Source organism: Lactuca serriola, chromosome 5, assembly GCF_051521515.1.
Source record: "Lactuca serriola cultivar US96UC23 chromosome 5, Lser_US96UC23_V15, whole genome shotgun sequence".
NCBI lineage: Eukaryota > Viridiplantae > Streptophyta > Magnoliopsida > Asterales > Asteraceae > Lactuca > Lactuca serriola.
The window spans coordinates 79,576,463-79,648,551 of record NC_136412.1 but is presented as its reverse complement, the minus strand read 5'-3'; the positions used below and the strand labels follow the sequence as shown (position 1 = coordinate 79,648,551).

Genomic DNA, 72,089 nt, shown 5'->3' with positions numbered 1-72,089 from the left:
ATCAATCTTAGCCATAAAGAATTATAATCCAATGGTCAAAATCTAGCCATACAATCACATAATAATTGTAATTCATATTTAATCCTAACCCTATATATATATATATATATATATATATATATATATATATATATATATATATATATATATATAATTGTTTTTTATCTTTACTTTAATACAATCAATATAGATTATTTATAACATTATTTCTATTTTAAAATCAGTTATCTAAATTATATAAAATCATATTTATTATTATTATTTATTTATTTATTGCTTTATTTATTTATTTTTGCATTTGTGGTTTAAAAGTCTTTTAATATTTTTGACATTTTATTTAAATTTATTTTTTAATATTGTTTTTTTTTGTTCGTCCAATATAATTATTTAATGTTGTTTTTTTATGTATTTTTTGCTTACATCATTCACTTATATGTATGACTATGAACTAACTGAACATTCAGTGAACCGTTCGTAAATTGTTCGATGAGAAGTTTGTTTGTATTTGTTCATTTAATAAATGAATGAACATGAATAAAAATTATCGTTTGTTTAATTAAACAAACGAACATGAATGATGTTATCGTTCATTTATGTTCCTGAACGTTTATGATGTTCGTTTACTTTCATTTACGTTCGTTCGTTTAATTTATTTATATTCATTTATGTTCAAATTTTTTATTATATTACCATATTATATGTTCGTTTATGTTCTCATATATATATATATATATATATATATATATATATATATATATATATATATATATATATATATATACTTGTGTTTGTTTATCGTTCGATTAGTATAATATGGTAATATAATAAAAAATTGAACATAAATAAATATGAACATAAACAAACATATAATATGGACATAATCGAACATAAACGAATAAAGATAAACAAACATAACTGAAAATATATGAACACAAATGAACATATAATATGATAAGATAATAAAAAAATGAACATAAATGAATATAACTAAATTAAACGAACGGACATAAATGAACGTAAACGAAAATCATAAACGAATGCTCACGAATATAAATGAATGAACGTGACCATTGTTCATGTTCATTCGTTTAACTAAACGAATGATAATTTTTGTTCGTTTTCGTTCATTTAATAAATAAACAAGCATAAATAAATAAACATTAAAAATAATTATATTGGACGGAAAAAAACGTCAAAAAAACATTAAATATATTTAAATAAAACATCAAAAATATCAAAAGATTTTTAAACCATAAAAAGAATGATAAATAAATAAAGCAAAAAATAAATAATAATATTAATAATATGATTGTATATAATTTAGATAACTGAGTTAAAGAATAAAAATAATTTTATAAATAATCTATATTAATTCTATTAAAATAAAGATAAAAAACAATAATATATATATATATATATATATATATATATATATATATATATATATATATATATATATTGTTAAAAGAAAAGGAAAAAAGAAATAAAGGGTAATTTTGTCGTTATATATGGACCAATGACTAACAGTGCAATTTTCACAAACCACATGGATATAACTTGTCAAAATTTTAAATTAGTGACCAAAAGTGAGAATCCGATCAAACCACATGGGCCATTTCTATCAGCTAATATTGACATATTCAGGGTTGTATTATTGAAGACATTTGGCTAGCACTTTTAATACGATAAGCGTTTTACAATGTTTTCGAGTAGGGGGCGGGGTTGGCTTTTCGCCCATTTAGTATTCGACGGCGAAGCGAGACGAGGAGCCCCATCGCGAATACATACGAGGCCTCTAAATAGTTACCTTATATTAACATATTTTATATTTTTAAAATGAAATATCAAATTTAGAGGGCCTCCAAATAATTACCTTATATTAACCTATTTTATATTTATAAAATGAATTATTAAATTGAGAGAGAGGGAGAGAGAGAGAGAGAGAGTACATGTCTAGCCAGGTTGGCTTACCTGGAAGGAGGTTTTAATGTGTCTATCTTTGTCCCTGGTTGACATATCTAGAAGGAGCAAGGTTGTAACGTCTCTATATCTGTCTAGCAAAAAATGTTTGTGTATGTTTGCAGGCAAAAAAAATACATATTTTGTGAGACGAATTAAGGTCTCTTTAATGCATTAAACTTTTAAGATTTCCATGGATTGTCGCATCAGCATTCCACTAATTATACTATTTTACCAATTAAACTCTATGTTCTTTTAAACTTTTAAGAGTTTAATGGATTGTCACATCAACATTTTTATTATATATTTTGTAAATAATATTAGTAAATATAACTCGCTACTAAAAAAAACGCCTTTTCCGAGGGACAATTTCCTTGGAACTCCTTAACAAAACGGTTTTCCGAGAAAATTTCGAGGAAAATATGTGCGTAAGTAAAAGGTTCCTAGGAAATGTTCTGTGAGGAATTTCTGAGGAAATTTATGAGGCATTTCCAAGGAGAGCTCTTTTGTCGGAAGTCCCGAAAATTTTCCTACATACCAATTTTGTTGTTATTTCCGAGGAATTTCCTACTACAATACTTTTACGAGAAATTTCTTAGGAAGTATTTGTTTTGATAGTTTTCGTGACAGTTTTTAGTGACACTATTAGAATAAATTTTCTAAGGCATTTATGAGGAAATCTAATTTTTTTTTTAAATCAAAATAAACACAAACAAAACCAAATTCTTTTCTGTCCAAAATGTAGAAAAAAAATCTAATACAAATGACCAGATTATGTTTGAAGTTTATGTACAAACACAATAAACATAAATCCAAAATATTCTTCATTACAACATAACTTCTAAACAGAGGTTTAAAAACAAACATAATATAAATGTTGAAACACAAAAATAAGATAATGGTTTTAAAAGGTACTAGCTAGTGTTTACAACAATAATATAAGGATCATTAGGTAGATTGCAAGCTTGTTGCATGGACCAGCCTTGATGTTGGTATAAGTTACAGAACAGCTCTACCAAGAAGTCTATTGCCCATCAAAACCAAAATAGAGTTGAAATGGAATGAAATTGGAAAAAAAGAGTTGAAATGGAATGGAATTGGATTCCATTCCCTTGTACATTCCTGTTTGGTGGATGTGGAATGTAAATAAAGACAAATGATACCTTGTCAACTAAAGAAGACCATTGCTGCAACTTGATGAATTTCTTGTAGTATTTGTTTAAACTTCAGCTTGTACTTGAGCATATTATAAACAATTGAATGTTAAAAATGATTGTTTTACCCTTTCGTATCCTATGATATTCTTTTCTCCCATGTTTTTGTGATCAATTCACTACTAACAACCAACACTACACACTCTTTTGAGCATTTTTCCTGCAAAATTTATTCCTGGATGCTATAAGAAAACATACCTTAAAGAGGTAATTTTTACATTTGCATAAACTATATACAAAAAACTAGATGGATGAAGTTTGGACTGACATCTATACCAATAACACTTTAAGCATAAATGGTAGCTTAGGTCATTCACTACCAAATCATTCAATGATTTAATTTTTACGACTCATCAGGCAACCAAACTGCTTCAGGTAGTTGATTTTCTATGGGGTTAGAGGTTCTCCATTCCAACTACATTGAAACTACAAGACAAACCGAAATAAATCAAACTCTTAATTCCCCCCAAATAACATTTCCATACTTAGACAATAAGATAAATGAATATATGAGCTTATAGACCTTACACCGCATCAACTGCAAAAGAAAAAAAGAACAAAAAAAAAGGTCAAAGACCTCAATAAAGTGTTAATGATCATCTCATATGTGTTTATATATATAATCTCCAAAAGTGGGATTGATTTTTTGATTCATGTAGTAATCGATTGCTCAAACCTACCAACAGTAAGAAGATGCAGAAAACTGAAGAAGGAAAAGAAGATGCAGCAAAACTTAAGGACTTTACCTTCCATGAGGTCCGAAAATTCTTAGAGGCGATGATTCCAGTTCAGTGCGAAAAAAATATTGGTCAAAATTGAAAACAAAAACCACAAGAGCAAGAGCTCCCTGTATTATATGTAGAGGAGGCGACAAGGGCGTTGGCGGACGGAGGCATCGAGGCGGTGACACGGAGAAAGACAAAGTCACATAAGAAAGACCAGAGAATAGACTCGTTGGCCGGACATTAACTGGATGGTGGCGGAGGGTTACAGATCGACTGATGCACCAAACCGCCTTTAATGGTGGGTTGTGGTGTGGCAGTGAGGGTCGGCGTCAAAAATAGAGAGAAAGGTAGGAAGAGAACAAGATGAGAAATAGGGTGAGCAACCCGGCCAAATTTAGTGAACCAGAACCGGAACCGCCGGTTCCTAAAATGTTGGAACCAAAACCGGAACCGGTTACATCGGTTCCTACAATTTTAGAACCGCTCCAAGAACCGCCGGAACCGGTTCCGGTTCTGGATACCCACTTGTTAAAAACTTTTAAACTGTTTTAAGCCAATGGTAATGAGATTCTTAACATATGCCCGTTTTTTAAGACCTAACACTCATCGTTTTGAAAATTTTAAAACTTTTTTATGTTCACAACAGGCTCAAATACTCCAACACATTTAAAGTTGCAATTCAAGCCTTATTGTTGTAGTGGGAGATAAATAAGGCGTCTTCTCCTTTTATAAGTTAAACAACATTCAAGCATTGTTGCATCACGCTATATGGGATATTATATCCTACACTTTCAGTTCTCGACTACTCCCTTTACTTTCCTATATTTATATTTATGTTATCTCATATTCTCAACTCTTATTGACGGTTTCTATTGCGTTGTTCCATTGCTACTTTAAAGAATGAAAACCAAGACAACTTCATATCTACGTTTAAAAAAATGTGAGGGTCGTTATCATTCAAAGTGGGTATCACAAAAGTGATAAAAAAATCCTTCCTAATTAATGAAGGTTTTCTTTGACATTTGTCACACTCTCATTCAATTTGCCACATGTAATTTTATAGTAATTTTAAATTAATTTTTATTCCACTTGTCATTTTATGGTTTTTCTATTTTATTAAATGTCATTAAATCTAATAATAAATGCATTTCGATTTCATTGATTGACTTTCCTTTTAATTTCAAAATCACTAAATTAAAGTTTCATTAATTTCCTTTATTTATTTATTTAAATTATTTGTTTAAATTTAAAAGGGAAAAAAAACACTTAAATTTTTATAATTTAATATTTTTTTTAATTTTCTTATAAATTCAAACTTCTCAAATATTTTGAATTTTATATTAATTTTTTTTAAATAAACTCATGTTATACATGGGTCTCACACCTAATATTACAATAGAGGCCAGTGGTATAATTTTTTTCACCACCGAAGGTTTACAAATGAAGGTATTAAAAAAAAGTAAATGCAATCCTTTGTTAAATATAAAACAACTTAAAATATGATTAATACATAGGTCGAGGTGTAAGCTATTAATGAGTACATGAATTATATATATATATATATATATATATATATATATATATATATATATATATATATATATATATATATATATATATATATATATATATATATATATATATATATATATATATATACACACACACGCACAAACCCGTTTCAGCGGGTACTCATCGGGTACCGGTTCCGAAAAAATAAGAACCGGTACCGGAACCGCTTAAGGCGGTTCTTAAACTTTAAGAACTGGAATCGGAACCGCATAAGGCGGTTTCGGTTCCGGAACCGGTAGTTCCGTGGCGGTTTCAGTTCCGAAAGCGGGTACCCGGTTATTATGCTCACCCCTAAATTGAGAGATATCAGCGAGAGTGTGTGTAAAGACAAGGAGGTGAGAGATCAGATTGCAATGTGGCGGCACAATTTTCTAGGGTAGGCCTAAAACCGAGAAAAGATATCATTAGGGGGGAACTGAAAATGGTTTCCTAGGAAAGTCCTCGGAAATACCGAGAAAATACCATGGAAATCGAAACATCTGTTTATAAATATCTTTACAAACATTTTTATAATATTGTTACGAAGTTTGATTGAAACTATTATCACACACTTTTTAGAATTTTATCAATAGATTTAATTAAAATTATTTACATAGTTATTTAAAATATTATTTTTCGGGGCTTAAGCACCCTTTTTCGTTTATTTAAATAACACCATTATTAGGATTAGTTTTAGTATGTATATATATGTTTTAATAATAATAATAATAATAATAATAATAATAATAATAATAATTTCATATCTAAATATGTGTTAAAAAGATGTAGATTATAGTATAAAATAGTTGGAAATATACTAAATAATATTCATTTTCCTCAGAAATGCGTAGGAACTTCCAAGGGATTTCCGAGGAAAATAATTTATTTTTACATCTTTTAGGGTTCAAACGCCACTTTTTTAGTTTCTTTTTTTGTACAACTTTGTTACACACATACACACACAGATATAAATATAGAATAAAAATAAATGTTTTGAGTAATAAATTACGAAGGTGCATATGTATGTATCAGATTTAAATGAATAAGAAAGTATTTAATGTATAACAAAGTTGTATGAAATATGGAACGAAAAAAAAAAACAACATTTAAACCCTGAAAAAACAAAAAACGACTTTTAGTCCTAGGAAATCTCTTAGAAATACCAATGTTTTTCCAAGGGACTAGTGACAAATTTTGTATTGTGTAGGAAATTCATTGCTATTTCCTACGTATTTCCAAGCAATTTCCTATTAACATAATCCATTTTTCATTTGTTTTATGTTTAAACATCGTTTATTCGTTCTATATTTTATTAAACTTCATTATACATGAATTACTTTTATTCTAACAAGCTAAACACGACATATAAATACATACATGTGTGTACACTATCAGAACCCAGTACTCAAAACATTTCTTTACCATTATAAATCGATATGTGTGTATATGTGTATACTATGTATAACTTGGTAAGATGAAAGTATATAATGTATAACAAAGTTGTACAAAATATGAAATAAAACAACAACGTTTGAACCTCGAAAAAGTAAAAAACGGGTTTTAATTTGGTCTTAGAAAATCCCTTGGAAATATCTATGCATTTCCAATGGACTAGTGACAAAATTTATGTTGTGTATGAAATCCCCAGGTATTTCCTACATATTTCCAAGAGATTTCCTAGGAACATAATCTATTTTTTCATTTTTTGATGTTTTAACTGTGTTTTTTTCATTCTATAGTTTTTTCGACTTCATTATACATGAATTACTTTATTTCACCAAGTAATACACAATATACACATACATACATATGTGTGCACCATCAGAACCCATTACTTAAAATATTTGTTTACCATTCTAAATCTATATGTATGTGTTCATATGTATGGCTATGTATGTGTATAATATGTATGACTCTGTAAGATAAAAGTATTTAGTGTGTAATAAAAGTTGTACATAATATGGAACGAAAAAAAACTACGTTTGAACTTCGAAAAAAATGAAAAACAAATATTAGTCCTTGGAAATCCCTCGGAAGTACCTACACATTCCCAACGGATTAGTTTATAAGAGACTCCAGAGACTCCACCGTTATAGGGACCACACAATCACAATAGACGGAAAGTGTATCATCATATATTGGTACCAATATGTATACCAAATATAGCTCCTGTAATTACTCTATTACTCTGTTGTAAAAGGCCTATAAATGGCTACATAAAGTTTTGTAATATCATTCAAGATACATAATAATCTCTCAACTATTACATGGTATCAGAGCACTTCTTGCTCCTCTGAGCCTTCACGATCCTACAACACTCAACAATCATTTCTTCATCCTACAACATGGCCACCATTGTTCAAATCACCACACACACTCACTTTCCCATTAAACTCACATCAACCAACTTCCCTGTATGGAGAAAACAAGTTCTCTCGACCCTCACTGGTCTCGGTCTTGACAAACATGTCAATGATTCAGTCGAACCACCACCAAAAACAATTGACAGCAAACCAAATACTCTCTATCAGGCCTGGTATCGTCAAGATCAAATACTACTGGGTGCTCTTCTAGGTAGTTGCTCGGACATCATTCAACCCATTGTCTCTTCCGTAGAGACTGCTCAATAGGCTTTCAAAAGTCTCACTAATAGCTACGCTAGTGTCTCCAGATCTCACATCATCTATCTCAAATCCAAATTGGCAAAGAACCCCAAAGGCTTAAAATCAATGGCTGAATTTCTTCATGAAATGAAAGCTATTGCTGATGAATTAGCCCTAGCACAATCTCCAGTTCAGGAAGAAGACCTAATTGTTCACATCCTAACTCAATTAGGGTATGATTACAAGCATATAAGTGCAGCCCTACAAGTCAGAGATGTTGGATTAGGTGTCTAAGCCTATAACTATAATTGGTAAGTACTTGAATTGATAGCAGCACAGTCCTTTTGGGTTGCCCTTAAACCTAGCAACTGGACAAGGAAATTATGAAAAGAGAGATATAAATTTATTATAAGATTAATAAATTAATATAAATGATTTATTAATATGTTAAAGGATTAATATATTGATTAGAAATCATAATGTTTAATTAATAGTTAGCCAGAAATTAATTAGAATTAATTTTCGGGTTAAAAGTATTAATTATAAAGGGCAGGGACTAGTTTTCAATTATCAAATAGTTGAGTGGAAGGCTCTAGAACCTCCTTGGAAGCAGGTGGACGAAATCTATAGGGGAAACCCTAAGGATTTCGTCCAAGGGGTTTTGGATAAGGCCCTTGGGTTTGCTTAGGCCATAAGCAAAGGAGCATTAGGGTTTTCGCTAAACCCTAGATCCCTCAGCTATATAAGGAGCCTCCCAGCTCCTAAAATCGGCACTCCTTCTTTTGAAGAAACCCTAGGCCGAAAATTGCATACTCTTTCCCTCTCTCTCCTTCTAGTTTCCTTCTTGCTAGTTCTTGGGTGTGATTCCATTAGAGGCATTACATTTGTGGTGCTAAGCTTCCAAGAAAAATCAAGATCAAGATCAAGAGGATTATCAATTGTTTACTATAACCAGTGTTGTAAAAATCCCGATTAGGTCCCGATTAATCTCCGTTTAATCCCTAAGCGCTACTTGACAAATTAGAGAGCATCTAGCGATTAATCCATGCATACAAAATGACTAAAACAGTAAAACCCGATGAAATTTTAACACTTTGAAGACGTTATATCTCAATAGAAACTATTTGAGGTATGATTAGTGTATTATTTATCATATTAAACTATTTTGTTATGATATTAGTGGTATTTATGAACTTTTATATGATATTAGTCATATTTAATTTTTTAAAATCTAACAAATTAGCAATTAATGGTCCCGATTAATCCCCCGATTAATCTCCGTCTAGCCGATTAGTCCCTTGACCCCAGTCCACCGAATAGCTAACGTCGAGCAATTTTTACAACCTTGACTATAACAATTAAGGTATGTAACTCTTAAACCCTAGTTTGTTAATTTCGAAATTAGCCTCTCTCCTCTAGGGTTCTTGTTTTGCAATTCAAAGTTGTATGTTCAATAGTTAAAACATAGATCCAAAGTAGGTTGCATGTGAACTTAGGAATTGTTTTCTAGTTTATTTGTTTTACCTAAAACCCATCAATGGTATCAGAGCCATTGTTGTTTTAAATTGAATTGCTATAATAGTTGAATTGCAAATTAGGGTTTATAGCTATTAAACCCTAAAAGGCCAAATTGTCGATTTCTAGGGTTTTTGGTTCAAAGGGTTTTCGAAAAACCCTAGCCTCCTTGAACCCTTAATCGAAATTAGGGTTAGCGTTTTGGAAACCCTAGCCTCCTCCCTTCATTTTCGAAATATGCTAATTAGGGTTTCTTTGTTTTGGATAATAGTCGCCTTATTGAATAATTGAGAAAAATAAGGAAATTATCCTATCCCCATATTTTCGAAATCTAGAAGGGATATGGATTAGGATTAAATTAATTGTTTAATTTAATTAGATAATCCTTACAAGATTTAATTAATTAATTAAAAGTTAATTAATAGAAAAATATTAAATCTAGTTATTTGGTTTATTTTAAATTTGAAATTAATATCTTAATTTTCGAAATTTATATATAAACCCTAAAGTTTTAAAAGTTTAAAACACACCTTATATATATATATATATATATATATATATATATATATATATATATATATATTATAATTAAAAGTTAAATATTATATATGTATAAGACTATGGTCAGTCAAATCGCTAGTATGCCTCATTCACGAAGCTAATCTATAAGGGGGTATAAGGAAATTGCCTATAAAATGGTAGTTAAATGGGTGTCCACTCTCACCCACCGCTTCCTTGATTAATGGAGGGTCGTTAGCGGAACGGATTTGATAGGAAAACTGAATCTCATTAAAAGTATAATGTTATTAAAGAAAGTACTAGAACATTATTTTACAAAAATCCCAACTCTAGTTACTTTAGGAAAAAATTTGAAAAGTATGCTAATCCATGAAATTGCACATTATGCTTTATTGGTCGTTAGTGGAGCGTGTGTGGATTACCAACACACTAATAGGCACTAATAAAAAGTAGTAATGGGTATCTCATAATTATCATGTTGATGGAGCGTGTGTGGCTTACCGGCACATCAATAGTTAATGATAAAGACAATGAGGTTACCAAGCACATTTCCATGTTTATTCACATCTAATTTGTGATCCTCGGTATCCCAGTCATAAATAAAAGAGCATAATCCGAGATTAAAACATGTCATTGAATAGTTTCAATGTATCTCAAAAGAATTAGGAATTTCACTTCATTTATTTCGTCTAATGGTGGAATTGGTGAATCGTCATTCACCTACCTTTATGAGATTTAAACTTAGATCTCGGCATCCCATTTCTAAGTTGTAAATCTTCATAGTTAGATCCTAACCTTGATATGATATCTTTGGGTTATTATATTAAGGTATCTTGAAATCTAACTAAAACTATCTTTCTTTTCAGATGTCTACTCCTGGAAACACTTCTGCTTCATCCTCCAGCCACAATTTCTCTTTACTCAACATTTTCTCCAAAGTTGTTATTGATGGCTCTAACTATAATGATTGGATGCGTAACATCAAGATGGCGCTTCGATTCGAGGACAAAGAATATGTCCTTGAAAAGGAGCTCAAAGAACTTGATGAGTCCAAAGCCACTCCCGAAAAGTATGCTGCCTACAAGAAGCACTATGATGATGCTACAAAAGTGGCATGCATCATGGTCGCAACCATGTCCCCAGATATGCAAAGGTACTATGAGGACTACTGGCCTTTTGAGATGAACAAGGACCTTATGGAAAATTACCAGAAGCGAGCTTGTCAATAAAAGTTTGAAGTAGTCAAGTCACTCATGGATTGCAAGATGAAAGAAGGGGAGTCGGTTGTATCCCATGTGCAAAGAATGCAACGCTACATAGAGCGTTTGGTCAAGCTCAACATTCAATTTGATAAGGAATTGGCCATTGACATGGTCTTGAACTCATTGCCTGATTGTTATGGTCAGTTTATCTTAACTTACCATTTGAACAACACTGAGCAGATACTGGCCCAATTGCACAACTTGTTGTAGACTACTGAAGCATGGATGAAGGGTAACAGTATAGCCTCCACTCCTGCAAGTGCTCCTGTTCTAGCTATTGGACAGGGAAAGGGGAAAAAGAGGAAAGGTCCTCCTAAGAAAAACTGGAAAGCAAAGGTCCAAGTCGGGTCATCTAGCAGTGTCCCAAAAGCTAAGCCTAATGCTTCCATTCCTCATGTTTCTGATCCAAAGGAAGTTGTTTGCTTTTATTGCAATCAAAAAGGGCATTGGAAGAGAACCTGCCCACAATATCTGCAAGATATCAAAGATGGCAAAGTGAAGTCATCTTCGGCAGGTATTTACACTATTTCTTCTAATAACTCATTATCTTCTCGTTCATGGGTCCTTGATATAGGATGTGGTTTTCACATCTGCTCTGATTTGCAGGGGCTAAAGGAAAGTGAGGAGATAGAGCGAGGAAGGATAAACTTGATCATGGGAAACAAGAAGTCTTCACCAGTAACCAAGATCGGAGTTTATCAACTTTTGCTTAGTAATGATGTTAGATTGGATTTATTAAACTGTTGCTATTCGTCTGAGATGACGAGAAACATTATTTCATTTCATGCATTGTTCAGATAAGGCTTTAAATATACTTTTAATGATTTGAATGGCTCAATTTCTGTTTATAAGAATGGTGTTTTGTGTTTGAAGCTTTACCTTGTGATGGTATGTATGAAACAGTGACTTGTGTTGATAGCTTAGGAAATAGTGTGTTTAATATTGACTTGTCTAATAGTCTAGACAATGCATGTTTGTGGCATTGTCGTCTTGGACACATTAACAAGAAACACATAGGTTAACTCCAAAAGGATGGAGTGTTGGAATCATTTGACCTAAAATCAGATGATCTATGTGAATCTTGTCTTTTGGGAAAGATGACAAAATCACCATTCATAGGGTCTTGTGAAAGAGGTGAAGGTCTGTTGGATCTCATACACACAGATGTGTGTGGGCCCTTCAGATCAACCACAAGAGATGCTAATCGATTTTATGTGACTTTCACTGATGATTATAGTAGATATGGTTATGTATACTTAATCAAACATATGTTAGAAACCTTTGAAAAGTTCAATGAGTTTAAACATGAGGTCGAAAATCAATTAGGCAGGAAACTAAAGATACTTAGATCCGATAGAGGCGGAGAGTATCTTAGCATTGAGTTCAACGACTATCTAAAGGAATGTGGGATAGTCTCACAATTAACTCCTCCAAGGACACCACAGTTAAATGGTGTGGCCGAGAGGCGTAATCAAACCTTGTTAGACATGGTTCGTTCTATGATGAGTCGTGCTCCACTTCCAATTCATTTCTGGGGCTATGCCTTAGAAACGGCCGCCCACATCCTAAATCTTGTCCCAACAAAGAAGGTTGCCAAAACACCTCACGAAATGTGGACAGGGAAAGTTCCCTCGTTAGCACATATTAAAGTCTGAGGTTGTGAAGCTTTCGTAAGACGAGAGACTCACGACAAGCTAGCAGCAAGAAGTGAGAAATGTGTTTTCATTGGTTACCCAAAATAGTCTTTTGGATATTTGTTCTACAAACCTAGTGAGAACGTGATTTTTGTAGCACGAAGAGGAGTCTTTCTAGAAAGAGAGCTCATATTCAAAGAGGATAGTGGGAGTACCATTGACCTTGAAGAGATTCAAGAGTCAACTAATGAAGGAACCTTAGATGACACTAGCACTCAACCAGAGGAAACAGTTCCTGTTGAACCAGTTGATAAATCATTACCTCTTCGAAGATCCACTAGGGTGAGTATGACACCTGAGTTGTATAGTTTTCATATTACTTCATACGGTGACACCTTCATCAGTGATACGACACTGGTGAATTTAGATGAACCAGTCTCTTATAAAGAAGCAATGGCAGGCCCAAAGGCTTCCAAATGGAAAAAGGCAATGGACAGCGAGATAAAGTCCATGTATGACAACCAAGTTTGGAATTTGGTTGATAATGCACCGGGTCGTAAGACAGTTGGGTGCAAATGGATCTTCAAGAAGAAGACATACATGGATGGGAATGTACACACATTCAAGGCTAGACTGGTTGCGAAAGGTTTCACACAAACCCCAGGGGTTGACTATGATGAAACATTCTCGCCAGTAGCCAAGATTAAATCTATCAGGATATTGCTCGCCATAGCTGCCTTTCATGACTATGAAATCTGGCAGATGGGTGTCAAGACTGCTTTCCTTAATGAGAAGCTGGCTGAGGATGTTTACATGAATCGGCCAGAGGGTTTTGCCGATGCAAAGTTTCCCAATAGAGTGTGTAAGCTTGAGAAATCCATTTATGGATTGAAACAAGCATCTCGCAGCTGGAATCTTTTCTTCCATGAGAAAGTCAAAGAGTTTGGTTTCTCTAGGAGTGAAGACGAGTTTTGTGTGTATATCAATGCTAGTGGGAGTATAGTAACTTTTCTGGTGTTATATGTCGATGACATATTACTCATTGGAAACGACATTACAACCTTGAACGAAGTTAAGTCTTGGCTTGGAAAGTGTTTTGCCATGAAAGACCTTGGAGAAGCTGTCTATATTCTTGGGATTAGGATATTGAGAGATAGAAAGAAGAGACTAATTGGACTTAGTCAGAGCACATACTTGGATAAGGTACTAAAGAGGTTTAGTATGGAAAATTCCAAGAAGGGAGAGCTACCTATCTAGAGCAACACAAAATTTAATAAGACTCAATGCCCTAGTATAGATGAGGAAATAGCTGACATGAGTCGTGTACTTTATGCTTCCGCTGTCGGATCAATCATGTACGCTATGACATGTACTCACCCTGATGTGGCATTTGCTTTGAGCATGGTCAGTCGCTATCAGGGAAACTCGGGAAGAGCTCATTGGATAGTAGTATAGAATATACTCAAGTATTTGCGGAGGACAAAAGATTGGGTCCTTGTACTTGGTGGCAATGATACTTTAAGAGTAGATGGTTTCAGTGATGCCAGCTTTCAAACAGATAGAGATAACTTCCATTCTCAATCAGGCTGGGTATTTCTACTAAATAGAGGAGCGGTTACTTGGAAAAGTTCCAAGCAAGATACGGTGACTGATTCTACTTGTGAATCAGAATACATAGTAGCGAGTGAAGCATCTAAAGAAGCAGCTTTGTTGAGGAACTTCATCGGGGATCTCGGAGTTGTTCCAACCATCCAGGAGCCTATGGAACTGTTCTGCGATAATGAGGGAGCGGTTGCCTTAACTAAGGAACCCAGAGACCATGGTAAAACCAGACATATCGATAAAAAGTACCATTTCATCAGGCATAGAGTAGAAGAAGGCCATCTTGTTGTAAATAGGGTATCATCTGAAGATAACCAAGCAGACCCCCTTACAAAGGGTCTGAGTAGGGCTAAGCATATTCAGCATGCTCGAAGCATAGGGCTAAAAGATGATATTAGTTTTAGTGGTTAGATTTGTCTAGTTTAGAAACTTGTTACAAAGTAAATGTAATTGACTTTTGGTGATTAAATAATAAAGTATTATTTATGAGTTTGTTTACTGCCTTTTGTCAATTGTTTATTATTGTGTTTCATATTTTGCATGTTTTACTTCCCGAATAATATGATTGTTCAAACTCCACAGTCGCTCGTACTTTTGGAAGTAAGTAGTGAATTAAGACTGTCATGAATTGGATTGCAGATTGTCTAAGGATAAACATAGCAATTAAATTGCTGCAATGTTCATGAGTACTTAGAGAGTGAGATTTGAGTATTGGATAAACCCACGATCAGAGTATTACTTCATGGAATTCATCACGAGTAATGCTGAGACGATAATATCTATGATCTTGAAACAGAGATATATGAGTTGTAATTTGCAAGTCGGCTATACATTGCTGATACGAAAACGCATCAGTAACTTGGTGTTATAAAACGTATTGTCATGTATGGTTTGATGAGTAAAAGATACAAGCATATCAGTCAATTTTTATTCGTTCCTTTTTCCCTAACGGGAAAAGCGATATCTGTGGGCACCTTGATGATTTGGTGTTGACTTTTGTGCTAGGCCCAGCCAGGACTAAATTGATGTGTTCGATTAGAAGTCCTATATCATCACAAATCAAAAATCGGGAAACATAGATTCTGGACAAAGAGATTGATTATATTCCATGTCTTATGTATAGGGATATCTAGTAGAACTAAGGGTCATGTGATCACTTATCTTAGGACTCGTAACTGACTGGGTCAGAGTTCAGCAGCAGCTTTTAGAAGCTACAATTTGCTGGTCAAATTTAGAAGTCATACTAGCAATTATAGTTACAGACTTATCCAAGTGGGAGACTGTTGGATTAGGTGTCTAAGCCCATAACTATAATTGGTATGTACTTGAATTGATAGCAGCACAGTCCTTTTGGGTTGCCCTCAAACCTAGCAACTGGACAAGGAAATTATGAAAGGAGAGATATTAATTTATTATAAGATTAATAAATTAATATAAATGATTTATTAATATGTTAAAGGATTAATATATTGATTAGAAATCATAATATTTAATTAATAGTTAGCCAGAAATTAATTAGAATTAATTTTCGGGTTAAAAGTATTAATTATAAAGTGCAAGGACTAGTTTGCAATTATTAGATAGTTGAGTGGAAGGCTCCAAAACCTCCTTGGAAGGAGGTGGACGAAATCTATAGGGGAAACCCTAAGGATTTCGTCCAAGGGGTCTTAGATAAGTCCCTTGGGTTTGCTTAGGCCCTAAGCAAAGGAGCATTAGGGTTTTCCCTAAACCCTAGATCCTTCAGCTATATAAGGAGCCTCCCAGCTCCTAAAATCGGCACTCCTTCTTTTGAAGAAAGCCTAGGCCGAAAATTGCATACTCTCTCCCTCTCTCTCCTTCTAGTTTCCTTCTTGCTAGTTCTTGGGTGTGATTCCATTAGAGGCATTACATTTGTGGTGCTAAGCTTCCAAGAAAAATTAAGATCAAGATCAAGAGGATTATCAATTGTTTACTATAACAATTGAAAGGTATGTAACTCTTAAACCCTAGTTTGTTAATTTTGAAATTAGCCTCTCTCCTCTAGGATTCTTGTTTTGCAATTCAAAGTTGTATGTTCAATAATTAAAACATAGATCCAAAGTACGTTGCATGTGAACTTAGGAATTGTTTTCTAGTTTATTTATTTTACCTAAAACCCATCAAGAGATACTCCACTTACCTTCTCAAATCTCTTTGCTAAATTGATTGACTATGAACGCTCCCTTCATGAAGCTACTTCAACACCGACCATCGCCACTATCAACTATACACAAAAATCAAATACCCGCTCCACAGGCCGCACAATTTATGATCAGAGAAACAATCATCGATCCAACAATTTTGGGCCACGAAATAACAGGCCTTCCCACTCTGGGCCAAATTCTAATTTTAACACTCGTGATAATTGTAACTCTTTATTTTGTCAATTCTATAACATTCCAGGGCATGACACCAAAGATTGCAAAAAATTAGCACGACTTCTACGAGACAACAACATCATCATCTCATCAAGTCCACCATCAACTCCAGTTATTAACCACTCCACAGCTACCTCTTCTGCACCAAACCTACCTTGGATGTTTGACAGTGGGGCATCTCATCATGTAGCTTCCGATCGGTCCTCATTGCACATCATATCATACTTTGGAGGGCCAGACAAAATAATGCTTGGCAATGGTACAAATCTACCTATCCCTCATACTGGTCATACCTCCCTTCCATCCTAGTCTCGACCCTTAAATTTACACAATGTCCTTATTGTCCCTTAACTTCGTAATAATCTTATCTCTGTTGCAAAACTCTGTAAATCTAATAATGTGTCAGTTGAATTTTTTCCTTTTCATTTTTTGGTTAAGGATATTCGCACGGGGGCGCCTCTCATGCGGGGAACGAACGTCAATGATGTCTACTATGCAGTCATCAACTCTCTCCGTCGTTTGCCCCAAATAAATTCTACCACAACAGCCATTGGGTCTCTTCTATACTGGTACCACAAGTTTGGGCATCCTTCAATCAAAGTTCTAAAGTTCTTACTTAAAAATTTAGGATTTCGCACAATAAAATGTCCAGTACCTTTTTTCATTGTGATGCATGTTCTATTAATAAAAGTCATAAAATGCCTTTTGGTGAAAACTCCTTCCATGCATCTAATCCTCTAGAACTTGTTTATTCTGATGTTTGGGGCCCAGTCCAACCCTCACTTGATGGTTTTACTTACTATGTCATATTTGTTGATTTTTATTCTAAATACACTTGGTTCTATCCTATGAAACGAAAGTCAGATGTCTCCATCTTATTTCCCCAATTTAAAAAATTGGTTGAGAAATTTTTCCACACTCCTCTTGTCTCACTTTTCTCAGACAATGGTGGTGAATATGTTGGACTTCTTCCCTATCTTCAACAACATGGAATCTCCCACTTCACCACCCTTCCCCATACCCCGGAACAAAATGGTGTCGCCGAAAGACGTCATCGACACATTGTTGAAACTGGCCTCTCTCTCCTCCACCATGCAAAATTACCATTATCCTTCTGGTTACACGCTTTTGAAACTGCATTTCAACTCATAAACCATCTTCCTACCAAAATCCTTGCATTTAAATCCCCATAGACAAAGTTATACAATACTTCACCAAATTACACAAAACTTAAACCATTTGGCTGCCTCTGTTTTCCATGGTTGCGACCATATGCATCATCCAAACTCCATCCCCGCTCCATCAAATGTATCTTCCTTGGATACTCCTCGTCCAAATATGCATATAAATGTTATGATCCCACTACTCAACGCTTGTATCATTCTCGCCATGTTGAGTTTGTTTAACATGAGTTCCCTTTCGCACCAGATCTTGAATCCACCTCGCCACTACTTACAACTGAATCATTCTTATCTATCGTCCATCCGACCACAAAAATATTTACACCCTCTATACACATACGTGTTCCTACAAATCAGCCCTCCACTTCACCTTCTTCACCCATACCATCCCCCACTCACAACTCGACTTCTTCCTCCATCACTCTCGATGACCCTGACACTTCCATACCATCACATACCGCTCCCCCATCTCCAACCTCACCCACTCCCTCCTCTGCAACCACCGAGAACTCCACCACAACTCCACCACAACATCCTTCGCCATCCAACCCACGGCCTCAGCGAGCCAGAAAACAAAACCCAAAATATTTTAATGAAAACCTTATCAACGCCACTACTCTTCATCCTATACCACCTACCCTTGAACCCAACACTCCAACTCAAGCCCTTAAAGATCCTCATTGGCAAGCTGCCATGGACTCAGAGTTTAATGCCCTTATTCAAAACCAAACTTGGGATCTTATAACTTCCAACTCCCACAAACCAATCAGTTGCAAATGGGTATTTCGTATTAAACACAAACCCGATGGCTCCATTGAAAAATATAAAGATCGTCTTGTCGCAAAACGCTTTCTTCCTCAATACGGCAAAGACTACTTTGACACCTTTAGTCCTGTTGCAAAACCAGTAACTATTCAAACCATTCTTTCAATTGCTCTCTCCAAAAACTGGTGCTTAAGGTAACTTGATGTCAACAATGCTTTTCTTCATGGGACATTTCATGAGGACGTCTACATGATCCAACCACCTGGCTATGTCAATCCTTAATTCCCACACCATATCTGCATAACTTAGAAAATCCTTATATGGACTCAAACAAGCTCCGAGAGCTTGGTACATTGTCACAATTAGGAATTTTGATGCCTTGTAAACATTGAACAATGATAACAAATGTGAACCAACAATGTGAAAACATGTAAAATGCTTATTCAATAACTACAAAATTTCCATCAAACACTTCATACAAGCACTGCAAATAGTCAACAAATAATTAGAAACCCTAGAAATCCTTGTTTATGTCTATTTTGGACTAGGATTTCCTTATTGGGCCCAATCGACCAATAAGCTTCCAATTGGACTATCTTGGGCTTAGAACTCTTGAATGGGCTCTAATTGGACCCACTTTCATTTATTTTAATATTTTGGGCCATATTGAGCCTAGAATGAAATAAAATATTTAAATGGACCTTATTAGGCCATAACTAACCTAATTTAGCCCTAATAGGTCATAAAAATCATATTTATATTTATTTGGGCTAAAAATCACTCAACATAACCATAAAATAGACTTAAGCATTTAAGGCCCAAATATTCTTTCTTCCCTCTCCATTCTCGGCCCAAGCCCAACCCAAGAAGAGGAGTTGACTCTTGGATGCCACCTCACAATTGTTCAAAGGATTTCCATGCAAAATGACTCATACTTCCATGCACCATCTAATCACTCACTCTCTCTTCTCTCCTCTCTTTCTTGCTCTCGGCCAAATCCAAACCCACACACACACACTTCACTCAAAAATCTTCTCAAGAAAACTCTCTCCACTCCTCTCCATACTTTCGAGATCTAGAAGGCTTTCAAGGAAATTCTCCACAAAAAATTCATCATCTAAGGTAAGATATTGCTTAGATCCATAATCTAGCTACTTCTTTTCATCAAAAATCATCTCTTAATCCATTCAAGTTCATGATCTTGCATCTTAGAACCCACTAAGTTCGAGATCCATCCAAGGAACTTGCTAGGGCCGAAAATAGCACCAAACTTCTCCAAATCTTCTTCAAAACCGAAACCACAACTTAAGGTGAGCTTCATACCCCTTTCTTTTTGGTTTTTATGAGTTTTATGGGGGAGAATACAAGAAAATGTGTAGATCTATGTGTATATGTATGCTATGTGTGATTTGATGCATGTATGTGTGTGATTTCATGTGATTTGTGATGAATATGTTACCAAAAAGGGGGTAAATATGAGATCTAAGACATGAGAAATGAAATAAACATAAATTAAGCTATTTTACACTAAACAAGTCAAGAAAAATAGTTTATAAGGTTATGATGAACATACTTTAACATAAAACCCATTTTTGGGCTTAAATTTTCAAAAATACAAACTTGGGGTAAAAATCAACAAGTCACGGTTTCTTGAAGGTTAAAAGGGGTCAAAACAGTTTCTATAAATATTTATCTGAATATTATAAATTTCAAGGGACTTAAAATGTAAATTTTTAACCTAATGGGCTAATTGTGGGCTTCTCGGCCCAATAAGCCTCAAAATGCAAAATTTACAAGTTTGAGGGGCTAGAAATGTAACTTTCTGTAAAACAGGGGGTAATTAGCATAACAAAATGTTTATAAGGGTCAAAAATGTTTTTCATTATCAAAAAGGACCAAAAATGCAAACTTTTTAGATTTTGGGCCAAAACTGTAAAAGTTGTGAAAAATGGGTCCTTAACCGAGAATCACTATTCTAGAGGGGCTGAAGCTGTCAACTAAGTAAACTTTGGGTTAAAATCATGTTTTCATCAAAAAAATTATATAAAAGTGTCAAGAAAAGTGTTTTAAGGACTAAAAATGAAATTCTTTTATATAAAAGGACCAAAAGTGTTATTTTTATAAAAGGAGGGTAATGAAAAGGACCAAACTCCATTTTCAAACAAATTAAGTCATTAATACAAAATACAAGATCCACGACTACCGACGAAACGGAAAAACAAATACACTCTCAACAACAAATATCGTTACAAAACGAATTGATTTCGGTCTCGAATCAATAACAAAACAAAATCGATAAACCAAAGCATTTCAATAAACACGTGATAACTATGAAGAACTAACTTTCAAACTTTGGGCTTTGAAGTTTCAAATCATGCTTGTTGGGCCTTGCTAGCCCATTAACATGATCTTTGGTCCTAAAGGGAATATGCTTCCGTGATATTGGGCCTTCTATGACCCAATTCCACGTAAAATGACTTTCAATAGCTCTAATATGCTATTGGGCCCTAGTGGCCCATTAGTACTGCTAGTGAGGTCGATAAGTCAAATGCGAGTGGGGCCAAGTGTCTTTCGCATTCCCGATAGCCTTGAATAACTCATGGAAATAAAGGGGCTTCGTACTTTCCTATTTCCTCGGTTGTTGGGCTTATGAGAAATCAAAGTAAACAGATTCAGGATGATAAACAAGAGTAATCATGGTGGGTGGATTAAGTGAGTAGTAACGGCCGACGCCTTTAAGGATCGTTCGTAAACTGTAGTTATAAACTAGTCATTTTCTTTAATGTGTGATGATAACAACTCACAACCCGAATTAATCCAATGCCACTCGGGTAATCAAAATCATTCAACGTATTGGTATAACAATAGACAAGTCACTGTATTTTATGTGTTGGGAAAACATCGGGTTTTCCTGGGAAGTTCAACACTTTCACTTGCGTAATTTATACAAAAGTTCAACAATTATACATGTTTTGAAAATCAACAAGCATATATTCACGGATCTTCACACTTTTTATAAACGATGATCTTTTCAGAAAATATTGGATTTTCTGGGTTTTACAAACTACACCAAATCATTTTACCACAACATTACTTATGAACTCACCAACATTTCATATGTTAACGTTTTTCAAAATAACTTGTATTCTCAGGTAACAGGTAAGCCGAATAATAAGTACCAAGTAATGTCATGGTGTTTTGCTTAGATTATCTATCGGACAGTTTATGTTATGAAATTGTAATGTCTAAAACAATGTACTGGATGTAAACAATATCAGTTGTAATATTTCAATGCATGGTGATGAATTATGTTATGATTCATGTATATTCATTATGATGGTATTCAATTTAAGTCACAAGAGCCCTTGGACGTTTCCGCCGTCTGGTTCGGGGGTGTGACATACATGGAACTTACCACCTTCCTTACTTAGTTTGGTTTTCGTAAATCTCTAGCTGATGCTTCCCTATTCATATATCAACACCATCATATTACTTGCTACTTCATGGTTTATGTTGATGATATTGTGCTCACCGGTAATGATCCCAAATTTCTTGATCACTTTATTCAAGCCTTGAGCAACAGGTTCTTAGTCATGGATCTAGGAATGCTTCATCACTTTCTCGATGTTGAAGTAATACCTACTTCTACCGGTCTCTTTCTATCTCAGCATCGTCACATACAAGAAATCCTCCACCAATTTAACATGGATGGCGCCAAAGATGTTCTCACTCTTCTTAGTGCCACGGAACCTCTATCTCTCAATGACCCATCACCACGAGTCGATGTCACCCCTTATCGCAAGCTTGTTGGCTCTTTCCAATACATTGCTTTCACTCGTCCTGATATATCCTACGTCATCAACAAACTCTCTCAATTCATGCATGCTCCTAGACAAACTCACTGGCAATCCTTAAAACATGTCCTCTGATACTTAAAAGGAACCATCCATCATGGCCTTTTTCTTCAACGTAACTCCCCTCTCACTCTCTCGGCCTTCTCTGATTCTGATTGAGGTGGGGTTAATGATACCGGTCGGTCCACTATAGCATATGTTCTCTACCTCGTCAACAACATCATCTCCTAGAAGTCTACACGCCAAAATTCGGTCTCCTGCTCCTCTACCGAAGCAGAATATAAAGCTTTAACTAATGCCTCTGCTGAACTCATGTGGATTAAAAGCTTACTTAAAGAAATAGGTGTTGCAAATGAGCAAACATCGGCCTTATTTTGTGACAATACAGGCGCTACGTACCTTTGTGCTAATCCAGTATATCACTCTCGAATGAAGCACATCGCTCTTGACTATCACTTTGTACGGGAACAAGTATCAGCTGGGCTTCTTCGAGTCTTCCATGTCAAATCCCAAGATCAGCTTGCTGACATGCTCACTAAGCCACTAGCGAAAGCCCCATTTCTTCGTAATCGATCCAAGATTGGCATATCCGATGGATCCTCCATCTTGCGGGGGCGTATAAGAGACTCCAGAGACTCCACCGTTATAGGGACCACACAATCACAATAGACGGAAAGTGTATCATCATATATTGGTCCCAATATGTATACCAAAGCTCCTGTAATTACTCTGTTACTCTGTTGTAAAGGGCCTATAAATGACTACATAAAGTTTTGTAATATCATTCAAGTTACACAATAATCTCTCAACTATTACATAGTTTTGTTATTTTTAACATTAGGATTATTTTTAGTATGTATAATAATAATAATAATAATAATAATAATAATAATAATAATATGAATAATATGAAAATAAAAATAATAATAATAATAATAATAATAATAATAATAGTATAAAATGACGGTATTTCCAATTGCCATAAGATTGTTTATATTATCACTTTTAATTATAAATGTAATAATAATAAAAATATGACAATATTAAATATAATTGACGAAAATCATAATAAAAAACTAAATGGTTTCATATAATTAAAATATAATAGTTATAATATACATAATATTAATAATAATGTTGTTAATAATAACAATAATAATAATAGTAATAATAATAGTAATGGTAAGAATTCTTATGATAACAATTAATAATAATATGATAATAATAATAATTAATAAATATTTTTTATTTGTTTCCTCGGTAATTCCTCGGTATTTTTGAGAAATCACTTAGGAATTGTCTAATTGTGTTAACTTTATAAGGTTTATTTTGTGTATTAAATTAATGACTTGGACCTTGGATAATTGATAAAAGCTTGACATGTTTGGTGAAAAATCTTTGTTTGAAAATTCCCTAGGAAATCTCTCATAATTTCTGAGAAGCTTCCTAGGAACCACTTAAATGAAATACTTCTAACATAAATGTGAAGCTTTTGCCATATAAAAAAAATGATATCATTTGTTTATAATAATAAAATGGTAAAAAATAAACTATCGAGGAACTACCTAGGAATGTTAAATATACATTTATTTCGTAGGAAAAGTGTAGAAACTTCCAAGAGATTTCCGAGGAGGGATAATTCATCGGTATTTCCTACCAATTACCAACGAACTTCAAAGAAAATATCAGAAGCATGTTTTCCTCGGAATTTCCTTAATAATGTGTAGGAAGTAGCGACAAATTTTTGGTCCTAAAAAACTTTTTGTAGGAAACCCCACCTTTTTCTAGTAGTGACTAGATTGTTACATTAGAAGCTAAATGCTACAAATTACAAATTATTAATTAAAAATTAAAAGTTACTATTAGTACATTAAATTACTGAATACAAAATAAATTATTTATAAATATAATATAAATAAAAGAATAAAAATATAATGATTATAAATTATAAATAGAGTATAAATGAAAAATTAATAACATGTTTACCAAAAAAAAATCAAATGTTAAATTTATATATAAATGGTTATATTAAATCCTCTTTAATAAATGAAGGTTTTTTTGTTACGTCTTCATTTTAACATTTGTCATTTTGTGAGAATTTTAGAAATTTTATTTTGTACTTATCATTTTTTAGGGATTTTCATTTTCTTAAAATAAAATTCAATAAAATTGTAATGAGTTATAAGAAAATAAAATCATCTTATTAATTTGGTAATAAATTCTCATAAATACTTCAAACGATATAGTTTCTTTTGTAAATTTTTAGAAAATTACATTATGTTATTATGTTATGTAAAGTATTACATTATAAAATGTTTCATATTTATATATTGATATTAAAATTTTATTTTTAATAAACCCGTATAATATACGGTTTCATATTTAATTGATAAAAAAATAAAAAGAAAGAAAATAAATCCTATACAACCGTTGAATGGGATTAAACCGCCCATTCATTCAACTCCACTTACATTGCTATGTTTAATGGATAGAATGCCACATCATTCCCTATTTTCTCACTAAACTTCCCATTGACCCATTAAGGATGACCTAAGGTATATAATTCAAAAACTACGGCGCTTTCTTTTTATGGAATTTCTAGGAAAGGGAATAAGTCTACAAACGGAAAACAAGGAATAGAAAAGTTTTTCATTTAACGTTATTATTCAACTTCATTGGACGGTCTTCTAGCGCGTTCTTTGGATGCTTTAATTAGACCCGTCTTCTACCGTTACAATAAATACTTATTCCCTGAACCAAGAAAATATATTCAATCATTGACTCATTGTTAATTAGCCAGTTTCTAAAATTCTTGTGCTTATTTCAACTATATGCTTGTCTGATCAGTTGTGAAAGTATAACGAAATTGGCAATGTCACCCACTGTATTAATTAAACAAAAGGAGGTTGATCAGCTATCAATAGCAAGCCATGGAAGTGCGTATGTAAATTCTATAAACATTTCGGACGAGATTACCAAAAATGGCACGATGCTAAGCGATGTAATACTTGACAAAGACGCACCTGAGATTCATGCACCTACTGATGCTAAACTAAGTTGGCTGCGCTCTCAAATAATAGGTGGAAGTGCATGGATTCTGACTCCATTCGGAAGACGTTTGCTAACATACGCAGACCACACAGCCTCAGGTCGCTGCCTTCAATACATTGAACAATATATCATCGAAACTGTTCTTCCCTTCTATGGTAACTTCATTTCACTTTTGTACATCTTATTCACATATATTATGATTAATCACCTCTAAGGACACGATGTTTCAAACGTTTAACCATCAGCGTCAACGAATAGAAATCCCTTTAATTCATTCTTTTTGCGACTTTTGCTATTTCCATTCAGGCAACACTCACACAAGTGACAACCAAACCGGAGACCAGACCATGAGAATACTTCACGAAGCAAATGGCTTTGTTAAAAAATGCCTAGGTGGAACACAAGATGATGCACTCCTTTTCTGCGGATCTGGCACCACAGCATCAATAAAACGTCTACAAGAAGTCATGGGAATTGCCATTCCTTCGATTTTAAGAGAGAAAGTACTAAACTCATGTCTAGAAACTAAAGAAAGATGGGTAGTTTTTGTTGGTCCTTATGAACATCATTCCAACCTTCTCTCTTGGAGACAAACCCTAGCAGAAGTAATAGAGATTGGTTTGGACAATGAAGGATTGATCGACATGGATGATTTAAAGCTCCATCTAGAGTTTTACCAACAAACTGGACGCCCAATGCTCGGTTCTTTCTCTGCTTGTAGTAATGTCACCGGAATTTTAACAGACACCCGTTCTATGTCTCGTTTGCTTCACAAGTTTGGAGCTTTCGCATGCTTCGATTTTGCAGCAAGGTACGTGTTCTATAGAATGTTTCAATAATAACTTATCGTAGATATGAGACTAATATATTCTTTTGATTTTTAATCCATTAAAGTGGTCCCTACGTTGATATTGACATGAGGTCAGGTGCCATTGACGGATACGATGCCATAGTTTTAAGTCCCCACAAGTTTCTTGGAGGACCTGGATCACCAGGGATTCTTCTGATGAGTAAGACCTTGTACAAGCTAAAAGATTCTCCTCCTTCGACATGTGGAGGTGGAACTGTTAACTACGTTAATTGTTTTGATGAAAAGGTAAGTGTATTCATATGTGTAATTAACCTCGTTGAAAAGTAGAACTACATGGTATTTAAACCGAATGTAGGTAACCAATCTAGTGTCTATAAACTTCTAGGATACATTGTACGTTAGTGACATTGAAGAAAGGGAAGACGCAGGGACTCCACAAATTATCCAACGAGTGAAAGCAGCTTTAGCTTTTCAGGTCAAAGAATACATCGGTACCAAAATAATTGAAGAAAAGGAGAATGAATATATTAGAAAGGCAATTGAGAGACTCATGAAAATTGAGAATATAAGTGTGTTGGGAAATACTAAAGTGGAGAGACAAGCAATCGTATCGTTTATTGTTTACACAACTAGAGACTCTTCGGATGATAAGAGAGATAAGCCTCTTGATGGTGCTTTTGTTGCTAAGCTTATGAATGACTTGTTTGGTATTCAAGCTCGAGGAGGGTGTGCTTGTGCTGGACCATATGGTCACCACTTGCTTGGTATTGATGAAACTCATTCACTTGCAATAAGATCTATAGTCGAAATGGTAAAAAAAAAAAAAATTCTGCATTAATTTCCATTTAACAATAATTTCTTCTTCAATCATCACGATTTTAGTTTTTGTCAAGTTATATTATTTCAAAGAAAAATGACATGGGTTTGTAACATTTTGTTTGCTTTTTTTTTTCCGGCCATATGTAGGACTACATTGGAGCAAAAGCGGGATGGACAAGAATAAGCTTGCCATACTACATGTCCAATGAAGAATATGAATTTATTTTATCTGCTATAGAATTCATAGCTATTTATGGACAAAGGTTTCTTCCCTTTTACGACTTCAATTGGAATACAGGCAGTTGGAAGTTTAAAACTAAACCTTTTGAGAAGACAATGTTAAGTGAGAAGGACCGAAAGTTTTGTAAATCATTTTTTACCTGTGCATCAAAAGGTTTACAAGGGAAAGGCAACAAATCAAAGACAGAAAAGATTATAGAATCAAAAAGAACAAATGATACTCATTCATCCAAGTTCAGATTTTATTTAGAGGTTGCAAAACACATAGGTAACATACTCCCAAAGTTCCCTTCTCAATTTAGTACTGTTCCGAAGGGCATAGACATCAATGGTGTGGCGTTTCGAGTATAGTTCCAAACTGGCCGGTGAACATCCAGCCAATGATTTAAAAAAAAAAAAAAAAAAAAAGCGAAAAACAAGTATTTAGTTACTAGGACCGTAAATATTAATTAAGTTTATAAATGTTGTAAATTCTCAAACATAAATCAAAGGAGGAATTTGGGATGTTGTAAATTCTCAAACATAAATCAAAGGAGAAATTTGGGATGTTCTACGCAAATTCTGTTAATGTACCTATTTATTTATTTATCTATTTTAGTGTAGATTTGGTATTCATGTATAGTATAGGGGTTCGTTGTGTATCTTATATATTGTATCTTGTATAAATATTGATGAGAATACGATGCAAACCCTAAGGGGAATTATTTCCAGGGAAAATGACTTAAAAGTCCATCGAAGTGTTCAAACCCTTCAAAAACCAATTATGTTTTGTATGTTTAAGAAAACTTAACGAACTAATTAACATTGTGTTTAAAAAAGTCCAACTAACTTACACTTTCAATCACTTCTCATTTAGGGTCAACCGGCTAATGAAACTCAACGAATGATATGGCTTATGATGTGTAATTAAATATCGGAAAATGACTTGTAAGAACAACGAAGTTTCAAAATCTGTTAAAAAACCTCAATCATGTTTTGTTTGTTGAAAACAACTCAACGAACTTACGCTTTTGTTCAATTCTCATTAGAGGCAACCAGATTCATTACGTATACAACTAGTTGGCAAATGACATGGCATTATATTTAATGACGTGGAATAAACAGATTAGAATTGCCCTTTATATATCGATTTAGGGCTTGAAGAAGAGAAAAATGAATGGCGCCTGTGTTCTTTCTCTTGTAATAGCTACTTCTTCTTTTTCCTCTCAATCGTTGATGTCCAACTCAAGATCTACAAATAAGATAATTGATGATGAAAACCCTTGTGGATGTGGACGCCCTTCTTGGATTTGGACATCTAGAACGGAGGATCATCCAGAGAAAAAAGTTCAGGGCTTGTTCGAACAGATGAATAAGTATAATTGAAAGTTTTATCATGTCCATATGATATCTATTTGTTTGGTTTCTTTCAAAAAAACTTATTAAAATGGATTGATGTGTTTAATTTAGTATTTAGATGTAGTCATCACAAATCTTTATCGGGAAACATAATCATGAACATTGAGATTGACCTTTATCCATGTTTCAATTTTATATAGATATCTTTAGAACAAAGGAACAGTTGATCACTTATCTAGGGGCTGAATCTTGATTTAATCATAGTTCAGCAGTTGCTTTAGATGGCATACTCTTTGTTGATTATTTGAAAGTACTAGACCGCGTATAGTTAATGAATTGACCAAGTGGAAGACTATTGGAAATAGTGTCCAAGGTCTTTAGTTATTGGTAATATTTCCAATAATAGCATATTTCCAATAATAGTAGTGTCCTTTTGGTTTCCCTTAAGACCCATTTAAGCATTTAAAAGACAAAAATGGATTTAGGAGGAATTGGTTTATTCATGTGTCATGTTATGATAAATTAATTAGAAACTACTTTGGAATTAACTAGGAATCTAATTAAAAGGACTAAATTTTAATTAATTAAAAAGTGTAATTAATTGGAACAATCCAGAAAGATAGGGATAAGGTTAGACGAATTTTGATAAGCCATATCAAGGTTTTGTAGTTTCTTTAAGACTACGCAAGTGGATGACTCTAAATAGGGAGTTATGGATCAAACGCACGATGCTCATTCCTTCTTTCGATATCCGGCTCCTACCTCTTCCCTCTCTCTTGGACAAAAATTATAACCCTTCTATGGTTAGTGAAATTTTTGATCTTGCCTCCTCTCTCCTAGCGTTTTGGTGTTTTCCCCTATTGGTGTTCTTGGGTATGATACCATTAGAGGGATTCTACTTTGGTTCCTCTCATCTAATAAAATGTGGCAAGAACTCGATCTCAAGTAAGGAGATCTCTAGCTTCTAAAGTTATATGTAATTTCTTATTACTTTGTCGTTGCAATAATAGAATGAAACATAGATTCTTATAGCTTACATAAGCACATAAGAATTGTTATATGCTTCTGCTGGCTATGATCTTGTCTAAATATGCCTAAAAGTTATTAGATTTTGAATCCTTCAAATCATCACTTTGCAGTTTTTTAGCTTCAGGTGATTGCTCGCAAGAGAGGAACTAGGTGCACATGTAGTATGATTTTTGGTTTAAAGGATTCACATGCTCGATTTTTGGTTTTCGTTATCACCATCGCTCTATCATATATCTTTCATGATTTCTCTCTTTTACTTTCACAAATATCTTCCAAATCTTTAAAAAGAAATGAGCTATAAGAGTTGTTTAGCCCTTTTCATTTCATATAATGTTAGGGAAAAAAGAAAGTAGGGTTATTGGAAATCTGGATTACAAATAGGAATCGTGTAAACACTTTCCTTGTTTGATATTTCGACCCTATATGCCTTGGGTTTCACGAAATCCAAACTTAGGATAATTCCTGATGCATGAATTCTGATTATAGGCACAAAATCAGAATCAATTGAAGAAGATGAATCAAGAAGCGTTTCCTAGTTTTCTGTGTTTCAATGAAGTCGTTTTCCCGAAATTTATCCACTCAACGGATAACGAGATCAGTTGACATCTTTCAAGAATAACATATTAGTCCTTGAGTTTGCATCTTTCAAAATTGACAGATTAGTCCTTGTTTAGATTAGGGTTCAGTACTAACAATTTTTAGTAAATACAAGTGTGCAATCCTGCACCTCCTAACTTATATTATAACTAAAACATTGTTCTTGAAACACTAGTTAAATCCATTACACAAAAATATATTTGGTGATTCTTTTATTCATGTATCTGTATACATTTTATCAAAAGAATCATTAAGAAATCAAAATTCATCCTGGTCTCTACAGGTTCAAACACACGTACCTTGGGATGTTTTAATGTGTGTTTCAATTCATATAAATAAGCTTTCCTAATTGAATTCAAACTCTAACATTGTATTAGAGGGGAATTGGGTGTCTCATTCATAAGAATTTATAAGGACTTTAAGCCCATCCCTATAGCAGACTTGTGCACTAAGTCTCGCACCAAACTCTTAGTGAGATGGTCTGCCAAATTTTGTTGTGATTTTACAAACTCAATCGAAATCACACCATCCATGATTAGATTTCTAATGATCCCATGTCTAACATCAATGTTTCTCAATTTACCATTATAAACTTGACTATAAGCTTTACTCAAAGTAGAAACACTATCACATCGGATAGATAATGGCGAAATCGGTTTCCTCCACAATGGAATCTCATAAATCAAATTCTTTATCCATTATGCTTCCTTGGTTGCAACATCCAATACAATAAACTCAGATTCCATTGTTGAACTTGTTATACAAGATTGCTTTTTAGATGCCCATGGTATAGCACCTCCACCAAGCAAGAATACCCAACCAGTTGTAGAAGAGTGATCTTCTCTATTGGATATCAAACATGCATCAGAATATCCTTCCAAGACCGAAGGAAATTCTGAATAACACAAATAATAATCATTGGTTCCTTTCAAATATTTGAAAACACGATGAACCGCTTGCCAATGTTGAGTACTAGGATTATGAGTAAATCTACTCAATCTTCCCACTGCGAAAGCTATATCTGGACGAGTACTAGTCATAGCATACATCAAAGAACCAATAGCTTGCGAGTACTCAAGTTGAGAAACTGATATGCTTCTATTAGGCATCAACTTCATGCTTGAATCCATAGGGGTGCTAACGGGTGTACAATCACTAGAATTGAACCGTTTGAGAATTTTCTCAATGTAATGTGACTATGTAATAGCAAGTCCCTTGTTCACCCGTTTAATCCTTATTCCAAGGATTACATCCGCCTCCCCCATATCCTTCATGGAAAACTTTGAAGATAACAAATTCTTAGTTGCGTTAACTTGATTTTGATTAGTGCCAAAAATCAACATATCATCTACATACAAGCAAATGATGACACCAGATCCAGATGAATCAAAACGGCTGTACACACATTTGTCAGATTGGTTTAAAGAAAAACCATTAGACAAAATAACTTCTTCAAACTTCAAATGCCATTGTTTTGGAGCTTGTTTAAGTCCATACAATGATTTCACAAGTCTACACACTTTTTGCTCATTTCCAGGCAAAACAAAACCTTCCGGTTGCTTCATATAAACTTCCTCATCAAGATCACCATTCAAAAAAGTTGTTTTAACATCCATTTGATGAATTACTAGATTGTTAATAGCTGCCAAAGCTAGCAACAATCTAATGGTAGAAATTCGTGATACCGGTGCATACGTATCAAAATAATCGATATCGGCCTTTTGTCTAAAACCTTGTATGACCAGACGAGCCTTGAATTTATCAATAGTTCCATCTACCTTTATTTTCTTCTTTAAAATCCATTTACATCCCAAAGGTTTAGAACCAGGAGGTAAATCAGATAACACCTAAACATTGTTCTCCATAATGGGTGACATTTCTTCATCAACCGCTTCCTTCCAAAATGCAACATATCGAGACTCCATAACTTCCTTAAAAGTCTTTGGATCGGTCTCAAGATGAGAGGAATATGAGTATTGGTTCTCCATTTTATCCCTCGATCCTTCAACCAGAAATAGTTGAAAATCCTCGCCAAAATTTTTCACGACTCGACCTCGTTTGCTTTTACGAAGTTGCTGTGTTTCTAGAATTGAAACAACTTCCTTAACATCTAATTTAGGCACCTCACTTGTGCTTGGAATCAGATCCTTTGGTCTTTGAATTGAAGAATACCACAGCTCATCAAAGATCGCATCTCGCGATTCTATGATGGTATGAACAGAATATGCCTCATTAGGTTCTATAACATAAAACCTATAAGCTTTGGAATGTTCTGCATATCCAATAAATATGCATTCAATTCCTCTTTCACCCAAATTTTTCTTTTTAGGTTTGGGTAATTTCACAACTTATCGACATCCCCAAATTCGAAAATAACTCAAATTTGGTGCTTTCTTGTGCCAAAGTTCATAAGGAGTAACTTTGTTCCATTTATTAGGAACCCGGTTTAGCACATAATTAGCTGTGAGCATAGCTTCACCCCAAAAGCCTTCACTTAAACCCGAAAAAGAAAGCATCGAATTTACCATTTCTTTTAAAACTCGATTTTTCCGTTCAGCAATACCATTTTGTTGTGGATTGTAAGGAGCTGTGGTTTCATGAATGATTCCAACCGATTGAAAGTATTCAGAATCCATGTACTCTCCTCCCCTATTCGTCCTAAGACATTTTATCGAAAAACCCAACTGTAATTCGACTTCGGTTTTATATACTTTAAATTTTTCCAAAGCCTCATTTTTGGAATGTAACAAGTACACAAAACAAAACCGACTTGAATCATCAATAAAAGTAACAATGTACTCTTTATTTCCCAAGTAAGGTGTAGCATGGAAATCACATAGATCACTATGAATCAATTCCAACACTTCTGTTTTTCTATTAACATTTGAAAACGGTTGTTTCGCAATTTTAGTTAGAGTAAATTACACGAATGGTCCCTATGGTTTGGAGTAATTTGCACGTTTGGTCCCTAACTTGTTTTTTTAACTCGAAAGGTCCCTATGGTTTGTTTTTGTTACGTGCTTGGTCCTTACGGTTTGTTTTTGTTACACGTTTGGTCCCTTTGTTACCAAAAAAGACTATTATTTAAATAGGAAAAAATGGTGGGGTATGTAAGGTAAGGTGAGTGAGGTGAAGTTGGGGGTGTGTTTATTTAAATAAATTAAAATATTAAGGGAAAATAGTATCTTTAGGTAAGACAGGGACCAAACGTGTAACAAAAACAAAAAGTAGGGACCTTCCGAGTTAAAAAAATAAGTTAGGGACCAAACACGCAAATTACGCTAAACCATAGGGACCATTCGTGTAATTTACTCTTTTAGTTAACATACAAGTTTTGCATTTTTCAGAATTAATATCAAAATCTGGAATCAATCCGGATTTTGACATTTCAATCATTCTCTTAACATGAACATGTCCTAATCTATTATGCCATAACATAGTATTATCAAGATTAGATGCAGAAGTCATACAAGTAGATTTGACATGTGATGCACAACTTATAATATTTAACTTAAAAACACGATCACAATAATAACCAAATCCCACAAATATTCCACACTTAGACAACACATACTTGTTTGACTCGATAACTTGTTTATAACCCATACAATTCAACAAACCACTAGACACAAGGTTCTTTCGAACCTTTGGTACATACAATACATCAAACAAACTAATTGTTTTTCCAGAAGTAAACGTAATACTAACAACACCAGTTCCTAAAATTGACTTTGATCCTTCATCTGTCATGTGTAAGACAGAACCTTTATTTACTAGGTTCAACTTTGTGAACCACCGTTCATCATTACACACGTGATGTGTAGAATAGGTACTAAGCCACCATGAATCTGTATGAACCCCATGTACAAAAGAAACTACTGGAGTTAGTAGCATAGCATTAAATATTGAAATTACAAGATCAATAGTAATTTGACCTTTGGTTGTAGATTGATCATGAGATCCACTGCCACCACCAACATCTTTTCCACTACCACTTGCACCTTTGTTTCCAAGTTTCACCCAACAGTCACGTTTCATATGCCCTTTCAGATGGCATCTCCAACACACAAGTTCCTTGGAATCCTTGTGTCTTTTGTTGGACTTTTTGTTGTTACCCTCATACTTACGTTTTTTACCCTTGCCCTTGTGATTAGAATTGTCTTCTTTATCACAATCAACCATATGAACTTAGGGCTGTCCAAATTCAAATTTGCCCTTTCCAGTTCCTTTATCATTCTCTTGATCACGAAGTCCTTCTTCGATTTTCAAATGACTACCAAGTTGAATCAAACTTATCTCTTCCTTTCTATGTTTCAAATGGAGCTTGAAATCTTTCCATGAGGGTGGAAGTTTATCAATCACACTTGAAACAGCAAAGGATTCATCCATGGACATGTTGTGTTGTTTGAATTTACCATAAATTCGTAGGATTTCATTATATTGTTCCATTACAGATTGAGAATCAACCATTTTATAATTGTTGAAATCAGAAACAATGAACTTTTTACTTGAAGCATCTTTTGCAATATATTTTGCTTCAAGTGTGTTCCATAATTCACTTGCAGTTTCAATATTTTGATGAGTGTCAAAGAGGGAATCACACAAATCATTCAGAATGTGACCAAGGCAGATGTAGTTTTCATTCTCCAATTTGCTTCTCCTTCTGATCTGTTCCAGACTTGCATCTTCAACCTCTTTTGGTTTAGGAGTAGAAAGAACATACACAACCTTCAAAGTGGTCAACCAGAAGTGCATCTTTTCTGCCAACGTCTGAAATCTTGGCCCTGAAATTTCTCCAATTTACCAAACGAAGTATTCATGTCTTTTAGTGAATTGCCAACCATCTTTTCTAGAAAACGAAAATATCAAACAAGATTGTTAGGGAAAAATGAAAATAGGGTTATTGGAAATCTGGATTACAAACAGGAATCGTGTAAACACTTTCCTTGTTTGATATTTCGACCCTATATGCCTTGGGTATCACGAAATCTAAACTTAGGATAATTCCTGATGCAGCAATTCTGATTATAGGCACAAAATCAGAATCAATTGAAGAAGATGAATCAAGAAGCGTTTCCCGGTTTTCAGTGTTTCAATGAAGTCGTTTTCCCTGAATTTATCCACTCAACGGATAACGAGATCAGTTGACATCTTTCAAGAATAACATATTAGTCCTTGAGTTTGCATCTTTCAAAATTGACAGATTAGTCCTTGTTTAGATTAGGGTTCAATACTAACAATGTTTAGTAAATACAAGTGTGCACTCCTCCATCTCCTAACTTATATTATAACTAAAACATTGTTCTTGAAACACTAGTTAAATCCATTACACTAAAATATATATGGTGATAAAATCACCAACATATAACACTCAATCTCTCTCGAGTTATGAAGAAAAATTCTAAAAACACCATGTTAGACACCAACGCACGGTCACCAAGCCACCAGTGCTTCACCGAAGCACCACATCCAGCTTTGTTCTCCAAAAGCTTCTCTTCCTCTCTCTAACTTTCCTTATATTTTATCTTCTTTCTTTATCTCCTTCTTTAGAAAAAGAGTTCTTATGGTTTTTTTATTTTATTTTGTGCGCAGGGAGTCAATCCATAAACACCTAGATCTAAACAGAAAACAGATGGTTAGTTATTTTTCTTTTTCAATCAGACATCTATTTCATCTTTTTTTGTCATTCGATTTTGGCCAGGTTCATATAAGTAGATTTAAATAGAAAAATGGATGATGAGGTGTGTATTTCTTTATAAGTATGTTTACTTCGTTGTTATTTTTGCATATTAATTCGTCATTTGTCACTAATTTTTGTCTATAGGTTGTTATGGTTGACATTTTGTTTTGCAACTAAGACTACAATTAACTCTTTGTTTCACAACCTCCTTCATTCATGGGATGTGTGTTTTTCTAGGAAAACCATTTTTTCATGCACCATGCAGAACATGCTCAACTCTTGGCATATCGCAACTGTTTGTTTTTTAAAAGAATTTTAACTTAAAAACTGTTACACGTATGTTACGAGGTGCAGCACTAAACTCTCATCTTCAAACCTCTTCTCTCCTCACTCTAAGTTACATTATTTAACATATAACTGTTTAATTTTTTTCAACATGTTTATTATTTTAAAAATATTATTAAGGATATTATAAACAATTTAAGTATATGTTACACAGTTTCAAAACCGTTTGGTAAATTTCATATAAATATTCTTTTACATTGTCTATAACCAAATATTAATAAATTATAAAGTTCATCACTAAAATTACCAAATCTATTGAAGCTAATCTTAGAAAATAATCATCATCTTGGAAAATTTAACAAAATGAACATGTTGTTTCCAAAATTAACAAATTTTTTTTTATTGTTATTTAATTATTATGTTTCATTATTTTATATAAACGTTTTGAATGGGTTGTATTTGATGTAGTGTAGATAAATAATGTCAGTAAGGTGACTTCTACATTTTCTCTAAATATGTGACATATCTTATATGTTAAAAAACAATTTGATTAACCACCGCAAAATTAAATGTAATTTAAATGAATAAATATAATATGTTTAACAAAAAAAAATAGTTATGTAATATGGTCTGGAACATGTATTCTTAGAACAATTATTGTAATATGAAACTATTATAAGTTTGTAAAATCATTTGTAACATCCCAAATATCATGACCAAAGATTTCGTTTTTTTATTTAATAATAAAACCACAAGTGTCAACCATTCATTCAAAACATATCACATCAGAGTATCATGTCTAAAACATTATTTTATTTTATCAGAGTAAACATCCTAGGCTAAAACTCCTTTGGTGTGTGTGCCATACGATAACCCCGAGCTCTTCCCTCCGCTACCGGAATTACCTGAAACCAAAACTGAAAACTGTAAGCACGAAGCTTAGTGAGTTCCCCAACCTTCCATATACCATACATAATCACATACTGCAAGCACCAAGCCTCGCCCGCTACATTGAGCCCTGCCAGGCTCCGGACAAATCCGGCATCAAGCCCCGCTTGGCTTCGAGCCCCGCTCGGTATACATATCTATTTCTCTTAGGCCCCTCCTGTCTTTGGGCCTCGCCCGCTAAACACATACAAACATATAACAAGTATCTAACAAACTCTACTATACTCCTGATCTAAGGTGTAACATCCAGATTTTCAGGTACATTATTTATTCATTCATTTTTGGAGATTTTGGGAGGGACTCGGCGAGTTGATGCTTAGACTCGCAGAGTAGTGTCACGATTTTCCATCCGGGTTAATGACCGGACTTGGCGAGTCGACTAGTGGACTCGACGAGTCCACGCTGTTTAATGAAACCCTATTTCTCGGGGTTTGAGACCTATTTAAAGGCCCTTATGGCCTTCATTTGCGGCTACCAGTTGATAGAGAGAAACCCCAGAGTGTGTGAACATGTCGAGAGAGAAAGGAAGCCATTTTTGATCTTTGTGTGGGTGATTTTGCAGGAAGAAGGTGACCACGGAAAGAGGAAACTGAAGAGGGTGCTAATCTGTGGATTTCAGAGCTTAGGGACTTCATCTTGAGGTATATATTCGTTTCCCTTTCAGTTTTGGTGTAAGCTTTGAGAGTTAGGGTTTCTAGCCCCTTTTGAGTATGATTTCGGAATCAATTGGTCCCTTCTTGTGTTAAGGCTGTGGATCTGGATCCAAAGAGGTCCATAGATCTAAGCCCCTTGATCTTTTTGGGGTGTCATTGGGTTATATGAGCTTGGGATGGCATTTTACTGGCCATTTCTTCAAATAGAGCCATTGGTTCTTTGTATGGGCATCAAGATCCAAACTTAACGTGTTTTTATTGCTTTAGGAGGCCAGATCTATGAGTTAGAGGAATTGATCTAACCTCAAGAGCTCATTTGAGCTCGAGCATGCATGAACTCTCCGAGTACCAAGAGCAGGCTCGGCGAGTAGGGTTAGGGTTTCCCCATAAGTTCACTCAGTGGGTACTTGCCGAGTTGGGGGAATGACTCCGTGAGTCTGAAGGAATTAAAGGACTGGAGTTCAAGGCGGAACTCGCCGAGTTCATATTGGGACTCGGCGATTTGAGTCGGGGTTGCCCCACGATTCATGCCAGGTGTAACCCGCCGAGCAGGGGAAAGACTCGACGTGTCATGCAGGACTAAAGGGATAGTGGACACGCGTAGACTCGCCGAGTCACCCAGGTGCACTCGGCGAGTCAGGTCAAAGTCTGACCGTTGACTTTGTTGACTTTGAGGGTTGGTCAACAATGGAGTCTTTGTGTCAAGAGCGGGTTAAGTCTAGTCTCGAGAGTTATATTTATTAGAGTATTCGACTTTCTGTGATTAGGCGGAGGCTAGACCGTATTTCTACTGAGTCAGAGATTTACCAAGACATCCGAGGTGAGTCTTCTCATTATACTTTACCTAGAGTGGTAACAGAGTTATATGATAGAGATACTATATGCTATGTAACGTCCCAAAATTCAAGACTAAAAATTTTCTTTTAATAAAACATTACTTAAGCAAAACCATCAATCCAAACATAATCAGAGTATTAATTTACAAAACACAGGTTCATTATCAGAGTAAAACATTCCGAGGCTGTCTAATCTATTGTGTTTGCCATGCGATCACCCTGAGCTCTTCCCTCCGCTACCGGAAGTACCTGAAACCAAAACTGAAAACCGTAAGCACGAAGCTTAGTGAGTTCCCCACCCTACCACATACCATACATAACCACATACTGCACATACTGGCCCACGCCCGCTATTCTGGGCCTCTCCCCTACATCGGGCATCGCCCGCTACAACGGCCCAACCGCTCCAGGCCCCGCCTGGCTTCGAGCCCCACTCGGATACAGATCTGTTTCACTTAGGCCTCACCTGTCATAGGGCCTCGTCCGCTAACATATAATAACACATAATCATACTGCAAAACATAAGCTAAACATATACAATGGATCATGTCCTAAGGTCTCGCCTATCCTGGGCCTCGCCCTTGACCTGCTACTGATGAGACATGGAGCCCCGTCCATGCTCCTACTGATAGTGAGATACGGGCCCAGCCCACACTCACTCCTTCCCTAACTTGGGCCTCGCCACTGCTCTGCTGCTAATGAGATGTGGAACACCATCCACACTCTGCTATCGGTGAGATATGGGACCTCGCCCACACTCACCTCCCTACCAAGCACATACATGTATCACACAGACAAAAAGTATAAACTATCATAGAAACCAATCCTTGGGCACCCGCCCGCTATCATTGGACCTCATCCTGAATATCATACTAGCATACTGTGAATAGGGCTAACCCCCCGGGTCTTCTACTCATAACTACATGGGCCGACATTATGGCCTTAGACCCATTCACACAAAGGGAAACTCACCGGCACTGGCTGAACTTGCTGATGATCCCACTAGCCGCTGCCCGGCAACTCTCTGAACTCCTGCTCCACCCACTCCCCAAGCTACCAATAACAATGTAACACTGAGTCTAACTGACCCCCGGAAGGCAACCAAGTCAACTCTGGTCAAAGTCAAAGTCCTGGTCAAAGTCAACCTTCTAGGTTAACCCTACTCGCCGAGTCTCCCTACTGACTCGCCGAGTTCATATGTTCAGAGTCCTTCCATTCGCGACTCGACCCGCCGAGTCAGTCCATGACTCGCCGAGTCTACCGATTTCCGAGTCCTGTCCTGTCCAACTCACCGAGTCTCCACTCGACTCACTGATTCGAGTCTCAACTTGAAGGGTTTGGGGTTTCGCGAACTGACTCGCCGTGTCCAAGAACATACTCGCTGAGTCCAAGAATATACTCGCCGAGTCCAAGAACATACTCGCCGAGTCCAAGACAACCTTCAACAAACTCGCCGAGTTGTTCATTCAACTCGCCGAGTTCCTGCCCAACTTCATCTGACTCGACGAGCTGTTCATCCCACTCGTCGAGTTCCTCCAAGTCTTCATACTACTCGCCGTGTCCACTCAAAGGACTCGCCGAGTCCATTCAGATCTCCATACATGCAGAGGACTTTTGAGTCATGCATGGACTCCAAACTGTAGATCTACCCTTCCCAAGCCTATTCCTCACGTAAAGTTGCAAACTTTACGTGTAGAGAAGGAGATCTAGGCAAAATACACCATAAACTAGGGTTTAAGGCAAAGAGGCTCCAAAATCAACTCAAGGGCTGAAACTTTATGCTTCTCAAGACCATAATAGGCTTAGATCCGAAGTAGCAACTTCAGATCTGGCTTCTAACTAAAAAGGGTAGCTAATCATGGCTAAAAGCCCTCTAAAACTCACAACCAAAAATAGATCTAGAGGAGGGAAATGACTTAATACCTTCAATAACTCAGAAAGTTTCCCCAAACTTCATATCCAAGGCCAATCCTTGAAGCTTCAATGTTTCCCCCTTCTTCTTCTTCCTTCAAATCACTCCAAAATGGCTTGGAAACTTGAATGCAGAACAATGGAGACTTAGGGTTCGTATGATGGGTGAGAGAGGTAGTAAAGGAACCCTAGGGGGAGAGAACGAGACATTTAAATAGGCTCCAAGTCCCGAATTTAGGGTTTTCCTTACACAAACTAGACTCGCCGAGTCCACTTGGCCGACTCGCTGAGTTGGTCACTTACTCCTCGACCCAGATCCCGATCGGACTCGCCGAGTTCCTCCTTGGACTCACCAAATTGCCCCTAAAAATTAGGGTTTTCTTTCCTTTCTTGGCCTTCCAGATTTTGGGTGTTACAACTCTCCCCCACTTAAACTAAACTTCGTCCTCGAAGTTTGCTATGGCCCACTGCCTGCGATCTGCCTCCAATACCCCACCAATTATTCCAACACCAGCTGCCTACCTTCACTGGTCTTCCGCCCGATCATTCTGACTAGCATCAATCCTTGCGGATAATCATCTCGGGTCAACCCTAACCCTGAACATTCTGGAAACACAACTTACTCAATCGACAATCCTTCTGGTACTCTCCAAGTACTGCAACTGAACCTATAGGGGTTCACCCCTTCTTTCCTCACGCGATTCCCTTGCCTTCCCAAGGCGATGCTCCAAAAACAATTATCTCCTCTGTCACTGTGAAGATCCTATCTTCACTAATCCATTATTCCCGCTAAATCCAGTACGGGTCATCACCACCAGTAACCATTAACACTCCTCGCTTGTCATAACTTGGTGTCGAGCACCCCTCGACTTAACTAACTGAATTCCACCCTAAACCACTTACCCGCACTACTACTGACTGGAAATTTCTGCCATTCCTCATCTGCCTTTCGGATGAACCGAGACCACTTTGGTCCCTACCAACCTATCAATATCTGGATTACCGACACCCACCGGTAGCTAGTCCCAACACCTCCCCTAGTCGCTAACAACAACTTCCGAAGAATTTCGCCCACCTATAACTGCTCAATCTATTCATCCATTCAGGCACTACAAACCTGGGATCCCCGATCCCCTAACTTGACACTAAGGTCCCTACCAGGTCCCACCTGCGCTGCTAAAACTCATGGGTCTCGCCCACGGATCCCACCTGCCTCTATCCTTCTAGTCCCACTAGTCTAAACACTCTCGCTCGGGCCTCGCCCACGGGTCCCACCCAACCACACTACTGAGCAACCCTGCTCTCAGGTCTCGTCTACACTGCTAACCTCATACGGGCCTCGCCCACGGGTCTCTCCCAACTATATCCTGGAGCGGCCTCTCCCAAGGTCTCACCTCTCTAGGGCTATACAGGCAGACTCCCTAACATCCTCGTTCACTACCCATTCCTGATCCCTATCTGATCACTAGGAGGTAAGGGCCTCGCCCCAACTCCGCTAACGAAGCTACTAAGGAATGCTACGGCTTACCCGTAGTCCTTCATCACCATCCATTGCTGACTGCTAGTGAATGCTACGGCTGCCCCGTAGTCTTACAACACTTCCACCACTAACTGCTAATATGAAGGCACCCATATGCCATTAGCTCTTAAGATCCTCATTTCGACTCCCTCGAGTCCTACGGGCGATTCACAACCTGAATCCCCAACCATGTACTAACCATTGCCATCACACGCACTAGGTGATGGGGAGTTTCTCAAACTCCCAACCTTGAAATCCTCAACCCATCAAACGCCGAACCACTTCTTTTCCTTCTCGGAGGTCGCACACTCATTCTGGGTTTGTGTGCTCCTACCTTTGCACACTCGGAGGATTCTCCCCCACTTCGATCCTGCTTACCCCTTGTTGCTCAATACTCAAAAAGAAATCCCAATCCTTGCTACCACTCCATAATCAATCTGCTGAGGAACCCAAGCTCACCCTAGCTAGGGATCTAACCAATCCATCTCTAACATTATACAACTCCGATCTAGCGATAGATACCAAGTCCTTCCCAAACATGCTACAGTTACTTCATCCTATGTAGCCTTCTCCAATAGGGCACATCCCCTCACTACCATTCGAATAACCAAGGTACGCAGATGGCATATAACTCGATCACAATCAATTGCTCAGAAATAAAGTACTCATACCGATAATGATGCAGAACCATAACAATATAACCATGCACAAATAAAAGAACTAAAAACAGAAATCGCATACCTGCAACGTCCGGTGCTGATCGCGCCTCTAAGGTAGTCATCTGAAAAGCTTTGCCTCCTACCACAGGCGCCTCTGCCCGGCCCTGACGGCCATCTGTGATCCTCAAAGTTGCAGGGGCAGGTGCCACCACCCGCCCTGTTGAAAACAAACTAGGGCATTGGGCCTTCTTGTGGCCCCGCTGATTGCAGTGAAAACATATCAAGTCTGATCCCTGTGTCGTGGTAGCAGCACAATCCCTGCTAAAATGACCAGTCCAACCACACTTGAAGCAGCCAGACTCACCGCCGCTACCACTCCTGCACGCGCCCCCGTGCGCCCTGCTACACTTCCCGCATTGGCTGTAGTCCTGTTAATCCCTCGATCTCGAATCCGATCCCTTGGGCCTTTTGCCCAAACTTGCGGCTACCTGAACCTCATCCGGCTTCATCTTCCGAATCTGCTCCAAATCAATTTCCCTCTCCCTGGCCCGAGAAATCATATCTTCCAGCGTCTTACAGCCAAACCTGCTCACGAACTCCCTGATGTCAGCCCTCAACATCTTGTGATATCGGGCCTTCTTCATCTCCTCATCCGCGACATACTGTGATACCAGAAGAGCCCTCTCCCTGAACTTGGCGGTGATCTCTGCCACAGTCTCAGTGGTCTGCGTTAAATCCTGAAACTCCCGTGCCAACTGCTGCACCTCAATAATCAGCGAAAACTCTGCCCTGAACCTGGCCGAGAAATCGCTCCAAGTCATCGCGTCCAACGCGAGATCATCCCCCAAAGCATGACCAATCTCCTCCCACTAATCTCTCGCTTTGTCCTTCAGAAGACATGAAGCGAGTCTGACCTTGTCCCCCTCAGGACACCGGCTCGTACGGAATGCGTTGGCAACATCAGCCAACCATCTGCTGCTAGCAATGGTGTCCCTAGCCCCATGATAATCTGGTGCCCCGCAAGCCCTGAACTCCCGAAATGTCAAGGTACGCGCTCCCATCAAGGCCATCATCTCAGTACGGAAGGCTCCCAGCCTCTCATCCAAAATCTCCGATATACCCTCTTTGACCGTGCCAAAGATCACAGGAGTCTGATCTAGCATAGTGCGTGCAACCTCGATGGATATCAACTCCCCCATTCGCTCCTCGAGCTGCTCGACTCCTAAGCCTGAGCCTGATCCCTCTCCGGCGCCTGATCCACCCACTGGTCTCTCTCGCAACGTCACCATGCTGAAACACATAACACAACCACTATCAAAATACCCATCACTGCTACGAGACCAAACACATGCACTACTAGGTTCCAGGTCTTGTCTCGGCCTTTCCCGAATCGAGTACGGATCCTCTGCTTTCAGTAGTACGGGCCCATACTACCTTCCACATCTATCCGTACTTTCCTCAAGAACTGCTTTGACTCCACCAGGTCCCTCTTTCACTACTACTCCTCTCAGCATTATCTCATCCTAGGCTTACCCTAGGGAAACCTCTGACTCAACTCAAACCGGTCCTCAGCTGCTGAAGGTCCCCTTGTGATGCCAATTAGCTATCACCTAGATACCATCACATGTGACGAGGCTCAAATAATCCTTCAACTAAAAGACTCGTCCCTACAACGGTTGGACTCAAACAAGAGCTGCGCAATAGGACCAAATCCAGCACTCTGAGATTATTCAACCCTGATCACATGTGACGTGTCGTATCCACCTAATGGCTAACTCCCATCACTCCGAATCCCACAATGCACAAAGCAAGCAGCATTCAGACAAGAGAAAATCTAACCATAACATACTCGAGCAATCATATCCACATAGCAAGAAACTGAACTAGCATGCAACACAAACTCATAGACCCACACAAACTAATAAAATCAGGCATAACCTAAACAGGCTATCCTACTACTGTCTAATCAGCACTATCATGCAGCTCAAAACACATATAATAGGCACATAAGGCATCACCCCTAGATCCTTAGTCCTAATCTAGCATGCTGTTCTATCAACTGATAATCATAACATAAACCTGTATGGGTATTTTGGGGTACTTACTTGAGCTCGGCTGATTGCATGCACCACACCCCTTTTCTCCTTACAAAGTTCTTTTCTTTCTGAATTCTTTTTGCTTTTCTAAAACTATTTTTCGTTCTCAAATTTCTGTTTACAAAACTGTCTTTTCATTTTTGAAAACTTTTTATCCGACCCCTCAGTTTGAGTTCAGGCACACCCGAGAGTATGCCCGAATCCCTCAAACCCAGGCTCTGATACCAACTTGTAACGTCCCAAAATTCAAGACTAAAAATTTTCTTTTAATAAAACATTACTTAAGCAAAACCATCAATCCAAACATAATCAGAGTATTAATTTCCAAAACAGAGGTTCATTATCAGAGTAAAACATTCCCAGTCTGTCTAATCTATGGTGTGTGCCATGTGATCACCCCGAGCTCTTCCCTCCGCTACCGGAAGTACCTGAAACCAAAACTGAAAACCGTAAGCACGAAGCTTAGTGAGTTCCCCACCCTACCACATACCATACATAACCACATACTGCACATACTGGGCCATGCCCGCTATTCTGGGCCTCGCCCCCTACCTCGGGCCTCGCCCGCTACAACGGCCCCGCTGCTCCAGGCCCCGCCTGGCTTCGAGCCCCACTCGGATACAGATCTGTTTCACTTAGGCCTCGCCTGACATAGGGCCTCGCCCGCTAACATATAATAACACATAATCATACTGCAAAACATAAGCTAAACATATACAATGGATCATGTCCTAAGGTCTCGCCTATCCTGGGCCTCGCCCTTGACCTGCTACTGATGAGACATGGAACCCCATCCATGCTCCTACTGATAGTGAGATACGGGCCCAGCCCACACTCACTCCTTCCCTAACTTGGCCTCGCCACTGCTCTGCTGCTAATGAGATGTGGAACACCATCCACACTCACTATCAGTGAGATACGGGACCTCGCCCACACTCACCTCCCTACCAAGCACATACATGTATCACACAGACAACAAGTATAAACTATCATAGAAACCAATCCTTGGGCACCCGCCCGCTATCATTGGACCTCGTCCTGAATATCATACTAGCATACTGTGCCTAGGGCTAACCCCCTGGGTCTTCTACTCATAACTACATGGGCCGGCATTGTGGCCTTAGACCCATTCACACAAAGGGAAAATCACCTGCACTGGTTGAACTTGCTGATGATCCCACTAGCCGCTGCCCGGCAACTCTCTGAACTCCTGCTCCACCCGCTCCCCAAGCTACCAATAACAATGTAACACTGAGTCTAACTGACCCCCGGAAGACAACCAACTCAACTCTGGTCAAAGTCAAAGTCCTGGTCAAAGTCAACCTTCCAGGTTAACCCTACTCGCCGAGTCACCCTACTGACTCACCGAGTTCATATGTTCAGAGTCCTTCCATTCGCGACTCGACTCGCCGAGTCAGTCCATGACTCGCCGAGTCTATCGATTTCCGAGTCCTGTCCTGTCCAACTCACCGAGTCTCCACTCGACTCACTGATTCGAGTCTCAACTCGAAGGGTTTGGGGTTTCGCGACCTGACTCGCCGCGTCCAAGAACATACTCGCTGAATCTAAGACAACCTTCAACAGACTCGTCGATTTGTTCATCCAACGTGTCGAGTTCCTGCCCAACTTCATCTGACTCGACAAGCTGTTCATCCCACTCGTCGAGTTCCTCCAAGTCTTCATACTACTCGCCGAGTCCACTCAAAGGACTCGCCGAGTCCATTCAGATCTCCATACATGCAGAGGACTTTTGAGTCATGCATGGACTCCAAACTGTAGATCTACCCTTCCCAAGCCTATTCCTCACGTAAAGTTGCAAACTTTACGTGTAGAGAAGGAGATCTAGGCAAAATACACCATAAACTAGGGTTTAAGGCAAAGAGGCTCCAAAATCAACTCAAGGGCTGAAACTTTATGCTTCTCAAGACCATAATAGGCTTAGATCCGAAGTAGCAACTTCAGATCTGGCTTCTAACTCAAAAGGGTAGCTAATCATGGCTAAAAGCCCCCAAAACTCACAACCAAAAATAGATCTAGAGGAGGGAAATGACTTAATACCTTCAATAACTCAGAAAGTTTCCCCAAACTTCATATCCAAGGCCAATCCTTGAAGCTTCAATGTTTCCCCCTTCTTCTTCTTCCTTCAAATCACTCCAAAATGGCTTGGAATCTTGAATGCAACAATGGAGACTTAGGGTTCGTATTCTGGGTGAGAGAGGTAGTAAAGGAACCCTAGGGGAGAGAACGAGACGTTTAAATAGACTCCAAGTCCCGAATTTAGGGCTTTCCTCGCACAGACCAGACTCGCCGAGTCCACTTGGCCGACTCGCCGAGTTGGTCACTTACTCCTCGACCCGGATCCCGCTTGGACTCGCCGAGTCGCCCCTAAAAATTAGGGTTTTCTTTCCTTTCTTGGCCTTCCAGATTTTGGGTGTTACATGCTATCTATGTGATGTGTGGCACTGCATTATTTCTATGTGATTTATGTTGTGTGTATATTAGAGTTAGGACCGGAAGGTCCACAGAGCTAGGACCAGAGGGTCCGCAGAGTTAGGGCGCAAGGGCCCACAAAGTTATAGCCTCGAGTGGCTAATATGTGCTATATGTGGTATTTTTAGAATTATCTGCCAGTGTATTTGTATGCTATTTATGTGTTGAGATTTATTGTGATATGTGATATGCATGATTCAGAATTATCTAAGTTAGGACCTTTGGGTCCAAAGAGTCAGGGACAGAGGGCCCACAAAGAGTTGGGACTGGAGGGTCCCACTAAGACACACTGACCGGAGGGTCAACATAGATTATAGCCCCGAGTGGCTAATATGTATTAGAGTGGTATTTTGGGGAACTCATTAAGCTTCGTGCTTACAGTGTTTGTGTTATGTGTTTCAGATTTTCTCAGGATCACGGCGCACCAGCTCGATTGTACACACCAGAGGAAGCGTTTGTTTTGAGGATCCTGGTTTATTAATTAAATGAACAAAATAGTCATGTATTGTAATCTAAACAAAAAATGGGATTTTTATGAAAAGTGCTAATGAGATAAGAGATTTTAAATGAAAATTTTGTTTTGAAAATTTCGGTGTTACACGTTACTATCAGAGCCTTGGTTTGAGGGATTCGGATGCACCTTCGGGTAAATCTGGACTCAAACTGAGGAAGTAAGAAAAGTTTTCAAAGAAATGATTTCTAAAAGTGAATAAGAGTTCAAAGAGAAAGCGAGAAAGAGCAGTGTGTACAATCAGCCAGAGTCCGAATGGTGATTTCCTAAAATACCCTTATTTCTGTGTTATGAGATATTTATGATACATTTTATGAGATATTATGCATGCTAGAGACAGGCTAGGTATTTCATATCTTAGGACTAGAGTGACCTGATTTGTGATGCCTTAGCCTAGGAGTTGTTGTTATATGTGATGTGCTTTTGAGTATGAGTGAGAGTATTCAGTTGGAATCCTTTTTGGGGATTCGAGTAGAGGAGTAATCTAGAAGAGGTATCTATATGAGCATATGAGGAGTCTGCCAAGAGGGTAGCCAGAGGCCATGTGGGTCGAAGATGTTAGGGTTCGGTGATATCCTTCGTGTATGAGGAAAGCGAGTGGATAATAACCTTGGGAGGTTTTACGTGCAGAAGGAGATGCTTCGATGCCCGAATGCTGCTTGCTTCGTGCTTTATGGAGCTCTCGATGATGGGAGTCAGCTACTAAGTGAATATGACGATATTCAGGAGGTAGATGGCTGGCATCATTAGGAGTTCTTTAGCAGCTGATGGCGGAGAAGTGGTAGAACCAAGAAAGAGCCTAGGTAGTAACCTTAGCCAGATTAGTACGCTAGCAAAGTAGAGCATTTCGTTGAGGAGCGAGCACGCGTGGTGGAATTAGTGAACGAGAAGGTTGAGCAGCTACTTAGGAGCTCTGGAATGGTCCGTGTGGAAAGTATGGATAGATGTGGCAGGTAGTATGGGCCCGTACTACCGAAATCAGAGGACCCATACTCAATACTGGGAGTATTCTGAAGGTTCCAAGTAGCAGATTGAGAAGTGATGTTATGGTTCGAGTACCATACATCGGAGCAGATTGGGAAGTGATGCCATGGTTCGAGTACCATGCATCTTAGCAGATTGGGGAGTGATGTTATGGTTTGAGTACCATACATCGGAGCAGATTGAGGAGTGATGTTATGGTCTGAGTACCATACATCGGAGCAGATTGGGAAGTGATGCCATGGTTCGAGTACCATGCATCTTAGCAGATTGAGGGGTGATGGTATAGTTCGAGTGCCATGCATTGTAGCAGACTGAGAAGAGATGTTAGGGGCTGAGTACCATAGTTCTTAGCAAATGATGCTTGTGATTCTCTGGTTGTCCGATCAGGATTAAATGGTGGAGTTTGGACGCGATGGGGTTTTAGGCCTATGACAACCCAAAATTTATTCCGTTATTTTAACCCCTCCTTCCGTTAATAAGCCTAGTTTTATTAAATTGTCCGTTAACCTTTTGGACTGGTTAATTAATGTGGGATCTTTATGATTACTTGGTAAGGGTTGAAATAAATTAGAAGCACCACAATATTCCCTTGAAAACTTTTAGCTCCACCAAGTCAAGATACGACCACTAAATCGGGTGCAACCAAAAGCCCCGTTTAACGACAGTATCGGGTAGATTTCCACTGAGCCCCAACTCCAACCCCTATATAAGGGTGAGTGGAGTCCATTTGGGACTTTTCACTCTCTCTCTACAACTTGTTTTCAAGCCAAAAACGCCCATTCCGAGCCCCAAAAAAGTGACTAATCTATCCTAACTTGTTGTGTAATTTAGTTAACATACAAATTCGTGTTTAAGACATCAAATAGGGGCCAACTTATGTGTTTACGGCCCAAGAACCCTCTTGGACCGTGAACACCCTTAAGTGGGGTTTTTAAGCCCCAAAACCCCTCTAAATTACCCCCTAGGGCTTAGATATGACTTGTGGACTTACACCTTCGAGCTTAGAACACCAAAACATTATGATATGGAGAGTAAACATGAGTTTATGTCCAAAGAACACTCTTGGACCGGAAACCTCTCTTCAAGGGCCGTGAACACCTTTTAAGGTGTTAGAAATGCCCTCAAACACCTCCTATGGCATTGGAAAATGTCTAGAAGCAACCTCCATTGTAGTAAGGACATTAAACATCAAAGAAACCAAGGAAATAGGAGTTTACAGCCGTGAACCCCCCTAGAATTGGTCCAAGGGCCGTAAACTCCCAAAGAGTGCCCAAATGATGCCCTAACTCATTCATTTGACTTGGAAAAATGCATAGAACTTTATTTCCTACCATCTAAGTCTTTACAACACCAAAAGAACATGTATATAGCAGCTTACGGCCGTAAACTCCTTGTTTAGGGCCGTAAACTCCTTGTTTAGGGCCGTAAACTCCTCAAATGGTCCCTTAAGAGCCTTAATCCCCTTCACATGCTTTATATTGGGACCTAGCCTAATTCTATGAGTGAGATAAGACCATTTAGCATCCTAGAACACCCCCACGATGAGTTTACGGCCGTAAACTCATGGGGAGTTGGTCTTAGGGCCGTGAACTCTATAAAGAGTTTACTCTTGAAGAGTAAACTCCTTATTTAGGCCATACACACCCGTAGATGTTAACTGGGACACCCCTAGCACTTAATCAAAGTGCTTTCCGCACTTTAGGATGCGTATACATGTTTAATTAGTATTATATTTACTAATTGTATGAAAACATATGTCATCATATGTTAATAGGTCACTAAGTGTGTTCAAGTCTTTACTTGACACCGAACGCCCAACCGGCACCTTCGTTCGATCCACTTACAACAGGTGAGTTCATACCCCTGAATTAACCTTTTAAATGTTTTTACATGATTTTATGGGGGGGGGGGGAATACAAGTTAAACATGCCAGTTATCATATCAATCACATGTGATTGATAACCCGCATGCACAAGGATTTATTACACTGCCAACTGCTTTATGAGTATGATACTGCAAATGGTTTTCCAAAACGTCTTTACTTGTTCAAAACTTTTCTCAAATTGTTTCCCACGCCGTATGTTTTACTTCAAATCCTGTTACAACAGTATTTTAAACAAAGGATTTCTTTACCTAAAATGTTTTATCAAAGTTTCATTCAAAACTTGGTTATGAAAGATTTTCAAAGGATTTCTAAAGGTTTTCAAACTTATTCTATAAAAGAATACCAAGTCGTGATTTTCTTAATTATAAAGGTTTTCCAAAGTTTTCACCGAAGTTTTCTCCCATGCTTTTATACTCCTACTTTGTTAGATATCACTGTTTCGTTATACTTCCACTTAGTTAATGCTCTTACTCAGTTAAATGCTACTATTTTGTTAACGCTTTTACTTCGTGATACACTTTTACTTCGTAATATGATCCTACTTATTAACGCTCCTACTTCACGATACACTCCTGCTTCACGATACGCCTCTACTTAGTTAAATGTATGCATGTGCTTGTATAAGTTATATAAATAATGTTTAAAGGACTTAGGAAGGCTAGTTCGCCCTATTTCCTTTTCTTCATTGAGATGTGGTCTGGTGGGATCGAATATCCGTCCGAAGGTTGTTTGATCATTAGTTATATATTATGTATACAAGTATAGACATATAGGTTTACATCGGTCAGTTCAGTTGTAAGTCTGTATCACCAGTCCGGTATTTTACATCAGATCTCACTATACCAGATGCATCTTCAGGACACGGCCTTCTCCGTTGTCTCCTGTAGGGAGAGCGGGCATTGTGTGTATAGATCTATACAGGATTGGCACCCCCACACCCTGACTGCTAGCTACAGTCCACGGCCTACCATGCCAAGGGGTGACAAATGTCACATTCTTTCCGACGCTTGCAGGGCGTCAAGTTCTCTAGTGTCTATCAGTATGGTTACGAGTATCTCGGGGTTCCCTTGTAATTCATGGCCTTAAGGTAACGGGTTTTAACACTGTATTCACTGTTTATAGACCTTGCTAGATGTTTCATTCATTTGATACTGTCTGGGGTCTGTGTCTCCTTTCGTTAGACTGAGTCAAGCGTGTTGTTCATTCGATACTCTCCTGGAGTCTATGATTTCTTTTGCCTTAGTCAGCAGTATTTCCTGTTGAGGCCTATGTTATTTTCCCTAATACTTTTACTTGTAATATCCTCCTACTTTCTTTAAATTCAAATACCATATTTTGATAAGGATAATATTTTAGGGAAATTTTCTTTAAAACATAACACTGTCGGGTCTTGGTAGAAGAATACTTTTAATTAGAAAATATAGGATTTTCTGGAAAGGACTCTAATACACCGTTGATTCTAAACTACTACTTTTATAAAGTTATTTGAATAAAATGACACTAAATACTTATGAACTCACCAGCATTTATAAAAATGCTGATACTCGCTTTCAAATAACTTGTATTCTCAGGTCAGCAATAGACAGGTACATTTCAGGAGCTTTTGGATGAAGTCAGTTTAAGTACCAAGCTGCACCTATATTATTACTTGTATTACTTTAATGTCTCTATGAAATGTTAACCATGTAAAACTATTACTATTAATGCAATAGTTGTTGTACTTTGATTACTATACTACATATGTTATGATACTTGACATGATGTCATCCTCCCCAGAATGTTTCCGCCGTTCCGGTTTTGGGGTGTGACAGATTGGTATCAGAGCATTGTTTATTGTGAGCTAAGTATATCAATTCATAAAAGATATACAACCTATAAATACATAGGGATAAAACACTCTGACCAAGAATTATACTTTAAAATATAACCATATTTTACCAAAGTATAAGAACATCTAGAATCTAAACACTCGAACAAAAGTATCACAAGAAGAACAAGAATAAAAGTCTTCGGATATTGAGCATTATCGTCAAACCTGGGCAGTTATGTAATCGTAAGCTGGAATAAATGTAACCTGATCAACTACATTTATTCGAGATGCGATGAACGTGTGCTTGGGAGTGATAGTGGTGTTGCAACAGGTCTGAAACTTACCAACTAGGAATGCTAGAGCCAAACATAAAGTTTAAAAATACTACGGGAGTATTTTGGAATACTAAAAGACTCACATTAATCCCAGAATCATATTCAGAAGATAAGAAACAAACAAGAAATTAAAATACCATAGGGGTATTTTAGGTTCCATAGATAGCCTTGTGTGAAGAACTAAAAAGATCCTTATTGATATACCTACAATTACAGAGGGTATACTCCCAAGGTTATATATAATAAGGATCCCATAGGCTAAGAATGTGTGGTTTCGCTCTACTTCCTTTTCCTCGTTGGGATGTGGATATAGAGTAGTATCACATATTCAAAGGCCTATCGGATCTAAATTGTATATGATTTGTATACCCTATGTAATCGTAGCAGGACTCGATATGGATCATCCAGTGAAATGTTAATAATCTCTTAGGATTCTTTAGACATTTCCATTCTCGCACGAACCCTGTAGAAAACCCTATCCGCTTCAATACTCGGCAGAAGAATTGACTCAGACCCAGAAGAGGTTCATTGAGAAGATTTCCAGTTCGGAAATAAATGAACTAGGTCGAGACTATTGAAATCACCAAGTGCCTATATCTTTTTAGGGACATGGTGGGAAATTCGCCTAAACTTCCAAGATTTCCAGTGATGACACCCCAAGTCGGATTCGGAAGTAAGGCAGAGTAGAGATTCAATATGTCCTCACGAGAAAAGAACCCTAGGTAACTACCCGAAGGAAACCAACGCCGGTACCAGTCAAAGATACGAGATAGGCAGAGGGAGCCAGTACATGGAACCCAAGAAGTGTCTTTTCCTCGTGTTCATCACGCTAATACACCCATAAAATAATACAATTTAGTGAGTTAGTCATCACACTACTCACGCTATGTGTTAGGTAAATCGTCTTTTCCCGTTGCAAGTAATATGCTTAGAGCGGATCCCCACACCTCTATTGAGGTTGTTTAGCCATAAGTCTATTGGGTTTTGAGCATTCTAACACTCCTAAGTGTACATGCAACCCTAAATACCTTGGATCTATGTTTTCTCTATTATACATGCAAATAAGAACTTCCAAGGTATTATCCTAATCTAGCATACAAAAACAATGAGTGTAACATGATAGAATACATACCTCTTGATGTAGAAAGTCTTCATGAAGCTTGAGTGCCTAGCCCCAATAGTGTGGAAGCCTCAAATGGAATCACAATCACCAAAACACTTAGAATAGCTTGAGAGAATTTCTACAACTCATGAAATCGGCTAGCCCTTTCACTTCACACTCTAGTGGCCGATTTTGGTCAAGGATAATAAGCTTATATAGTTAGGGTTACACCATGTAAACCCTAATTGACATGGCCTTTCATTTCCATGATCCATGGGTACAAATACACCATGGAGCATCCATGGACCATCCTATGGGTTTTAGCCCAACTTGATTATCCATGGAGCATTAGCCCACTATACAAGTATGGATGATTTACACAATCAACCCATACATTTAATTAGTCTTCTTTTGATCACTTAATTAATCCTAGATTAATTCTTGATCAATACTAATTAAATAATCTTATTATTCTTATTATTAATATACTAGAACTTATAATATATTAATAACCATAAGTGTCTTATTTCTCTCATTATAGTCTATCCAAGTGCATGATGGTATGCAACCCAAATGGACCATGCCGGGTCGGGTCAAGTCTTACCAATTATAGTTATGGACTTAGACATTAATCCAACAGTCTCCCACTTGGATAAGTCTAAAACTATTATTGCGTATGACTTCAGGAACCAACTGGCAATCGTAGCTCTCAAAAGCTTCTGTCGAACTCTGACCTTGTAGATCAACTCTGACCTTTGTCAATGACTTGTCCATTAGATAAGGGATCATATATTCCTCCATTCTAGATATCATATGGACTGAGACATGGATTATAATCATTCTCTCTGTCCATTTGTTGTTTCCCGATTTTCGATTTATGACGACTGACTAATTGAACAAATCAAATCAGTCCTGGCCCGGCCGAGCACTTCCATTTGTCATCATCAAATCATCGAGGGGCCCACAGATATCACTTTTATCCCGAAGGTAAAAGGAATGGATAAACTTTGACTCATATGGCTTGTTCTACTACTTGTTGAATCATACACAAAGGCACGTTTTATAGCACCGAGTTACCAAATGCGTTTTCGTGCAATCAATGTACTATCAACTCATAGTAACAACACATATCTCTAGGTTTGAAGAATATAAGATATTATCGTCTCATGATAACTCGTGATAAAATCCATGAAGTGATTCCAATGAGCGGGGGTTGAATCCAATACTCAGAACTTATGAGCACTCATGAGTGTTGTAGCCCTTTGTCCAACACCTTAGACCTCTACAAGCCAACTCATGACAATCTTAATTCATATCTACTTCCAACATATGACCGACTGTGGATGGTTTGAATAACTTAGTCATTCCGGAAGAATAACCCAGTTTATTCGGGAAGTCAAAACATGCAAAATGAAACACAATAATAATTGAATCCAATATGGTATCAACCCTTTGAACATAAATAAAACACCTTTTATTTATCACCATATGATTACACATTATTCATTGTATACTATTTCAGCTATCAACTTTATTCTTGAATTTAAAACAATAGTTGTCCCATGCTCCAAGCATGTACACTATGTTTTCTAAACACTAGTCATGCCATACACCAAGTATGCATACTATGTTTGTCTATGACCTTTACTTTGTGAACTAGATCAATTGAACATAACTTCAATGATTCTCTTTTCACACTCCCAAATCCTTACTGCAAATGCAAGAATTCCAAATTCATGCCATTTACTGAAATCTATTAGATTCTAAACTTATATGCATCGATCCTCTTGTAACGATTATGCACAAACTCACAAAGACTTGGCAACAATCATTACAGAGTATTCCAAAGGAGATCAACTCCTTGGAAACATCCTTCTTGCATTAAGTTTCCTTAATCTTACACAGATTGAAATTTCTAACTTTGAAACATTTCCAGATTCCATTTTGACTATCACTTCTGAACAAGAGTTGCCTCCTTACAGATTATGTCAATATGGTCCTTCCAGAATTATCACTATACTTCCAACTGTCCTTGAGCAACCAATCTTTGGTAAACCTTAGATTGTTCTCGACAATTGTTTAATCCTTTTAGTCATATCCAGTTCTAAACCTTTTCCCTTCTTAATGCCCCAGGCATTTGGAAAATTTTTAGAAAGGATGAATATAGCACATGTAATCGATCCTATATCCGAAGCATATGGGACACGATTCATGATGTCTCACATAAAGACTAAACCAGTCTTTTGCTATAACATTTCCATTTCTATTTGCCAAGTTCTCATAATTCAGATTATGAAAAGGGATGCCGTAATCATAATCGAATTTTAGAACGCAAAAAAAGGACCCGTATACAGAATTTCCTTATGTTGAGCCATTCCAACATGAAATTCATATATATCCTTGACTAAATGATTAAAACCTCACGATCTAAGCTTATAGATTTGAGATGAAGTATAATTTCCTCTCCCTTAATTATAGCAAAACAACTTTTTCAACCCCTGCAACCTCACAAATTGAAACTTTTTGTTTTCTATAATTAACATTGCTAACTTGCAATACTTATCATAATTATCATGCTCCTACTAACATGATGATTATTAGCATAACACTTATGCTCCCACTAGCTTTGACATGTACTCAGAAATCAGCTGACTTTCTCACCAAAGTTCAGATTTCTGATACAAGATTGTTTTGATAAAACTTTATCAAAATCATACACCTTCCCTTAGATAGCACACTTGTGTATCTAAACAATTATGAAGAGGTATGCCGTAATCATAATGGTTAGACCTTTTTGCCACTTCTCACAAGTCCAGGTTAGTGTGCCGGTAAACCACACACGCTCCACTAACGACTTTGAGAATGCAAATATCACAATTGCTATCTAGCTAAAATCTACTTAGTGAAAGTGTTTCCTCACCATCATTTTCATGAATCGGAGAGAAACCTTATGACACTTAGATTTGCTGGTGTATGTGTTCTTATCCATGTGAATTGTCATAACCATAGTCACAAGACAAGGATAATAACAAATCCAAATTAATATGGATTGAACTCAATCTTAATTTCTTGCCACCTGGCAGCGCAAGGGCCTGCCATTGCTTCCAAGTTGTTGTGCAACAAATTGAGAACTCTAAGAACTCATATGCAAAGCCAACTTTAACTAGAATAGGCACAGAATATGTCAACACGATAGGTTATAAACCGCAAGTCGTGTGCTAGTGAAGAACTTCAGGTTCTATTCTTGAATAGTTCTTGAGACTTTCAAGACCTTTAAGACTCCCACTATCCTCTTGACCTATAAGACTCCCTTGTCAAACATCCAAGAGACAGTGTGGATTCTAATCAAGACAAACACTTCACACAATTGGCCTAAGTTGGTCTTTGTTTTATCCAAAACATCACAACTTACCAATTTCAAATGTACAAGAGTAGGAAACTTTTACTCTTACATTTGACAAGTGTTTTATACCTTCTTTAAGACATGTCACTCAAATTACAATCTTGGAGTATGACTCTAAGACTTGCAGTATGACTCATCTTCTTGATTTAACCATTTCAACAATTCAAGATCCCTCTTCTTAGTCATAAGAATGCACTAAGACTTCCTTAGAGAACTAATTGTGCTATGGTTTCTTAATCATTAAGATGATCACAAAAACTGATACTAAAGTACTCTCCCATCTTTTCAGATTTGAGAAACTTTTATCCTTCTGCCTAATTTGATTCTTCTTATTCGCTCTGTCATACATTGGAACCTTTTTCCCAATGTCTCAGAATTACACTTAAGCATGTAAGTATAATCATATCTACTGAGCTTTAGTAAACTATGACGAATAGTCTTATCAAACTTTTGTGGTGGACTCAATCAGTGCACAAGAATGTGTACTCGATCCCTTAGTCCTTTACTTGACTCACACATCCATGTGAACAAGTAATTAGTCTTAATTTTCCAAAACTTGAAAGTTCTCATCCATCATGCTTTACAACTTGCATGATTCCAAGTTCCGGTCCAATTGAAACTTGGGTGATGAGAATCTTTCCCTATTTGGTAAATTTAGATATTACCACAAATGAAAGAATCAATTTCATATTTCCACTCTTGCTATTAATGGAGTCATATAAGCAACAATTTATCCTCAAATGCCATTGTAAGGATATTTTAAAATAAATAAAATCAAAAAATTTTCTCTTATTTTAAAAACTTTGCGGAAAAACTTATCTTTACCACCCATATGAAAACTTGTTGTTATCTATTCCTAAGCAATATCTCATAACTCCTAAGAAGTAGCTCAAGAATCCGATCTTCAAGCTATGCGATAGAAATCCATCTACGCCGTCAGATTCAACATATTCTTACTTTAAGTTTCTTCACTTTTCTTTGATTCTTAAACATCACCATTTGACCCAGTCACATCATGTATCAAGAATCTCAAAATAGAAACTTAGCAGAGTTAGATAGTGGACTTTACCTGAAGTAGAGTCAAACTTATTGACTTCAACATCCTTAGATAAATTTGGCAGCTTCGCAACCAATGCCCCTTCCTTTGGCAATATAAACATATGGACCCTTTGATAATGGTACACGAGACTATCACAGACTTAGCTTTTCTCTTTACCATTTGGTCAACTGAGTTGACTATGGCTAATCCCTTTCCATTAGGAAGAGAGAGGTTTACTAGATGTCCAATGTCATCATTGTCAATGTCCATAAAGTTTTAGGAAGTTGATCTTAGCAAATAGATAAGATCATTAAGGGTCTTGTCATAGTCTGTTTCATAGGTGTCCCAAAGGAACTCACTATGTGACTTAGAAAGTGGTTGAACCACCAACTTTCTCAAGACTTTGACACCCAACTCTCCCGGCTTGTCAATATGTGACTACATCTCTAAGATGTGACCACACCTAGACCTTGCCTTGCCAATAGGGCTTGAGTGACCTTAAACTTTTCCAAGAACTTGAGGGTTAGGGAGAATAATTGGAGGAGGAGAAAGAAGTATGATATCCATGGGACATCATCTTCATTAGGAAACCTTGTTTCAAGAGATTTGGGAAGATCATAGGTGCCTAAACCAGACATCTTTTGGGAGATATTCAAGAGAGTTGATTTAAAGTCCTTAATATGACACCCAATATGAAATATTAAGGCTAGGACCCAACAAACTATTTTATAACTTAGAAGAGGTATGCCATAATCCAAGCTATAAAATATTTGAAGGTAGGTGAATGACGATTCACCAATTTCCACCAAGATAAACGAAATGTATTATTATGTTTTAATTGGTTTTGAAACTCCTAGATCTTTGAGATTCATTGAACTTTTCAAAGGCATGTTTCAATCTCGAGTGTGCCCTTCAGGTTTTGTGACTGGGATGCCGAGGATCACAGAACAAGGTGTGAAGTAACCATGCAAATTACTTGGTACCCTTAAGTGTTTACCCCTTAATCGATGTGCCGGTTAACCACACACGCTCCATCGATACTATGATAAACATTAAGTTACCCTTTGCCTACCTTGTTAAATACGTGTTAGTGTGCCGGTTAACCACACACGCTCCACTAACCGACTTAAACAAAGTGCAAAGTGTAATTTCATGGATTAGCACCTTATTCACATTTTTCCTAAGTAACTAAGATTGGGTATTATTAAGAGTTTAGTTACTTAGTATTTATCATTAATACTTTTAATGAAGGGAGAATTTATAAGTCCTTGTCTTACCCGTTCGGCTAACGACCCTCCACCGGTCAAGCAAGCGGTGGGTGAGTGTGGACACCCATTAAGTTGCCATTTTATAGGCAACAACCTTATACCCACCTTATAGACCGGCTTCGTGAATGAGGCGTACTAGCGGTAAGACTGACTTTATTCTTATACTTATATATAAATATTATTAACTTATAATATTATAAAGTATAAGGGTTGAATTTTAACTTTTAAAATTCTAAGGGCTAACTTGGAATTAAAGTATTCATAAGTGAAAAATTTTCAAATTCCAAAACTTGAGGGCAAGTTTTGAAACTATTCAAAACTAATTAATTCCATAACTTATGTGTTTAAAGTAGTTTTAATCCAAAAACTCTTCAAGTTCCATAACTTGAGGACAAGTTATGGAAGACTTTAAACTAATAAAAGAACTAACTTTTCTTTATTTTATAACTTATGGATTTAATTATGGTTACATATTTATTCTTTAATGAAGTGACTCTTGAACTTCCATAACTTGAGGACAAGTTATGGAGTCATAAAAAAAAATTATTCAATGACACAAGACTCTTCATTTTGTAACCATTGCCATCTTTTATGAGTTTTATGAGTCTTTAATGTGACTCTTCATGTAACTTGAGGACAAGTTACACAAACACATTTTATACTCAACTCTTAGATTAAAATGGATTGAAAACAACTATTTCAATTAACTTTTCTATTAATCTAAGCAACTCATAAGAACAAGATAATTCAAATCAAACTTTTTCATGTAATTAGTCTAAACCATAAACTAATACAAAACATGAATCTATTGACAATTATCTTTGAAAATGGATTAGCATGAACATTACCACATCAAAAACAAGTTTATAAGTTCACAAACAACTTAGGGTAATGTTCCTAGTCCATTTCTAGCCAAAAAACTCGAAAATATGCTGTCTGGGGGTCCAACTCGTTGAGTGCATGAACCAACTCGGCGAGTTGGATCGAATTGATCACATTTTAGGCATGGACACACCGAGTCAAATGATCAGACAGCACCAAATTCGTTTTTTCAGCTTCTATTGTAGGTATAACATGAAAACAAGCCTAGGCTCTGATACCATTGTTGGGTTTTGAGCATTCTAACACTCCTAAGTGTACATGCAACCCTAAATACCTTGGATCTATGTTTTCTCTATTATACATGCAAATAAGAACTTCCAAGGTATTATCCTAATCTAGCATACAAAAACAATGAGTGTAACATGATAGAATACATACCTCTTGATGTAGAAAGTCTTCATGAAGCTTGAGTGCCTAGCCCCAATAGTGTGGAAGCCTCAAATGGAATCACAATCACCAAAACACTTAGAATAGCTTGAGAGAATTTCTACAACTCATGAAATCGGCTAGCCCTTTCACTTCACACTCTAGTGGCCGATTTTGGTCAAGGATAATAAGCTTATATAGTTAGGGTTACACCATGTAAGCCCTAATTGACATGGCCTTTCATTTCCATGATCCATGGGTACAAATACACCATGGAGCATCCATGGACCATCCTATGGGTTTTAGCCCAACTTGATTATCCATGGAGCATTAGCCCACTATACAAGTATGGATGATTTACACAATCAACCCATACATTTAATTAGTCTTCTTTTGATCACTTAATTAATCCTAGATTAATTCTTGATCAATACTAATTAAATAATCTTATTATTCTTATTATTAATATACTAGAACTTATAATATATTAATAACCATAAGTGTCTTATTTCTCTCATTATAGTCTATCCAAGTGCATGATGGTATGCAACCCAAATGGACCATGCCGGGTCGGGTCAAGTCTTACCAATTATAGTTATGGACTTAGACATTAATCCAACAAAGTATTCATGAGCCTTTCTTCCCGCGGTCTTCGTTCTGAACTGTTCTCAAATCTTTCCAGGCCGGAGAGTGAAACCTTTCCCAGTAGAAAGGTAACTTAGTAGGAACGACTCCCATCTTATGGCTTTTTCCGACACTCATACTCTTACCTTGAATACCCGGACTACATCATAGGGATGTAGGTCGACACTCAGATAACCAATATCCGACGCACGGGAAAAATTTATGCCTAATACAGTAAGGACAGTTATGTCCAGGGTTAACCATCGTCTCTCATTAGCTTGTGTTCCTTTCCGTGTAGGAAAAACCATGCCTCCGAAGAAGCGTAACCCATCCGCTGGCAAGAAACCGACTCTCCTATTCAATGAAGCTACGTTCCAAGCTGCAGTCTCAGCAGCCGTTGCAGCTATCATGGCTCAACTCAATGCTAACAACGCCAATGTTAGCAAGAGCCCTATCGGGAATTCCGATCCTAGTAGTGGACAGCAGCAACCAACCTCTGTGTACCCAGCCACCCAAGAACCTCCATCAAATCCAATGAAAAGAAAGTTCAAGAACGAGGAGGGAAGTACCTCGGCTCAAGGACCTTCCGAAGGGCAACGAGCTGAGACACTCAATACCCCTGCCAACCTTTCCATCCCAACACCTACAAGACCATACCTAGGAAACCTTCCCTATTGCAGCAAGTGTAGCTACCATCATCATGGTATCTGTCGAGAACTCTATTGTGCTAGGTGCCACATGAAGGGGCATACTGCTCGCGTCTGCAGAACCCCGGTTGAGTTTATTACATCAACCATCAATGTGGCGACCCGTATAGTTTGCCACCTATGTGGTGAAATGGAACACTTTAAGAAGGATAGTCCAACCGAAGGAAACAACAAGGACACAGGAGGAGTCTAACACTAATGCTTAGGGAGAAGCATCAAGGAACCTGGTAGATTTTGGTATGTCTCTCAATCTCAGATAACTAACCGAAAACATTAAAAGGCTAATTCTAAATGTAATTACTTCCCCGTTAAGGCGAAAGTCGCAGCACTATTATAAAATTTGAAATTTCATCAGGTAAAACTATAATGGCTAGATATATACGTTACGGCCATGTATAATTGAGATGGATAGACCTAGAGTGAGTGAAGGCCGCCTTATTTCCTGTTCCTTATTTGGTTGTGGATTTAGGGCGGAGTCGCTCAGTCAATAGTCCTCCCCACCTTAATTATACATGACTAGTATATGTTTGGCGATTATAGAAATGCCTCGTGAGAATCCATTCATGAAAAGGTACTTTACTCAGAAACACTGAGGACCCTCTATAGTTCCGCGTCGACTCTATCGGTTCAAGTATCCGCGACAGTGATACACGGGATGAAACCCGAGACGCCTAGAACTTGTGTGCCCGTTCGGCACATGAACCTATCGAATCTCATTCTATATCATGTCGAAGTATGCCAACTTCGACGCCTCTATCGATCATGGTGCGACTTAGTGCAACCGTGTGTAACTCCCTAGTGCTGTGTAAAAAGAACTTACACCGTAGCCATTTCGGCAGATAAAGGTTCTTCCGAACCTAAACAAAATAAAAATACTAAAAACTAATGTGATCCGTCAGTCGTCACTCTTATCTCAAACCTTCCGAAGTACCCAGGAGAAGGGTACCGCGCACTGTTAACCAACCCTTCTTAGACAGATAGAAACCGAAGCGAAAGACACTGCAGGCATTCCAGAAGAAGATAACCACCCGAAGCATACTCCATAGATCCCCCAGAAAGACCCTTCGCACCTCGCAATCAGGTTTGTGAATCAAGAGGATAGAACTCATGAGACTGACCACTATAACTAAGTATATGCATAAGGGTGGTATATAATTGAGATCAAAAAGATTTAAGATGTGTGCTTCCTCCCTACTCCCTGTTCCTCGTTGGGTTGTGGGTCTGGGATGGAGTCACACAACTGAACATCTTGCCGACCTCAATTATATACGGCTTGCATACACCAAGTATTAGTGGTTAAGCCAAGTATGAGCTCTACCACAAACCTCATAGTAAAAACCCTTCATCCTATTCCATAGAATAGGAACTAGAGTCAAGAGAACCACGGCGGGTTGAGGTACTATAATGACCACAAATCCGAAATTTGTTGTCATCCCGGTTAAATCAACATAGTAGCTAACACCTTCAGTTAGTAAGGAAATCTGAGTCGTAAGAGTCAAGGACATTGACTACGACCATCCACTCATGCTTAATTCCCAGAAATAGGCATCTCAGCGGATATCTCGTATCCCTGGAAGCTACGATAAGTTAAATTCTGAAAAGAGTGGATGAGAAGATTAAAGTTCCGAGTGATGGAACCCTATACTCACTAGATTTGGCATAAAACAAGAGAACTCAGAACCTTCGGAAGAGTAGTTGCAGAAGATGTTCGCACTACTCAGGCACTTCGTTCACCCTGTTGCCGATGAGTAGTGCCTAGAGCCCTCCACCCTCTCGCATGGAGGAAGTCACTGTCGCCCTGTAGACGATGGACCACATTCTCCGAAGTAAACACTAGAATGCCAAGAACCACATGATAACCTACGCAGCCAAGAATACATGAATAAAGTGCGAAAGTAGGTTGTGTTAAGCCTTATAACCCAGATCCCGAAGAGATTATAGACTTGACACCAGTCTGGGTGTTAGTCGATGGGTTATACAAGAGCACGCGCTTTCTGCAACTGAAATAAACCGTCACCTTAGAGAATAGGGCATGTCTTAGAGATTCATTGGACTACTAGGTGTTCCGAGAATACTATCTCGTGCAGAGATAGTAGAACCACTTCCCCGGAATAGTCCGACACCCGTCTGGTGGAACCCTATCTCCCTGACCCTGAGGGTTTCCGTTAGAAATATCTCAACAATCAGAAGTGCAGGTTCATTTTGCACGAGATTGAGATAGACACTCTGCAGCAAACAGATACCCGTAGACACGCAATCCATCCGATGATCTAGAAACAACCTGAAGGACTACACTTCCAGTATAAGAGAGAACGTTTGGAACTTCGGAATGGCGATCACGCCAGTGATGATCTCGCCATAGAAGTAAAGTATGTTCTAAGTACTGAAAAGCTCTACCCTTCTGAGAGCTTAGGACCATCCGAGATTCTTTACGGAGATTCGTCCAACCCTCGTCAGACCACTACTACTTTTGGAAATTCCACAAGTTTCAACCCCAAATCAATCCACTTCTTAGACTTGATAAGTGTTTGCCCGACGTCACTCTTTGTATCCCACTCATCTTGATAGAAACCATTGGGAACCCTAACTTCGTAGACGAACCAGTAGGAATCGCTAACGACACGAGATGGAATCCGCATCCCGTAAGTGAAGTTTTGTTAGAATGCCAAGCAAAGGCCAGAGTTCACTTGGGAGTGTGAGAACCAGCCTAAAAGGAAGTACCTTCATCTCATTACTCGGTCATTCATACCTACTTCCTTGCCTAAACCTGAATTTCGGGACTAAATTCCCTCTAACGGGGGGACGATGTGACAACCCAAAATTTATTCCGTTATTTAAACCCTACTTCTGTTAATAAGCCTAGTTTTATTAAACTGTCCGTTAACCTTTTGGAATGGTTAATTAATGTGGGATCTTTATGATGACTTGGTAAGGGTTGAAATAAATTAGAAGCACCACAATATTCCCTTGAAAATTTTTAGTTCCATCAAGTCAAGATCCGACCACTAAATCGGGTGCGACCAAAAGCCCCGTTTAACGGCAGTATCAGGTAGATTTCCACTGAGCCCCAACTCCAACCCCTATATAAGGGTGAGTGGAGTCCATTTCGGACTTTTCACTCTCTCTCTACAACTTGTTTTCGAGCCAAAAACGCACATTCCGAGCCCCAAACAAGTGAATAATCTATCCTAACTTGTTGTGTAGCTTAGTTAACATACAAATTCGTGTTTAAGACATCAAACAGGGGCCAAGTTATGTGTTTACGGCCCAAGAACCCTCTTGGACCGTGAACACCCTTAAGTGGGGTTTTTAAGCCCCAAAACCCCTCTAAATTACCCCCTAGGGCTTAGATATGACTTGTGGACTTACACCTTCGAGCTTAGAACACCAAAACATTATGATATGGAGAGTAAACATGAGTTTACGGCCCAAGAAGACTCTTGGACTGTAAACCTCTCTTCAAGGGCCGTGAACACCTTTTAAGGTTTAGAAATGCCCTTAAACACCTCCTATGGCCTTGGAAAATGTCTAGAAGCAACCTCCATTGTAGTAAGGACATTAAACATCAAAGAAACCAAGGAAATAGGAGTTTACGGCCGTGAACCCCCCTAGAATTGGTCCATGGGCCGTAAACTCCCAAAGAGTGCCCAAATGATGCCCTAACTCCTTCATTTGACTTGGAAAAATGCATAGAACTTTATTTCCTACCATCTAAGTCCTTAAAACACCAAAATAACATGTATATAGGAGCTTACGGCTGTAAACTCCTTGTTTAGGGCCGTAAACTGCTCAAATGGTCCCTTAATATCCTTAAACCCCTTCATATGCTTTATATTGGGACCTAGCCTAATTATATGAGTGAGATAAGACCATTTAGCATCCTAGAACACCCCCACCATGAGTTTACGGCCGTAAACTCATGGGGAGTTGGTATTAGGGCCGTGAACTCTATAAAGAGTTTACTCTTGAAGAGTAAACTCCCTATTTAGGCTATACACACCCTGAGATGTTAACCGGGACACCCAGCACTTAATCAAAGTGCTTTCCGCACTTTAGGAAGCGTATACATGTTTAATTAGTATTATATTTACTAATTGTATGAAAACATATGTCATCATATGTTAATATGTCACACCCCCAAACCAAGGATGGCGGAAACGTCCGGGGGTGGAGGACTTCATGTACAGTATCACAACAACGTGTATAATAGTGCTCAAAGTAAATACAACCATCATAAATATAATTGAAAAAGTTACACCAAAGTATATGTTCACATGTTTCAAATCAATTACATTATGATGACAAAAGTAAATTGTTGACGGTTTAACTTCCCATCCGCAAGGCGCTGAAGTTTTTTCGGTTTCACTGATTTCCTGAGAATACAAGTAGTTTTGAAAGAGTGCCAACAATTAAGTTGGTGAGTTCATAAGAGTTTTGTTTGAAGTAGAAACCGTTTTCCTTGTAAAATCGATAGAGTTTGATTTCCAGAAAATCCAATATTTTCTTAGTTAAGTGTAAACAGAAAATTCCTATATGATGTGTTAATGAACCCTAGATTGACCCGTAGATTTCCCCTATAATCGTCCAGCGTATATAAGTTATATAAGATTTAAGTTAGATAAAACGTTGAATATAGTGGGTCTGCCCTAGGTCCACAACCCAACGAGGAACAGGAGATGAGGCGGGCACCACCAATTCTAAGCCAATCCAGACTAAATTCTTGTATGACTCAAGCATATACGCTCAACGATTATAGTTGAAGTCTAACAATGCGAAAATTTAATGTGGACTTAAATCCAAAAACCGGAACCAAACCCTAGTGTAGTGTATGAAATAGTAATAGTGACTGTGAACATAAACTATACATATCATAGTTCATCGGATAGTGATAGTGACTAGTGAACATGAACTATGCATATTATAGTTTACCAAAAGTGGTGGTGATGGTGAATATAACCTATACATATCATAGTTCATCAAATAGTGACAGTGACTAGTGAACATGAACTATGCATATTATAGTTTACCAAAAGTGGTGGTGATGGTGAATATAACCTATACATATCATAGTTCATCAAATAGTGATAGTGACTAGTGAACATGAACTATGCATATTATAGTTTACCAAAAGTGGTGGTGATGGTGAATTCCTTTCTTGTAATTAAGTTCATAGGGTAGATGAAACATAAACTATACCTATTATAGTTTATCACTTTGTTTGTAATATATATATGCCATAACTATACCGATTATAACTAGCGTGTTCGTTTGTGGGGGTATAATGGCTTAACTATACTTATTATAGTTTATCATAATTATCCATAGTGGTAATAACTCTTTTGTATGTGTAAAACCTTTAATCATGTGTTTGTTATGTAAAATAACCCTAAACTATACCTATTATAGTTTATTAATTATTTGTGTGGGTAGTGAGCATAAGCCTTACTTGTCATAATTTACCAATGTTTATATTTTAATGGATATAGCCTTGTAATATCATTTATATATTTACCATACTTGTGGAGGTATAAATCCATTTGTTTTCTGATGTATGTCTATATAAGAATACAAAATTGTCATATATTGCAACAACACATAATCACATAATGATGTATACCTTGCTCAACATGTTACAAGGTGAAATGAAATTTATAGTGTTTTTCTGTTAATAACATTTTCTGTAACTGTTATTGGAAAAATTGTAGAAAAATCATAAAATGTCCAAATCAAGTTCTGTAACTTCTGAGAGTTTGGAAAATGAGTCTAGTTTGTTCATAATTTTTATTATAATTTTTAATGACTTCTTACTTGTGTGAAAAAGTCCATAATCACAGACTGGTCAGGATTGATGTTTGAAATGATAGGCAGTTTTGTAAAAATCACCATAAATTGTAGAAAAATCGTATGGAGATGTGCAAGTAGTCGTTTTAAAGCTAAGAAGTGGAACTACATGCACCTAAAACAGTTTTGAAAACAAAATGTTTAAGTTGTCCAAAACAGTCCGTGAATGGGGTTGAACTTTTCTGATGAAGGCTGTTAGAAAAGTTTAGTTATGTTCTTGGTGTTTTAACTTGTATTCCCCCCCCCCCCCCCCCCCTAAAAACTTGAGAAAACATGAAAATGTAGGGGTATGAACTCACCTTGAGTGATTTCAGTAGGTAAGTGTTGAAGAAGAGAAGTGTTCAACCCAAGAACACTTGAAGAATCACTTGAAGATTCGAAGATCTAACAAGAATGTGATGATGTTTGTGTAAGCAATATTTGATTTTGAGTAGGAGGATGTGTAATAATCATAAGAAAGATGATGATACTTACTAATTGTAGGAGAAGAGCCTTGGAGTATGCCTTGAAATTCTCGAATTAGAGAGAAAAAGATGAGAGAGTTTGGAGTGTGATTCTTTGATAAAAATGAGAGAATGATTAAAGTGTGAGGAGAGAGGATGGATGTTCCAGCCCTAAGAACGTGGGAATAGTTGAAAATAGTGAGAAAGGACCTATGAAGTGACTCGGGATGGGCTGGTGGTGAATAGTGACATGGAGTGGGTATGGGAGTGGTTGCTTGTGTCATAGAAATAAGTAAAGTCAACACTCTACCTTTGTAATTCACCCACTCTCTTTTGGATAAGGTTTTATCCTTAAAAATGTGATTAATTAATAGTTAAGGGTCCTTATATGTTAAAATAAAGTTTTGGGTGAAAATCCCGTGTTAAAATAATTAAAAACGGGCCTAAAATGCGAATTTAGTCGAAAACCGGGAGAAAAAGCGTTCCCAGCGAGACCTCTCGGTCCTAGGCCGAGGTTCGGTCCTTGCTGGTGCTGAGCCGGAAACGAAGTGCGAACCAGAAGAAGAAGGCGAAGGCGAGGGGCTCAGTCCGAAGGCTCGGTCCGAAGGGTCAGAAGCAAAGGTTCGGTTCGGTTTTTTGAGTGGGGTTCGGTTCGGTTCTTTGAGTGAGGTTCGGTTCGGTTCAGCAGCCTTCTTCATCAGGAGGGTTCGGTTCCTAAGGGGACTTACGTTTCTTAAGAGGGTTTCGGTTCCTAAGAGGACTTTCGGGTCCTAAGAGGGGTTTCGGTTCCTCAAGCCCGTTTTTCGCGTAGACTTCCGCTTTTGGGCTGTTTTCGCCAAATTCGAGGGTCAGAATGCCCCGAGTGATTATAGAAAGTTGGGAGAGATTTCGAGAGAGATTTGAGAGAGATTTCACATACTTAGAGAGATTTGGGAGAGATTTGACATTCTTGGAGAAATTTCACATACAGAGAGATATTTGGGAGAGATTTCACATACTTAGAGAGATATTTGGAAGAGATTTCACATACTTAGAGAGATTTGGGAGAGATTTGACATTCTTGGAGAGATTTCACATACAGAGAGATATTTGGGAGAGATTTCACATACTTAGAGAGATTTGGGAGAGATTTGACATTCTTGGAGAGATTTCACATACAGAGAGATATTTGGGAGAGATTTCACATACTTAGAGACATTTGGGAGAGATTTGACACTCTTGGAGAGATTTCACATACAGAGAGATATTTAGGAGAGATTTCACATACTTAGAGAGATTTGGGAGAGATTTGACATTCTTGGAGAGATTTCACATACAGAGAGATATTTGGGAGAGATTTCACATACTTAGAGACATTTGGGAGAGATTTGACACACTTGGAGAGATTTCACATACAAAGAGATATTTGGGAGAGATTTCACATACTTAGAGAGATTTGGGAGAGATTTGACATTCTTGGAGAGATTTCACATACAGAGAGATATTTGGGAGAGATTTCACATACTTAGAGAGATTTGGGAGAGATTTGACAATCTTGGAGAGATTTCTCATACAAAGAGATAGAGTGAAAACGATTGAGAGCGGTTTCGTGTGTGATGAATGTGAGTGTCTGGCTTCGCAATGCAAGGTCCGTAAGCCCCGTTAAGCCTTGTTTAAGGATCTTGCATACTCCCGATGAGTATGCAACATTAGAATAGAGAGTTGTTTAGAAATTACAGTTGACCGGTTTGACTTGTTGACTTTATTTGACTTTGAATTGACCAGAATTTGACGGTTGTCACGTCATCCCCCTGTTAGAGGGAATTTCGTCCCGAAATTTGAAATCAGGCAAGGAGTTTGTGAATGACTAAGGTCGGCCCTACATTATTTTGATTCTGACTAAGAGATGAGTTATTATACATGAAAACTTAGCTTATACACATTATGATATAACCAATACTAGGCGGATAGTAAAATGTGTGATTCTACTTCAGTTTCACATCCCAACGAGGAAAAGAAACTAAGTCAGAATTCTCACATTCTATTATCTACCAGGTATTCGTTATATATAACTGGGGAATGTATAAGTGAGGAAATCATAACAAATAACATTCTTAGTAATCCTTCTTAATGAATTAGAGTTCCTAGTCAGGGCTATCATTGAACCTAGATGTATTTCAACCGTTCACCTATAGAGTAGAAGTATGTTCTCGAAGGTTTGACCTACATCCCTATGATGCAGTCCCATTACGGAGTCGAAGTAAATTCATAGAATGGTCTCATGACGGCCTTGGAATTTCTTATTGTTTATGCTCTCAGTTTAATCCTTGGCATTACTACTATGCATGCTTTAATCGATGCTAGACTTAATCAAATAAAGAAATTTGGAATTTAGTCGTCGATGTTAGAAACACATACTGATATTTGCAGGCAGTTCCGGGGTGGTCTCTCCTTCGGTGATCGCAAGCACCCTTCCACCACCACTGGCATCTCTTGCACTTGGGCAGTTCCTTTTAAAGTGTCCTGTTTCTCCACACTTGTAACAGGCTGGGCTTACTCCAAAGCCGGGGAACTGGTTGATGGGTCGTGCCGGTGCCCTACAGAAACGGGTAGTGTGCCCTTTCCTATTGCAGTTCATGCAATGCAATTCTCTACAAGCCCAAGTGTGATGGAAGCTACACTTGTAACATTTCGGAAGGGTTCCAGCGTATTGTTTCATGGGAGTTGGCGTGGTGAGGGTTGTGGCAGCATGAACAGCAAAAATTGGCGTGGTTGTCGTAGTGTCATGGCTGGCACGATGGTCGATGAGTTGTTGTGCCAACTCATTGGCGCTGTCGAAGGTAGTTGGTCTGGAGGCCAATACACTATCATGAATCTGGGATGATAGCCCCGAAAGGTATCGTTCTACCTTTTTCTCCTCTGGGGTGACCATTGCAGGACAGAGGAGTGCTAGGTCATTGAATCGGGCGGTATAAGCTTCGAGATCCGTCCCCGACATTTTGAGGTTCCAGAGTTCCTCTTCCAGTTTTTCCACTTCGCCTCTTGGGCAATATTCTTTCAGCATTAAAGCTTTTAGATCCTCCCAGCTTATAGAGTTAGCCACTGCAGGAGTAAGCGACTTAACTCTGCCGTTCCACCAAGTAAGAGCTTTTCTTGTGAAGGTGAATG

The 72,089-nt window shown here is 37.5% G+C and overlaps 2 protein-coding genes and 1 pseudogene across 2 annotated transcripts; 1 reads left to right on the top strand and 2 right to left on the bottom strand.

Moving 5' to 3' along the window:
• Window positions 1-25,540: 25,540 nt before the first annotated feature.
• On the top strand, window positions 25,541-28,411 carry LOC145052684 (uncharacterized). The gene is made up of 5 exons (XM_079000544.1): window positions 25,541-25,986; window positions 26,138-26,642; window positions 26,726-26,927; window positions 27,028-27,453; window positions 27,609-28,411. The coding sequence occupies exons 1-5, from the start codon at window positions 25,653-25,655 to the stop codon at window positions 28,050-28,052; spliced, it is 1,911 nt and encodes a 636-aa protein (XP_078856670.1). The 5' UTR covers window positions 25,541-25,652; the 3' UTR covers window positions 28,053-28,411.
• Window positions 28,412-31,363: 2,952 nt separating this feature from the next.
• LOC145049629 (secreted RxLR effector protein 161 pseudogene) lies at window positions 31,364-31,795 on the bottom strand (annotated as a pseudogene).
• A 3,058-nt stretch (window positions 31,796-34,853) lies between these two features.
• LOC145049628 (uncharacterized) lies at window positions 34,854-35,420 on the bottom strand. Its single transcript, XM_078998012.1, has one exon. It carries the CDS (start codon window positions 35,418-35,420, stop codon window positions 34,854-34,856), a length of 567 nt encoding a protein of 188 aa, XP_078854138.1.
• Between the last annotated feature and the right edge of the window lie 36,669 nt (window positions 35,421-72,089).

Coding starts and splice junctions, on each gene's coding strand:
- LOC145049628 (XM_078998012.1), bottom strand. CDS start 35,420: ATGCACTTCTGGTTGACCACTTTGAAGGTTGTGTATGTTCTTTCTACT.
- LOC145052684 (XM_079000544.1), top strand. CDS start 25,653: ATGTCACCCACTGTATTAATTAAACAAAAGGAGGTTGATCAGCTATCA. Junction 26,928..27,027: donor TTAATTGTTTTGATGAAAAG/GTAAGTGTATTC, acceptor ATAAACTTCTAG/GATACATTGTACGTTAGTGA. Junction 27,454..27,608: donor TAAGATCTATAGTCGAAATG/GTAAAAAAAAAA, acceptor GGCCATATGTAG/GACTACATTGGAGCAAAAGC.